Consider the following 71,834-nt stretch of genomic DNA (forward strand, 5'->3'; position numbering starts at 1 on the left):
GGGACCGCAGCTGTACGTTAACAGCAAGTAACTTTCTGCCTTAAGCCAGAAATATATTTGCTGTGAGATACGTTTGCGTGTCCATACAGAAACTGTCCATTTAGGAAGCGACACTGATCGACAGTCAATTTGACATTATAGGCAGTTACCAAGACGTTGCCAATAAAGGTCCTGCAGGTGGTGACCACAGACCACTTCTCACTTCCTAAACTTTCTGGTTTTGGTCACTTTTGAGTGCTGGCGGTGCTTTTACTCTGGTGGTAGCGTGAAACAGAGTCTAGAACCCACACAGGTGGCTCAGGTAGTGCAGCTCGTGCAGGACAGCACATGAATTCAAGCTGTGGCAAGAAGGTCTGTGTCTGTCAGCGTAGTGTCCAGAGCATGGAGGCGCTACCAGGAGACAGGCAACCCAGCAGCAGGACCTCCCCTTCGTGCAAGGAGGAACGGGAGGAGCACTGTCAGAACCCTGCAAAATGACCTCCAGGCCACAAATGTGCATGTGTCTGCTCAAACTGTCAGAAACAGACTCTGATGGTGGTACGAGGGCCCGACGTCCACGTGGCATTTGCCACTGGCGTCCTGTGCTCTGAGCACACGTGACAGATTCTGGAGACGCCGTGGAGAACGTTCTGCTCCCTGTAACATCCTCCAGCATGACTGGTTTGTGGGGTGGCATTTCTTTGGGGGTCCGCACAGCCTTCCATGTGATCCATGAGGTGGCCTGACTGCCATTGGTTACCGAGAAGAGCTCCTCAGACCCCTTGTGAGACCATATGCTGGTGCAGTTGTTCCTGGGTTCCTCCTAATGCAAGATAAGGCTGGACCTCATGTGGCTGGAGTATCAGCAGTTCCTGCAAGATGAAGGTATTGATACTATAGACTGACCCGCCCGTTCCCCAGACCTGAGTCCAGTTGAGCACGTCTGGGACATCATGTCCCGCTCCATCCACCAGCACCATGTTGGACCACAGGTGCCGATATTTCTGCGCCAGTCCAGTATAACCAAAATCTCCCCCATTGGCCAAACGTATATAATATACGGTTTACGCCTCACAGCCGTCCTCTCGGTTATACATTTTATATTTAATAATGCTTAACGTCGTATTTCTCAAAAAGCCCCGTCTGTCCTAACATCCATAAACACCATTTCCCCCCGTAACCCTCCACGTTCCCATTGTCAGGTCAAGAAGTGCGGCACCACGTCCAGCAGTGTTGGGGACCCCGTCACGCCCTCCCGGGGCGAGTTCGGTGACCCCGTTTACAAAGAGATCGCGCTGGCCAACGGCCACATCAACCGCATGGACCGGGACGAGCTTCGCCTCAAGTTGGCCGAGCTGAAGCTGGACACCAGGTCGGTCCCGCGCTGCGCTCCGAGGGCCCCGGGCCCCGTACGCGTGTAATGTTGCGGCCGTTGCCGTGTGTGCAGGGGTGTGAAGGACGTGCTGAGGAAGCGGCTGAAGAGCCACTGCAAGAAGCAGAAGCTCCTGGTGGCCGCGGCCGAGGGCGGCGTCACCGACACGTACTACGACTTCATCTGCGTGGTGGACTTCGAGGCCACCTGCGAGGAGAGCAACCCGCCGGGTTTCCTCCACGAGATCATCGAGTTCCCCATCGTCCTCGTCAACACGCGCACTGCACACATTGTGAGTTGGTGACGGGCGGAGGCTGCGTGTAGAGAATGCCAGATTTTCACTTCTCACTTCTCATTTCAACCCTGATGCAGGAGTTTGTGAAAGTGATTATTATTATTGTCACTGTGATGCACAGCACATGGTGGACACAACTAAATGTGTCCTACGCCTTTAAGTCCCTCCAGGTTTTGTGATTTTTAATTTTGTTTTTCTAGTGAAATAAGTGAAAATTGCAAATCATCTTACATGCTTTTATTTATGTATTAATTTAAAACAATTCAAATGATGCCATTTAATGTTGGTTATAAATTAAAAAATGCACCGATGCCCTTTTTTCCCCAACAACGTGTTTCTGAAATGGCTATATATGTCTAGAGGAAGGGTGGTAGTAGAATAGTGGGTTCCTGCCTGGAGTGTCTCCAGGGGGGGACTGTCCCTGTAACTACTGACTGTAAGTGGCTCTGGATAAGGGTGTCTGGTAAATGCTGTAAATGTAATGGAGTAACGAGCATAAATGAAAAGGAACGTTGACTAAATACAAAAGAACAAAAACAGTTCTTGCTGGAAAGACTTAAATAAATAAATAAATATTTTTAAATATTATTTTTTTAAAAGATTTTTGTAATATTTGTGTTTGGGAGGTTGACACTTTTCAGGAATACGTGAAACCAGAACTAAACCCCAAACTCTCGGACTTCTGCACCCAGTTGACTGGAATTACACAGGTGAGGGTTTGAACTCGTATCCAATGTTTACGTCGACATTCTAGGTATAAGTGAGTCACGTTTGGATTCTGGGATTCTGCTTCCTCCTTCAGGAAATGGTAGACCAAGCGGACACATTCGGTAACGTCCTGCGGCGGGTGGTGACCTGGCTTCAAGAGAGAGAGCTGGGCACGAAATACAGATACGCTCTGCTGACTGATGGGTATGGTTCTCATAATTATGTAAATTGCATTAAATATCCAGTAGAAAGGGGCCAATAAGAATGAATGAGTCATTCTAGTCTCACATTTGTAATGTTATGCTGTTTTTCCAGATCCTGGGACATGAGTAAGTTCCTTAACATGCAGTGTAAAATCAGCCGAATCAAACATCCAAAATTTGCCAAGAAATGGATCAACATCAGAAAGTCCTATGGAAACTTTTACAAGGTGTGATTTCCACCCAGTTAGACATGCAGAACTTGTAATGATGGTCATTCCGTGCTGATCCGAGACCGCCGTATTCCTGCCAGGTCCCGCGTACACAGACCAAGCTGAGCAGCATGCTGGAGAAGCTGGGGCTGCAGTACGAGGGCCGGCCCCACTGTGGCCTCGACGACTCGCGCAACATCGCCCGCATCGCCACGCGCATGCTGCAGGACGGCTGTCAGCTCCGCGTCAACGAGCACTTGCATGCGGGCGAGGTCCGCAACGTGCCCAGCTCCGCGCCCGTGGAAGTGTCTCCGCCTCCACATAATCCAAGAAGCCGAGACTAATGACCTGTCCCCGATCCCACGCCTATATCACGTTATTAAATCTCTGGATCGAGTGTGTGATGTCTTTCTTTACAGATCAGCATTAATGGAATCAGGCACAAGCGGAGTTGTGCGTTATGTCTCCCCTACGTGCACCGCTGATGCTATCCACTTGGGTTGGGTTTGTTCTTTTTGACCATTACCTCTGCACGCTCTGCGCTTCTCAGCCATAGTGCCAATTTCAGGTCTTTCATTTAATATTACCGGATGATTTCCTGCTGCTGCAGAGGCTATGTAATTCAGTCATTGAGCTTCATTTGCACACAAGATGCACTCTTTTAAACCCCCTGCCCTGTTGACATCAATAAAAGCTGCCTTGGGCTTTTTGAATGGAGATTCTTTATTTCTTCTTACAGGTCTTGTCAAAAAAGTGTTTTAATTTTTTTTATAAAACAGTAGACCCCTTAACATGTCAGGACAGCATCAAGATTTAAATCAAGCAGTTGATTCTTAGACCAAAGAATACACCCCAAATCCATACGTGCAAATCAAAACTGTCCAAAAATCGTCCTTACTAGCAGGTGTTGGAAGTCCCCCAGCGTCTCATGCTATTTCCCTTCTTGCTCGCTTTCCCTAAGTATTCTCACATTTTATGGTAGTTTTATAGGAAAAAGAATACTGGAGCAATTGTTCGCGGTAATTGCATGTGAGTAACAAACCGCCAAAACAGTAAACTGGTAGTAGCCTAGCGGGTAACACACTCGCCTATGAACCAGAAGACCCAGGTTCAAACCCCACTTACTACCATTGTGTCCCTGAGCAAGACACTTAACCCTAAGTTGCTCCAGGGGGGACTGTCCCTGTAACTACTGGTTGTAAATCGCTCTGGATAAGGGTGTCTGATAAATGCCGTAAATGTAAATGTAAACAAAAGGTGGGTGTGGTTGCTCGTCCTGACCGACAGGTGGCGACATTTCCACACCGCTTTACTGTTCCAAGTTCTTTCTTTAAGTAGTTTTATATATTTCTGACCCCACATGACGTATGCTGAAGCAGGGCACTACTCGGAAAATAATTCACAGTTATTACTATCAGTTATCCAGTTATTAAGGCGGCTTAGTGATCGAAATGATAAGCCGGTGTGTACATACGGGCCACTGCTGCCCGGAGGCGCGTTCCCGGGCCGGTTCTGACGACACGGACGCGCGCGCGGGACCGCGGCGGCGCGCACACGAGCACGCGCGCGCCCGCGCGCACGCAGGACGGGGCGTCTCGGCGCGACTTGCTCGCCTGGATCGGACATGCGCCAGAGGAGGCGCCGGCGGGGACAGGGGGACAGGGGACATGGCGCAGCTGAGGAGGACGCCGCCTCGTCCCGGGAGAAGCGATGATCGCGCTCGGTGAGGACGCCATGGCCGCGACGGAGAGCAACCTGAAGACGGCCAGGCTGTGGCGGGATGCGGCCCTGCGCTCCAGAAGGCTGAGGAGCAACCTGCGCCAGCTCACGCTCAGCTCCAAAAACAGCCAGAAGATCACCTTCCCCGACCACATGAAGGAGATCGAGGTGCTCAACCTGGGCAACAACGGCCTCCAGGAGCTGCCGGAGGGGCTGGGCTCGGCGCTGAGCGGCCTGAGGAGCCTGGTCCTCCGCAGGAACAAGTTCTCGGCCGTGCCCGAGCCCGTGTTCCAGCTGAGCGAGTTGGGCGAGCTGGACCTCAGCCACAACTGCCTGGGCCACTTCTCCGAGGAGGTCGTTCTGCTGAGGGGCCTGAAGAAGCTGTGCATCAGCCACAACAAGATCCAGCACCTGCCTGAGCAGATCGGGGCCCTGCACAGTCTGGAGGAGCTGGACATCAGCTTCAACGAGCTCCACGACCTGCCCCGGTCCTTCTCCCAGCTCCGGAAGCTCCGTACGCTGGACGTGGACCACAACCGGCTGCGCCGCTTCCCGCCGGAGGTGCTGGCCCTCGCGGACCTGGAGGAGCTGGACTGTTCCGGGAACAAGTTGGAGGTCCTGCCGGGGAACATCATGAAGCTGCGGTCCATCAAGATTCTGTGGCTCAGCAGCACGCTGGTCTCGTCGCTGCCCGAGACCTTCTGTGACCTGGAGAACCTGGAGAGCTTGATGCTGGACAGCAACCTCCTGACGGACCTGCCGCAGTCCTTCGGCAAGCTGCAGACGCTGAAGATGCTCAACCTCTCGTCCAACTCCTTCGCCGAGTTTCCTCAGGTGGTCCTGGGAATCTCCGGCTTGGAGGAGCTGTACCTGAGCAGGAACAACTTGACCTTCCTCCCCGAGCAGATCGGCCACCTGCAGAACCTGGCCAACCTGTGGCTGGACAACAACACCATCACCTTCCTGCCCGACTCCGTGGTGGAGCTGGAGAAGCTGGAGGAGCTGGTGCTGCAGGGCAACCGGATCGCCATGCTGCCGGACAACTTCGGCAAGCTGCTGAAGGTGAACATCTGGAAGGTGAAGGACAACCCGCTGATCCAGCCGCCGTACGAGGTGTGCATGAAGGGCATCCCGTACATCGCCGCGTACCAGCAGGAGCTGGCCGAGTCGCGCCCGGCGGTGAAGCCGCGGCTCAAGCTGGTGCTGATGGGGCGGCGGGGGGCGGGGACCAGCCGGCTGGCGCGGTGCGTGGTCGCCGGGGCGACGGCGCCGGGGGGCGGGGGCATCCAGGTCAGCAACTGGCTGGCGGACGCCGAGCGGCGGCTGGCGTTCACCGTGTACGACTTGTCGGGGATGCCCAACTACGACCTCATCAAACCCTTCTTCCTGTCCCCCGGCGCGCTCTACGTCCTCGCCGTCAACCTGAGGACCTACACGCCCGCGGCCTTCGGCGCGCACGTGGGACACTTCCTGCACCTGCTCGGCGCCAAGGTGCCGCGCGCCGTCCTCTGCGTCGTGGGGACGCACGTGGACATGTGCAGCGAGGCGGAGGCGGACGAGAAGTGCCTGGACGTCCACCGGCAGATCTCGCAGCAGGAGAAGAGGGACACGGACTGCCTGCGGGACCTGGCGAGGCAGGTGGACGAAGCCCTGGCGGCGGGCTACGACGCCCGGACGTCCAGCCCCCACGTCCCCTTCTACGGCGTCTCGGACAGGAACCTGCGGCGCAAGAAGGCCCAGCTGCAGTACGTGCTGAACAACCGGCTGCAGATCCTGTCCCCCGTGCTCCGCGTCAGCTGCGTGGGGACGCGCCGCAACGTCCAGCGGCTGCGCGAGAAGCTCATGTCCGTCGCGGACCACCGGGACATCTTCCCCAACCTCCACCGCGTCCTGCCCAAGTCCTGGCAGATGCTGGAGGAGCTGCACTTCAAGCCGCAGGACCTGTGGCTGTCCTGGTGGGACTCCGCCCGCCTGGGCCTCCAGGCGGGACTGACGGAGGACCGTCTTCAGAGCGCCCTGTCCTACCTGCACGAGAGCGGCAAGCTGCTGCACTTCGAGGACAGCCGGACGCTCAAGGAGTACGTCTTCCACAACCTGCCGCGCCTCATCGCCATCTTGAACGTCTTCTTCCAGAGCGACTCGTCCGCCGTGCTGGGACAGCTGCGGGGGGACGCCGACTGCGGGGACCTGGCCGAGGGCTTCCTGCAGAACGGCCTGCTGCCCTCCAACGTCATCCGGCTGCTCCTCAAGCCGCTGGTCCAGACGCAGCAGGACCTCCAGCTGATCATGGAGCTCCTGGAGAAGATGGGCGTGTGCTACTGCCTGAACAAGCCCCGCGGCAAGCCGCTGAACGGCGCCACCGCCTGGTACAAGTTCCCCAGCCGCGTGGCGGCGAGGCGTCCCGCGCCGAGTCCCGTCCCGGCGGCCGCTTCTTCTCGGTGGAGCAGCTGCAGGTGGACTTCACCTTCCCGTTCCTCTTCCCGCCCGGCCTGTTCGCCCGCTACAGCGCGCAGATCAACGGCCACGTGGTGCGGCGCCGCGACGCGCGCCACCAGGTCCTGGCCTACCGCGGGAAGGTCCCGGTGGTGGTCAGCTACCGGCCGCAGCCGCACACGCTGTCCATCGCCAGCCACGCCTCGCTGCCCAACATCTGGACGGCCTGGCAGGCCATCACGCCGCTGGTGGAGGAGCTGAACGTCCTGCTGCAGGAGTGGCCCGGACTCCACTACGCCGTGCACGTCCTGTGTTCCAAGTGCCTGAAACGAGGGTCCCCCAACCCGCACCCCTTCCCAGGTACCCATTTACAGCGTTTACCAGTAGTTACAGGGACAGTCGTCCCCTGGAGTGTCTTAATCAGGGACACGATGGTAGTAAGTGGGATTCGAACCCGGGTCTTCTGGTTCGTAGTCAGTAGTTACAGGGACAGTCGTCCCCTGGAGTGTCTTAATCAGGGACACGATGGTAGTGAGTGGGATTCGAACCCGGGTCTTCTGGTTCGTAGTCAGTAGTTACAGGGACAGTCGTCCCCTGGAGTGTCTTAATCAGGGACACGATGGTAGTAAGTGGGATTCGAACCCGGGTCTTCTGGTTCGTAGTCAGTAGTTACAGGGACAGTCGTCCCCTGGAGTGTCTTAATCAGGGACACGATGGTAGTGAGTGGGATTCGAACCCGGGTCTTCTGGTTCGTAGTCAGTAGTTACAGGGACAGTCGTCCCCTGGAGTGTCTTAATCAGGGACACGATGGTAGTGAGTGGGATTCGAACCCGGGTCTTCTGGTTCGTAGTCAGTAGTTACAGGGACAGTCGTCCCCTGGAGTGTCTTAATCAGGGACACGATGGTAGTAAGTGGGATTCGAACCCGGGTCTTCCAGTAGTTACAGGGACAGTCGTCCCCTGGAGTGTCTTAATCAGGGACACGATGGTAGTAAGTGGGATTCGAACCCGGGTCTACCAGTAGTTACAGGGACAGTCGTCCCCTGGAGTGTCTTAATCAGGGACACGATGGTAGTAAGTGGGATTCGAACCCGGGTCTTCTGGTTCGTAGTCAGTAGTTACAGGGACAGTCGTCCCCTGGAGTGTCTTAATCAGGGACACGATGGTAGTGAGTGGGATTCGAACCCGGGTCTTCTGGTTCGTAGTCAGTAGTTACAGGGACAGTCGTCCCCTGGAGTGTCTTAATCAGGGACACGATGGTAGTAAGTGGGATTCGAACCCGGGTCTTCCAGTAGTTACAGGGACAGTCGTCCCCTGGAGTGTCTTAATCAGGGACACGATGGTAGTAAGTGGGATTCGAACCAGGGTCTTCCAGTAGTTACAGGGACAGTCGTCCCCTGGAGTGTCTTAATCAGGGACACGATGGTAGTGAGTGGGATTCGAACCCGGGTCTTCTGGTTCGTAGTCAGTAGTTACAGGGACAGTCGTCCCATGGAGTGTCTTAATCAGGGACACGATGGTAGTGAGTGGGATTCGAACCCGGGTCTTCTGGTTCATAGGCGAGTGTGTTACCCACTAGGCTACTACCCGTCCTCCGTATTTACAAAGACGCATGAACGCCAGTCCCCCCGTGTCCTGCTCAGGGACACGATGGTGGTGAGTGGGGTGTGGTGATATTTAATAACCGTCTCGCATGTTCCACATGGTTCCACACTGAAAACGGTCCTGGACCCGGTATGTTGGTTCTCCATCCAGCGCCGCATTAACCGCTTTTATCACCGAACCGGCAGCGACGCGTCAAATACCGAAAACAAAGAAGGCCCCGCCCACAAACGGCAACTGTCTGGGTCGCCATGGCGACCCGGGCGCCTCCCCCGCTGCTAGTCTTCATGGTTGTGATGAGGTGACGTAGCGGCGGCCCGGCTGATCCGGATGTTTTATTATAAGATTATTGCATGTGGCACATTAATTTTTCCAGGCAAAAGAGGCACTTAAACAATGTTTTATTTTTATTTTTATTAAGGTTATTATACATTTATGACAGGGTGAAATATCTCTGACGTAATTGAACATATTAACGCCGCATTCTCCGTTCTTTTGTCTGCGTGGTTCCACGTTGTGGTGAGCGAGGGCGTGGCTCTTGCAGGGCAGGTTCTTGTATGGCCCATTTCTACCCGTCCTGCATTCACCGCGCCGTTTTCTGTTTGAAACGGTGTTGGAGGACTAGTCACTAGACAGTAACTAGTTTGTTTCTGGTTACAAATGACTTCGAGGAATAAAGTAAAACAGAGATCAAGTGAAGCAATCGATGGAGGGCTGTGATTGTGAAGCAGGGATGAATGTGCTCACGTTTCTATATAAAACCGCAGGTAGACGTTCCACTGTCATCGGTGCATTTAATCAGCACGTGCCATAACTCACAGGTGACAATTATTGGGGATGTGATGCAACAACAACAACAACATTTACATCCCCCACACTTGACCCTTCTGCACACAAGGACAAACTCCACACAAAACAATCCTACAGTTGTCCAGAGTGCAGTCCAGTGTCGTGGTCTACATTACGTGTCCACTGTGGTGCTACTGGTCCATGAAGCCGTAGTTACGGTGCTGGTGGCTGTGGTGACCCTCTGGCTCGTTTCATGAGTTATTGATTTACTGCCAGTTTTAGTGTCTTGTGTCGTGTAGGCTGAGAGCTTTAAGAGAATTCCCAGAACAGGATGGCTTTTTATGTCCCCTGTTTCCTGCAGTGCGTCCCCCGTCCCCCTTCCCAGTTCTGTGCGTGTCAGACACTGACATCCAGTGACGTTCCGTGCAGAGAGAGCATGGAACCCTCTCAAGGTCATGGAGGCGGTCCCTGCACCTGTCAGTCACTTCTGTCCTGTCGCTTGATCAACATGACGAGGCCCTGATTTATTATCATATTTTTAAGACAATAATCAGTAATGAGTAATGGTTTATCATATGTTGCTAATGAACTTTGATGATTTGTTGTCATGGTGACGCAATAACATCCACAAAAACGCTTTTTACAAGAAGGTGGAGGCGGCGGAACCAAGTTTAGCCGCACGGTTTTTCATCACTCCAAATTTGGACCTGATATTTTTGGCCGAACTGGCTTGTTGATTTGGTGTTGGGCTCCGTCCTCCCAGACTAAACATAGCCGATGTAGAGAAGCCTCCAGTTTCTCCTTTCGCCTTCAGGCTCCTGCTAGTTATTACACGTCCCCTATTAGGACATTCATTTTACGTTTATATAGGTCTTAGTGGTCCCCTAATGCCGTACGTCTCGTTGCGAAATGTAGCCCAGGTTCACCGTTTCGGTGTCTGTACCTTTAAATGATAAGTGAATAATAGTGAGGACGAGCGACCTATAGAAGTTAAGGGGGCATCACGCAAATTGTCATCAACACCATTCACCAACCTCAATGTTTGGTGCAGACAGGAAGTCGTGTCAGCGTTTTTCCAAAAAAATGAAATTGACTTGTTGCTTTTACAACGTCTCACGTGACCAAACTAAAAAACACATTTGTGCTCATTTTTACATCCAAATACAAGCAGCTGCCATGCTGTGTGGGAGCCATGACTGTGGAGGGGTGTAAAAAAGGTGGCGGTGACCTTTCCCCTTATTACATCATAAGGGGAGACAGTCCAGATCCGACTCCAGATCTGAGCTGGTGAAGCAGAACGACCAAAACACGCTTCACACCGACCGCCATTTCCAGCCACTGCAGGACCATAGACAGGGAAACTCATATTAATTTTAAATAATCTCACAAAGGGAACTTTCCATAATGGGGACCCTTCACCAAGTCTTTGGAGTCATAATAAGCTCCTGGTTAATAGTAGAAGCTCATTGGCTGGGATTGGTTGGCAAAGGTTAATGTGAATTTTTCGCATGTTATTAATAGTGAATATATAGTGAGTATATTTACGTATATATTTGAATAAAAGGAACTTCTGTTTGGTGGACCTTCTCCTACTTTGTCATTGAAACCCGTGGCACAAGCCAGCTGGTAATGCAATGTGGGTTTCAATGTTTTCTCACCGCTTCTACGTGCTGCTGGAACTTTTTAGGGATGAATTATAGTTAAATATTACCGTGTTACCGTGGTGGCATTTCTGAGAGCCCATATCAAGTCCCTCACTATTCTGACTATGCTCAGCACTGAGTGATGACATGCCAGTCGTGGAGGAAGCTCTGTGGGGACAAGAATAGTCTGTCCAGAGGGCCGACAAATGTGTGACGATTAACCATCTTTTTTGTTAGCATGTCCGGCCTCTCGGATCAGCCATTGCGGCTCAGGTCACGTGGAACCAGGGAGAGTGAAGGGGGTAAAATGTCTAAATCTAACCATCTAGTGCATGTGTGAAACATTAACTTCAGGTTAATTTGATACAGATGAACCCCGTCCTACTGTCCTGTTCTTTAATAACGTCACTCTAATTTTATGGCTGATTGACAGGATTATGTAGTTAAAACAAGAGACTGTTTATCCGTATGTCTCTTGGGACAGCGCGAGAGTCTGGAGAGGGACTGGGGAGTCTGAGCGTAGTAAACTTTCCCTGAGAAAAGTCCTTCTGTAATCCGCTTAGGGGGATCTGTGTAGATTAGGATGCTGGTGAGTGTCTCGGGGGGGACTGAGTAGGCAAGACGGAATAATGAAATCAGGAATAACATGCGGCTAATGTACACGTGTCTCTGTCAACCTGTTTAACCTGCAGGTGAAGTAATGGCTGGAGTATTGAGGGATGTGAGTACGTTGGGTGGAGGTTCAATAAATCACCCAGATGGCAGATGTCACTTCCAACCAATTTTTTGCCTTTTAGGATTGTAATGGTTTGTAAAGGTATCGTGACATTGAGTGGAGTGTATTAAAATGCACACACACACACACACACACACACACACACACATATAAACAGGACAAAAGTCTGGACACCTTCTCATTCAACGTGTGTTCTTTATCTTCATGACCATTTACGTTGGTAGATTCTCACTGAAGGCATCAAAACTATGAATGAACACATGTGGAGTTCTGTACTTAACAAAAAGTGGAGACCTGACCTCCACAGTCACCGGACCTGAACCCAGTCCAGATGGTTTGGGGTGAGCTGGACCAACAAGTGCTAAACACCTCTGGGAACTCCTTCAAGACTGTTGGAGAAGCATTTCAGGTGACGACCTCTTGAAGCTCATCGAGAGAATGCCAAGAGTGTGTAAAGCAGTAATCAGAGCAAAGAAACTAGAATATAAAACATGTTTTCACTTATTTCACCTTTTTTTGTTAAGTACAGAACTCCACATGTGTTCATTCATAGTTTTGATGCCTTCAGAAATCTACCAACGTAAATGGTCATGAAGATAAAGAAACACGTTGAATGAGAAGGTGTTTAGACTTTTGACCTGTACTGTACACACAGTGTGAAAGGTGCATATGCAGCCATTCATCCTGACGGTGATTTTTTATTTTCAGTACAAGGATGTTGTGGGTTTTGTAGGACACGAGGTCAGCAAATGTGGAGTAAAAACAGTCTGGCTAGTTGAGACCTTCCTGATGCTGCTCGTCTGCTGCCTTCCTCTTCATCCGGATTATTCCTGATGATGATGCAGCGCTCTTTTGAGACCTTCTTACTTGTCTTTCTTTTCCGCAGCTGAAAGTTCTGGGAAGTGATGCAGGGCTTGAGCCTCGGCCAGCGATCGCTGAGCGTCCCACGCAGCTTTTCCCCGGACTTCCTGCCATGGTGCAGAGCTTTGTTCCAAAGAGAAACATGAACAGACATGAGCTTGTGGTTTTCACATTTGAGCGTGGTCAAAAAAGCAAGAAAATCTTTGTCTTCGTCATGTCGGCGTCCTGCCAATCACCACACATTGTTTGGGCTGCACACAGTGGTCTTGAGCTGCCTTCACGAGGGATTTAGGTCATGGCTCCGGGGGCCAAAAAGATGACCATCATTCAGGAGAGTGAAACGGGAAGCCTGTTATAGACGAGGCTCGGATGTCGTACCTGGAGTAATGAAACCAACTGGGCCGTGGTCCCCTGTAACTGGGTGTAACCGTATGCAGGCGGTGACATGTTTGTCTTGAAGGGGTCAGTAAACATACGTCATCCATACCATTTCAGGAGGTTATCTGGGGAGGCGTGTCACCTAGTGAATAGGCTGCAGATAGACACTATTGACCAACACTGCTTGCTGACCCTACTAGAGGTCTCTCCTACCCATAGAGATCCTATACTCAGATCTGCCACTACTTTTTAATGAGAATAATCGTTCGTGTTCTGCAATGCATAATTGTCCACGTCTGCATTGCGATAATTTCAACACCCCTACTACCTACTATCCCAGCATCCAGGAGCAACTTGTTTGAAAGTTCTTGAGAAGTACAGTTGACCTCACATGGCCACTCCTGGAACAGCCTTCGTGTTAATGTTGTGGAAGGACCTGTGGTGTGAAATCACAGGAACACCAGTTCACACTGGATGGGTTTGAATGAATCGTTGTGTTGGGAAGTTGTGTATTTAACCCAGGTCACATGTGAGCTGTGGTCTGTTGCCCTCTGCGCCGTTTTTGGGGGAATTTCCTTGTGGAATCAGCACTGTGCTGATGATGAGGCTTTTGGGCCCATGTGATTCTGAGGAAACCGGACCAGTCGGCGGTGCCAAGGTGGATGGCTGGGAGGAAGCACCTGAGTGCTGGGAGATATCCTCCCGCCCTCCCTCGGTTGGTCTCTCTTTCTCTGCTTTCTCTATCCCATAAGTTTGCTCTTGCCCATTTACATTTACATTTACGGCATTTGGCAGACCATCGATGAAGAGATCAATTCCGGTTCACTAGGACCCCAACTATGAATACATCTATTTTATTCACTCTGTCGTAGATTCTGTACACAAGTTCGACAACAAGAAAATTACAATTTAATCTAAATCTTCCTAAAGAGGAAGGTCTTGAGCTGTCGTTTGAAGGTGCTCAGTGACTGAGCTGGAAGTTCATTCCACCACCGAGGGGCCAAGACGGAGAAGAGTCTAGATGAGCGTCTTCCTTTTACCTTCAGAGATGGAGGGACCAGGCGAGCAGTACTGGAGGCTCGGAGTATACCAGGTGCAGTGCGAGGTGTAATAAGGGCTGTGAGGTAGGATGGTGCTACTCCATGTTTGGCTTTGTAGGCCAGCATCAGTATTTTGAACCTGATGCGTGCAGCTACTGGGAGCCGGTGGAGGGAACGTAGCAGAGGGGCGGTGTGGAGAACTTGGGAAGGTTGAAGATCAGTCGTGCTGTTGCATTTTGTATGAGTTGTAGAGGTCGGATGGTACATAGTGGTAGACCAGCTAGAAGGGAGTTACAGTAGTCCAGTCGTGAGGTTACTAAGGACTGGACCAGGATCTGGGTGGCCTGTGTTGGTAGATAAGGGTCAATTTGTCTGATATTGTCATGAATCTACATGAGCGGGAAAGGTTGCTGATGTGAGTCGAGAAGCAGAGTTGGTTGTCTATTGTAACTCCAAGGTTGAGGGCTGTTGTAGAAGGAGAGAGCTGTGAGTTGTCTAGGTAAATAGCAAGATCCTGATGTGGTGAAGAATCTGCTGGAATGAATATTAGTTCAGTTTTGGTGGGATTGAGTTGGAGGTGATGGGCTGCCATCCAAGACGAGATGTCGGTTAGACATGCAGAGATTTTGGAAGCAGCATGTAGATCTGAGGGAGGAAAGGAGAAGAGGAGTTGTGTGTCGTCAGCATAGCTCATTCGAGCTTTGACCCCTGACCTTAACTTTTCTTCTTACAGATTTCTTCTAGTGTTGTCAGTTTAATGCTAAATAATATTCACTCAAAAATCCCATAGAATTACGGCAATTAAGTCTTAAATCGACCCCAAGTAGCATAATTATCAGGTTTTTTTTTAGCCGGCTGTGCTGTGGGCAGTTTTGCCTCAGTAAGCACACATGGCATTACCTTCACCAGAACGACCCCCATCCACTCCCTCTTCCCTCATGCAGTGCCCCGAGGGATAGCCGGATCCTATTTCATAACCCGTCTGTGCATAAAGTGCAGCGGCGGCCTCCAACAGTGGAGTAGAACAATACTGCTGCAGTAATCTGCTTTGTTGTTGGTGTTAATATGTTTTATGCACTAAACTGTCATTTTATGTGATCAGGTTTGAGTGAATCGTTGTATTGGGAAGTCTTTGAAATGTCACATGTGAGCTGTGGTCTGTTAACATCACTCTATTCCAGTACTCCGGTGCGTTGTTGCATGTCTGCAATAGTGATAATAATAATCATATACTTCACACCCACAGGGAGACGTGTTCCAGATATGCTTCTATGCGCAGTAGAGTTCCTGTAAAATGTGGGCCGGTACACTTACAAAGGCTTTTAACAGCCGTTCATTAAATTGATTTTCAACATGGCCTTCAGCCGACTTTTTTTTTAAACTAATGAGTGCCATTAGTAATGGAGTCATGTGGACCTTCTTCGCTTGAATTCATCATGGAGGCTCGGGCAGTGGGTGTGGTTTGAGGGGCGTGGCCCGGGTTTAATGGCCTCGGCGAACGTACAGCTTGCAGGGTAATGTGTTGATAAGCCCATTATCCACCACATGCTAACAGCTGGGCGTGTTGGGCGTGGCAGGCTGATCCGGTGCACACTGCCATGGACACGTAGGGTCTGATCCAACACCTTCCAATAAACAGGCAGAATTTACACGGTTTAGACTATCTAAGTGAAAGTGAAGTGACTGTGATTATGAAACACTGCAGCACAGCAAACGGTGCAACAACAAATGTGTCCTCTGCTTTTAACCATCAACCTTAGTGACAGTGGGCACCATGACAGGCGCCCGGGGAGCAGCGTGTGGGGACGGTGCTCTGCTCGGTGGCACCTTCGCAGATCGGGATTCGAACCGGCACCCTTCTGACTTCCTTAACCGCTAGGCCACCACTGCCCCTATCAAGTCTAAGACACTACAGTACAGGTGCAAAGAGAACTTTCTCACTCACTTACTATCCATAACATCCTGACCCACGGGCGCGGGCACCGATGGCACACGTTCAGGAGCCAGTCGTTCACACACTCTGCTCTAAAGCACATGTAATGTAAATGCATTTTAGGCTAATGGATGTGAATTGGAAATTTGCTCAGATTGTGTTGACACACATGGTGACCATATTTGAGGTTTGTAGGTTTTATTGTATTCCCACAGGATACAAAAACTGTTTGCTCAAAATCCTAGATTCAAATACCCTGCATTTGAAATGTTGCAGGCAAATAACTGTTCCACCCATCAAAAATTCCTCATAAACTCTTCAGAAGGAACATGTTCACAACACGTTATTGACCAAATGTTATGTTAATCTGACAAACGGTGAACAATGAACAGTGCAAACATGTACTTTTTCTCATGTACTATACCAAGATGTCAAAATTCATGGATGAATATGATTATGATGTAAGACTGAATATTTTTAATAAGTTTAATCTTGATTCCTCAGTGTTTAGTGTAATTTATGAATGTTTTTATTGTAAAAATGTAAATTTGTCAGCTTGCCATTTCAAGACTGTTGGTGTCATCAGAAAAAGATTCTTCATTTAGCGTGAATCGGACAAACGGTCTACGATCCTTTTATCAAAATGAGAACATGAAACACTACAGATGACCTCACGTCTGGTTGGGCAGAGCTGTTTGAGTGAATATTAATTTTGGTGCCGATATGTGAAAATGTACCATGGTAGGTGGTGCTGTTGAGCCCCCCGGCCACGCCCGGGGTCAGGTTTAGTGCATAGGAAGCACCTGAAAATGTCAAACTCTGTGAGAAGGAGAATAATAATCATAAATGGGGCTGTGCACCTTGCCAGAAATCACTGTACTTCCGAGGGCTCCATGGCAACGAATGACCAGGGCTATTTTTGGGCTGAAGCTGGAGGACATTCTTGGGGCGAATTCCTGGACGTTTACTGGACGTTTCCTAAGAATGGGGAAATAAAGAAGGATTTCCTCCTGGCCTAGATCCACATCCCCGTGACTGTACAGCCACTGGTCCTGGATCAGTGTTCGGCTGTTTCCACCCCCAAGGCGGTGACCCTTCTGACGCTGTCGTTTGGACACACGTACACGCACACACGTACACACACACACACGTACACACGCACGTACACACACACGTACACGCACACACGTACACACGTACACACACACACACACACACACGTACACACGCACGTACACACACACGTACACGCACACACGTACACACGTACACACACACACACACACACACGTACACACACACGTACACACACACGTACACGCACACACGTACACACGCACCACACATGCACACACACACACGTACACATGCACGTACACATGCACACGCACGTACACGTACACACGCACACCGTTTTTTCTTTGTATTCAGCATAAGACCAGTTTGCGGTTTTGGGACAGTACGGGTCGGAGACGCCGTGTGTGCAAATGATGTGAACGTCCTACTGTAGTCTGGGGAGCTTCCAGCCCGGGGCCACCCGCTGAGATTTACATCCCATTATCTGCGTCTGCCTTCCGGCCAGGTCTGGATCCATCTGGCACCAGCGACAAATAACGGCCCCTCAAAGTGGCCTGATGAATAGGACCAGTGAGCGTAACCCCTGACCCCGGGCCTGTTTGCCTTTTCGGCACATTGGCGCTCATTTCAGAAAGATTCCAGCTCTCCAGACAGATGCTGGACTGCTTGTGCTTTTTTTTATATCTCTGCGTGTTCATTTGCATGTGGTTAGGGTGTGTAAATCCGCCGCTGGCTGTGTTGGTGATGGATTTTGCAAGCCCCGCCCCCTGCCTCGAACCCCCTTCCCTTGATGTCATTTGGTGTTTGCGTTATTGTACCCGAGCTTTTGTGGGTTCCAGCCCTCTTGAGGTACGTTCTGGCGCACGTGGATGATGATCCTGTTTCAGCTGTCTGGCTCCTTCTCATCTTGTCCTGATCCCGCCTCCGTTACCCGACTCCGCCCCCACGGAGACCTGGACCCTTTCAAAAGATCTTCCTGGACACTTTCGTCCCGAGAGGTGTGTCCAGACACGTCTCCAGCTGTCGGTGATTGAAACGTGCCGGGACGTGGGCGTGCCGGTGATTATGGCGCCGTGGAATGCGTGTGATCCGGCCGATGTTCGGTGTAGTCGCACCACTACTGCATTACAGCATTGCTGTCTCGCGTGTAACACCCCGGGGACTTTGGCGTAGGGGACGGGAGAGATGGGCTGGGGGTGGCGTACGGGGCATTAACGCATGGAATAGACGTAAGCTGATTAATTTTCCTGCTGCCTGCTGGTAAATCCGTGGTAAATGACCCCGGTCTGTCTCTCGGCCTGATTATTGTCATTGTGTTGGCAGTTCTGTGAAAGGTGCCACCCATAATTGGAGGCTTTTCATTGTGTCCCGCTGTCGTGGTCACTTGTCTTCTACGGTCCATGGTTCGTTTGGACGGGGGAGAAGTGTTGGAGGCAGTCGATGGTGCCCTCTACATCCACTATTCAGCCACGTTCACTTAATATGAGGGTTCAAATCCCAAACTGCCAAGGTGCCACCGAGGTCCCGTCCCCACACACGGCTCCCCGGCGCCTGTCATGGTGCCCACTGCTCACCAATGATGGTTAAAAGCAGAGGACACATTTCACAATTCATGTGCTGTGCTATGCTGTGAATCACATTGACAAAAACTGTCACACTGTGATGTCTTTATCAATAATTAATTATCATTATAAAGCTGTCTATCTATCTATCTATACACACACACACATATGGAATAAACCTGGAATATATGGAAAGAAAGTCTGATTATATGAAATGAAATTGTCAATATTCCAGTTTCATTCCATATGTTCAGTTCCCTGTGATTATTTATATGATTTATTTCCTGTTTGGAACTAGAATATGTTCGTATTCTAGCAATAGTAACGATATTAGGCCAGACACTGAAAAAATGGTCTGTTATGTTACGTTAAGTGGAGCCTGTAGAACGTGAATAAATTAAATTATGTCTAACTGTGGGGGTGGGGGGACGATTATTGATCAGACTAAGATCTGATCTCCTGTGCTCCTCTTGTAAGTCGCTTTGGATGAAAGTAAAGTGATACTGGGCTTCGAGCGGCCGCTGCCCCCCTCACCTCTGAACTCTGTTGCCCCTGACAACCCAGCAAGGTCCAGAATGTGTTTTTCCAAACTCCAGCCATCATGCCTAAAAAATGTCCACAGAAACGCCAGTTTCCCTTTTAAGGCTTTTAAAAAAGTGTCTTGTGAGCGGACTGCGAGGGCGGCGGCCATTACTGTGGCTGGTAATGTGATTTAATGGTGACGGGAACCGGCCTCCATCCCAGAGCTGATCCCAGTCGGAACGCCCTCGCCATCGCATTGGCTGCTCTTGTGAAAGAACCCAGATCGCCCGACCTCCAAATAAAATTCAAATAATAATAGTGAACACACACACACGGCCATTTTGTCAGCCTGTCACCTACACGCCGTGCTGGAACCAGAGGTCAGCTCTGCTCCGGTGGACAGGATGGACGTGGTGGACAGTGTGTTTCCCGGCCTTGGTGCTGTGGGTGGAGAGGCTGGCATGCCGGGCCTGGAAGAGAGTGGTGATGAGGAATGGAGGAGGTGACATGTTTCGGTGTGTCTGGGGGCCGGTCTGGGAGGGACGCCGCCCCCCTCGCTAGTCTTTTAAAACGGTTCAGGATTCGCATGTTGCACGATGTGGAAAAACACGCTCCAGCGACACATGATTCACAGATGAATGACGGAAGGAATCCTCTCGGCTGCGTAACCCCCAGAGCTCCTCATAATCCCCGGGATTGACGCGCAGCGCCGTGCTCTGGCCGCTTTGATCCTCTCCAGGAAGGCCGAGTTGGGGCGCCTGGCCTCTATAAATAGTGTTAGCCCAGCGTCATACAGAGCTGCCTGGAACTACACATGCCTGGTAATGCAGATTTACAGTTCGAGGGACAGTCCCCCCCCAGGAGACCCTGTTGTGGTCTTCTGCTTCATAGCTGTACGTGTTGTTCAGCGAAGCCTGGCCTGCTCAGGGGCTCATTTTAGGCCTGGAGGTTATGACACAATGCACTGGTCGCTGGGTCTTCTTTTTCCGGTCCTCCTTCGGCCGCTCGGGAGCTTTGCGGGAAAACTTGTACATTTCTCCCTCGACACAAGACCAGGATCTGAAAAACACTCCTGGTTTCATTATAGCCGTGGGCCAGGGCAACAGAGACGCCGCCCCTCTCGTTTTCATATTTACGTGTAGGTTCGGACACAATGAACAAAGGCAGGAGTGGCGCTGTGAGAATACTCCCTCTAGTGGACAAATGCTGCAACTGTCAGGAGTGGTGGCTCGGGCCAGGCTTGGGGACCCCTGGAATGGGCGAAAATAAAAACATGTTATATGTTATATGACAACTAAATAATATTTACATATGCAAGGCCGTGGCCAGGACTTTTCAAGGACCGAGGCCCACTCGGCTGTGTTCATTTCAAATTTCAAATTCTAATTTTATTTGTCACATACACAGTCATACACGGTATGATGTGCAGTGAAAAGCTTTAGCGACTGTTACAGACCACAGTATTGCAAATGTTGCAAGTAAACAATGAAAACCAATATGCAAATATTGCAAACAACCAAATATTACACTTTTACATCTTTAACATATAATATGTGTAACAGGTAGGGTGAAGGTGTGTAAATGAGTGAAAGACAATGTATAAGATTAAAAAAAAGTAAAAAGAGCAGAGATTGTGCATAGAGAAAAAAGCGCAAAGATTTTGTGCAAAGTGATTTTGTGCAGAGAGTCCAGAGTGACTGAGAGTGAAAGTGCTGGAGTGTATTAGAGTTCTATGTAGTGTTGTTGTTGAAGCTCGGACAGCCTGCAGGAAGAAGCTCCTCCTCATTCTCTCTGTGTTGGACTTCAGGGAGCGAAAGCGCTTCCCTGATCGCAGCAGAGAGAAGAGTCCATTGTTGGTTGCATGGACCATAATCTTTTCTGGAATAAACGTGTCTTCATTTGTTGTGTCTTTCAGGCGAGCTGCTAAGCCAGCCCCGGCCGGAGGGACTGACAGAGATCATCTGCCCCAAGAACGGCTCGGAGCGGGTCAACGTGTCGCTGGTGTACCCGCCTACCCCTACAGTGGTCAGCCCCTGCCTCAAATGAGTCTCTCACCCACCAAGCCCTCCATCATAGTCCCTGCTGGCATGTCTCACCATCTCCCCCCCGTCACCTTCATTTCACCAGTTAGTGTGCGTCCCAGGGCCCTGCTGTCCACCCTACTAGCTTGGCCTGATGCACACTCCCTCAGACAGGGTCATGAGGTCATCGTGATGTATTGGAACGCTTACATTCACTGTATCTCCAGTATCTCCAGTAATTTTGCTGTTTGTGTCTTTTTCTTTGCTGATTTTTTTTTCTGTTCATTTTACTTGGTACTTTGGGTTTTTTTTTGGTTTTTCCTGTACAGGGTAATCGGCTTTGACTGCCTGTCCCTATACAACTGACCACGTTCAAAACCGTGTTCGTTTCAAAGAATGATGCTCACGTAGAAGACGTCTTCATGCGACTTTCTTCTTCTGCCGCTGCTTTTTTTATATGAAAATCTACTGTCTCACATGGAAGAGGATGAGAGAGAAAAGCTGTGAGCAACTTCGCACCCTCATCAAGTTACATCTGCCGGCCAAGAAAGAGTCACAGGCCGGGTGACTGTGGTGACCTGGCATCCTGAGACAGCCTCAGGGGACGTTGACGTGACTTTTACCATCATTTCTGTTTTTATCTCATATCAAAGTGTTGATTCGCAGACTGAATGTGACCTCATTTAATTAAAAACGCCCCCACACTTCTAAATCGCTAGTTTTAGTGAAATAAAAATGGAAAGAACAATATAATTCAGGATATGTAAAGGTCAGTATGGTCAAGATTATCTACTGTAAATGTATTAAAACCAACCACAACCATTATTTCACGTTTTGTCAGTAGAGATTCTGGTATTTTGCCTTTTGAATCACTGGAACAGAATGATCAATATCACGATCTGGTTTCTGTAATTTGATTGAACCACGTTCATGCCAAGGATTTCATGGTTTAACGGACGTTGACTGTGTGTTGAGAGACACTACAAATTCATTATTATAACTTGAGCACTACAGACTGTCTTAAACATCCAAAAAATGTATATTTATATGTACATAAAAATATTTCACTTGGTCAATTGAGCAGACGACATCATTTCAACATGAATAATTCCCCTGGAGGAAGGGGAGATACTGCAATATGTAAAATATTTCTGAAGAACAGTAAAACATGTTTTGTATATATTTATTTTTTTAAGACGTCCCTCACGTTAAATCAGCATTATTTGCCACTCATTGTGCATGGCTCATGTACTTCATGTGAGAGTGTACGGTGTCTTTTTTTATAATGATGTATCTGGTTTATTCATTTCATATCATGAAAAAAGCACCAAATACAATAAACCAGTATCAGGTTTCAGTATGAACTCGTTGTGATGTTTGTTCCTCTCATAAATTAACCCCACTGCGAATTCATCCTGAAGGAAATTGCTTTTCTGCTTTTAACCATCATGGTGACAGTGGGCACCATGACAGGCGCCCGGGGAGCATTGTGTGGGGACGGTGCTTTGCTCAGTGACACCTCAGTGGCACCTTGGCGTATCGGGATTTGAACCAGCAACCTTTTGATTACGGGGCCACTTCCTTAATCGTAAGGCTTTGGATTCAAATCTGAGCAAAGCACCGTCCCCACACACTGCTCCCCGGGCGCCCGTCATGGCTGCCCACAAAGGGTGATGGGTTACATGCAGTGGGCACATTCCGTTGTGATGCTGTGCATCACAGTTTCATTTTCTAACATGAGGTGCTGAATTTCATGGCGCCCTGGTTTTGAATGGAAAACTTCGCCAAAGCTCTGCTGGACAGAACAACCTCCTGGATCCTAACCAGTCTGGCTTCAGAACAGCTCATTCCACCGAGACGGCCCTTTTGGCGGTTACCGAGCAGCTACATGCGGCCAGATTGGCTAAACTGTCATCTGTGCTTATTCTCCTCGACTTCTCTGCTGCATTTGACACCGTTAACCACAAGACTCTTGTCAATCCTGAAGAGGCTTGGAATTCGGGGCTCAGCATGGCAGTGGTTTGCTTCCTACCTTGATGAGCGATCTTACCAAGTGACTTGGAAAGGATCCACCTCTACCTCACGTAGACTCTCCACTGGTGTCCCTCAAGGCTCGGTGCTATGTCCTCTCCTTTTCTCCCTCTACACGAGATCACTTGGTGAGGTCATTTCCTCACATGGATTATCCTACCACTGCTATGCTGACGACACACAACTCCTCTTCTCCTTTCCTCCCTCTGATCTTCATGCTGCTTCCAAAATCTCTGCATGTCTAACAGACATCTTGTCTTGGATGGCAGCCCATCACCTCCAACTCAATCCCACCAAAACTGAACTAATATTCATTCCAGCAGATTCTTCACCACATCAGGATCTTGCTATTTACCTGGACAACTCACAGCTCTCTCCTTCTACAACAGCCCACAACCTTGGAGTAACAATAGACAACCAACTCTCCTTCTCAACTCACATCAGCAATCTTTCCTGCTCATGTAGATTCCTTCTCTACAATATCAGACGAATCCGCCCTTATCTGTCAACCCAGGCCACCCAGATCCTGGTTCAGTCCTTAGTAATCTCACGACTGGACTACTGTAACTACCTTCTAGCTGGTCTACCACTATGTACCATCCGACCTCTACAACTCATACAAAATGCAGCAGCATCACTGATCTTCAACCTTCCCAAGTTCTCCACACCACCCCTCTGCTACGTTCCCTCCACTGGCTCCCAGTAGCTGCACGCATCAGATTCAAGATACTGATGGTGGCCTACAAAGCCAAACATGGAGTAGCACCATCCTACCTCACAGCCCTTATTACACCTCGCACTGCACCTGGTATACTCCGAGCCTCCAGTACTGCTCACCTGGTCCCTCCATCTCTGAAGGTAGAAGGAAGACATTCATCTAGACTCTTCTCCATCTTGGCCCCTCGGTGGTGGAATGAACTTCCCCTCGAGGTCAGAACAGCTCAGTCACTGAGCACCTTCAAACAACAGCTCAAGACCTTCCTCTTTAGAGAAGATTTAGATTAAATTGTAATTTTCTTGTTGTCGAACTTGTGTACAGAATCTACAACAGAGTGAATTAAATAGATGTATTCATAGTTGGGGGTCCTAGTGAACCGGAATTGATCTCTTCATCGATGGTAACTTAAGCACGTTGTAAGTCGCTCTGGACAAGGGCGTCTGCCAAATGCCGTAAATGTAAATGTAAATGTAAATGTAAATGACCGGGTTTAATCCCAGAAGAGGAAACTGGCCGCAGGTGGAGTCCTTTCAGGTAACGGCTGAGAAAAGAGGGCTGGGAACATCAGAAGAGATTCTGGTGTGACAAAGAATATTTAGAATCATAGATTCTTTTGTGTCGAGAACCAAACAATCCACAGTGGAGTGTTAGAGGCCTCGACATTACAACACCCGCCTACGAACCAGAAGTCCTGAGTTGCTCCAGGGGGACTAACCTGTAACTACATTAACAGCATTTACCAGACGCCCTTATCCAGAGCGACTTACAACCAGAAGTTACAGGGACAGTCTACCTGGAGCAATTTAGGGTTAAGTGTCTTGCTCAGGGACACAATGGTAGTAAGTGGGATTCATAGGCGAGTGTGTTACCCACTAGGCTACTACCACCCTAAATATGAACAATATACGATGAACGACATACATCTGAGAAGCATTAGATTAGACACACGGACAAAAAGACAGACATATCGGCAATTTAAATGATCGTGAGAATGTAGTCACAAGTCAGTAAATAAACAGTTCCCGCTAGTCTGGATTTCACAATAGACGACCTGTAGGCGGCGGGACGCCATTGCCAGACGAAGGAGGTCGAAATCTCGAAACATCTCGCGAGATCTCGGCGGCGATTAGAGTTCCCAGGATGCACTGCGCGCCCTCTTCCCTTTCCGCGGCCCGAGAACGTAAGTGGAGTCGTCGAGACGTTCCGCCGCGAACCGGCCGATAATCTGTCGAATATCGCGAACATCCGTAACTAAATCCACGCCACGGCCGCGCCGTGTTTACGAGTGCGTGGCTGCCGGCGACCTGCGGTTGTGTTCGCCGTAACAGCGCGGATTTTGCCCGAGTTATCGGTGCCGTCATGTGCCATATTCAGCAGTGGCCCGCTATCGGAATTAAAATGACTGTCGGAATAAAAATGACTTATCGGTATAAAAGTGGCCACGCGAAGTTTAGGCGCTGCCCGCCCGCGACGTGTTACTCGCGGCCGATTTAGCCCCTTTGGCAACATTTCTACTGCTAGCATCGTTAGCATGTTATCCGTACCTGCACCATGCCGCGTTCACGTTGAGCCCCCCACGCGTGGATTTTATGTCTTCCTTTTATTTTCAGGCATTAACGTTGAATTGTTTCGCTTCCAGATCTCCCAAAATGGTCCGCTACTCGCTCGACCCCGAGAACCCCACTAAATGTGAGGACCGGCATGTAGCTTCCGTGCTACACGAAACATGGCTGCTGTGTTTACGTCAGTATGAATAATTTTCTCATTTTTTTAATCCAAAGCATGCAAGTCCAGGGGATCCAACCTCCGTGTTCATTTCAAGGTAAATGAGGGTTCTGTGTGAAATATGATGTTTAGGGGGGTGTGTTGGCAAGGATCTCACGATAAAGATGCATTGGTCACGGTACGATTATATCGCGATGTATGATGATGCTGCTGCACATATGGAGAGATTCTATGGTTCGCTGATGTACATTAACGATTCAGCCTAAAGTCAGAAAACTTTGGATTAAATTGGTATAAAAAAAGTGTAGATATTTGATGTTCTTGTATTGATAAAATCTGATTTTATTTAGTATTACTCGCTACGTGATTTGTAGGCAGCGGTGTGTTTAAATACAACGCCTCTCTTTCTCTCTCCTGTCAGAACACCCGTGAGACCGCTCAGGCCATCAAAGGAATGCACATCCGCAAGGCCACCAAGTACCTGAAGGACGTGGTCGTCAAGCGCCAGTGTGTCCCCTTCCGCCGCTACAATGGCGGCGTTGGCCGGTGCGCCCAGGTGAGTGCTGGGCCGCTCGCCCGTTATTCGCGTGGCTGGTTGCGCTGATGACCATCTTAGGACACCTTTGGAATTCGCCATGAAAAGAACTGAGTACGTCTGAGCAGCCTGGCCGTGTTCGAGGCTGCTGCTGCTGCTGCTGGGTCTGTGGCCGTAACGCTGGAAGTAACGTGTTCCGCGTTCCTGTCTCCTTTCCAAGGCCAAGCAGTTCGACTGGACACAGGGACGCTGGCCCAAGAAAAGCGCCGAGTTCCTGCTACACATGCTGAAGAACGCAGAGAGCAATGCTGAGCTCAAGGTTGGTGCTTCTCATGGACTTCGTGTGAGATCTGAGCGAACAGCAATTTCTTCTGATCTATGAAATAGATTTTTACTAATCCTGCTACGTCTGCTGTGTTCCTGAGGAACTTGACCTTTCTTCTGGATAAGTTCCATAAAAACTAAAAGAATGGGACCTGAAGCGGTCTCGTGGTGTGCATTTGGGATTTTGAAAGCGTGGCTTCTTTCTCCTCAGGGCCTGGACGTCGACTCCCTGGTCATCGAGCACATCCAGGTGAACAAGGCACCGAAGATGCGCAGGCGTACGTACCGCGCCCACGGTCGCATCAACCCCTACATGAGCTCCCCGTGCCACATCGAGATGATCCTCACTGAGAAGGAGCAGATTGTGCCCAAACCCGAGGAGGAGGTTGCTCAGAAGAAGAAGGTAGAACCACATTTTTTAAAATGTCGTTAGTAGAACGTGCTGCTGAGAGCTTCATGTGGTTGCAGTGATGACCTTCTTAGGACACCTTTGGATGAATAATGAAAAGAACCCATTTCCCTCTGAGCAACCACTGAGCTCCAAGTCCTCGTGATTTAAAACGCTGCATCTGGTCGGGCTGAACTCCTGTTTTTGATCTTTTCTCTGCAGGTTTCTCAGAAGAAGCTGAAGAAGCAGAAACTGATGGCACGGGAGTAAATGTAAATAAAGTGTTCGGAATCCTAAATGGTCTCGTTTGTTTTGTGTGTAGTGAAGGATGAAAACGGGCGTTTTTACAGAAGAAGAATCTGTATGAATGTCAACCCTCTTGAAGCTTGATCTGGGGGACGGGGGACGCTGTGAAGTGGTCTGGATAACTGGATTGTAGGAGGCTTAATTGCTTTAGTAATCGCTTAAGAATTCAATGTCAGTTCATCATTGCTCATCACTTCTTTTCCCTGCTAGACCAGAAAGCTGCGCTCAGGGTTAATGTGTCTTGCTCAGGGACGTTGGTAGGAAGTGGGGCTTGAACCTTTTCACTTTGTGGTCATCTGGTCCAGAAGCGGTGTGTTGCCCACCAGGCCACAACTGCCCTACATGCCCTTAATTAATTAAAAAAGCTCCGCGTAATATATTTTATTTTTTACGTGTATGAAGTAAACTACATTCTTACACAAGTGGGGAAGAAAACTGCAGATAATCGACCGTCGTCCATGCGTTCTTTACTTCAATCCAAAGCGACTTACACGAGGAAGACGCCAGCAATACGACATAAGATCCTAATATTCAACATAAGATCTGTTCCAGGAATTACAAAACCAACAAATAGTCCCTCAACTTCGTGGGAAGTGTGTTGTAATTTTGTTTTAAAATCCTACCAACACCAAGCCCTGCCCCCACGTCCCTATTACAGTAAATAGGCCATGTCTTCAAACCCTCTGTTCCATCCATGTTTGCGTTTATTATGATTTTAATGAATTTCAGACCGAACCAGTCATTCTGTTAAAAAGATACGCAGAGAATGAGTTAATAGTGACGTTGGTGACGGGATGTATCTCCTACACTCGTACCAACTCACGAATATTAACCACATTCAACATTTTGAGACCAAACATCAGTAACACGAATAAAATTAAGAATTAAGGGCTACTCCTCCGGCCGCTCCCGTTAGGGGTCACTGTCTGGCTGGCCGTACGGTTGACCTGGCAAACGCTTATCGCCGGATGCTCTTACTGACAACCCGGGCTGGGGACCAGCAGCAAGAAAGATGCTGTCTCATGCGTCCCCGAGAACCCCGCGAGATGCTGAACCAGGCTCACTAAAAACATCACAACATCCGTCCCGCTCGGAACACAATGAGGGACTCTCACCGCCCCTCACACGCCCTGTTCTCCATCCTACCGTCTGGCACAAAACTGTAACCGCCAGACACGGCAAGAGCTCTCAATGCACCGCCATCACCAGAACACGGATAAACTCGACAACAATCCCCTTCCAGCCCTATACACCTGATAACATACTGAGCACTTTGCACATGTCTGTATGTCTTGTATGTCCTGAAATATCCTACATGATCTTGTCCTGCTTGTTTTGTTCATTGTACAGAAAAGTTTTACTTATAGAGATGTGAGTTAGTAGATATTTAAGTTAGTGTAGTTTAGTTTGTATATACATTTCTTTCTTTTATTTACATTTACAGCATTTACCAGACGCCCTTATCCAGAGCGACTTACAATCAGTAGTTACAGGGACAGTCAGGGTTAAGTGTCCTGCTCAGGGACATGATGGTAGTAAGTGGGGTTTGAACCTGGGTCTCCTGGTTCATAGGCGAGTGTGTTACCCGCTAGGCTACTAGCACCATTTTATGATTGCACTATGGGGGGGTCTGTGTGAAACTTTATTTCATTACACGGTATACTGTGTGTACTGTTGTTCTGACAATAAACCAGTCTTGAACCTTGAACATTTCAGCTGTGGACGGAGAGTTGCTGCTGTTGTAATTCCCACTTCCACCGCGTGGGGTCAGCAGCGCTGCACTTTTCCTCCTCCTTCCACTGACCTGCGGCTCCAGACTGGCAGCTGAAGAAAGACAGAAGAGCAAATACAAATGACGACAGTAATAAAATAACAAGTACATAACTTGATTAAATAATGCTTGAATAATAGTTGAAATCTGTATTGAAATCAGTTGAACTATGAGAGTTTGAACCATTATTCTTAAAGTCTTAGGCACCAACTGAATGGAAAACAATTATTTATATAAGTTGTTAACAACGTTTTTAATGTGACTAAAAAGCCGTCACACGTTGATCAAACATTAATTTCTATGAAAAAATTATTTCATGTGTAAAGAGAAACAAATTCTGTCACCCTGTTGTTCTCTGAGCAGCAATACAATCATTTTTTCCATCTGTAGACTGAAACATCTCTAGATATGAAATTATTGCCACTTTCACCTTTTTGATTATTTGTGTGTGTCACAGCCGCTAAATTCTGTTCTTCTTGTATGCGGGTGTTTCAGTCATGTGCATCCGAAATCAGAAGGTTGCCGGTTCGAATCCGGACGGGGTGGTGGGGACACGCTGTCCCCCCCGTACTGAGGACACATTTCGTTGTGACGATCACGTCGCTTTCACTCTGCTTTCCTCAGTTGCGTTAATAAATGGCGTTTGAACGCGGGTCAGTAAATGAGCAGACGGTCCCACGCCGACCCCCCCCCGACATTTACCGGTTTACTGCCCCCCCCACGCCCTACGTCAACAGACCGGCCTTCGTGGCATTTTTAAAGTTAATAACCAAACCGAAAGAGTCGTGGCACTCTTAATATTATAATAACCATAATAAAAATGTCAAATTGTGTATAATAATATTACAATAATATATTATTTTACATATAATCTAATAGTGCATTATAATATTATAGTTGTCATGTACAACACCATCGAACGAGTATTATTGTTGTTATTTTTATTAAATCTATTTTTTTTTACTATAACTACTACTAATAATAATACAGTAATTATTGGTATTATAATAAATGTTGCTGTTGTTGGTTTGCCGAATTAGTAAAATCGAGTGTCACGTTTGAAATCTTCATTAAACGTTAATAATTTACGTTTTTAAACGTTTTTAAAAATAAAGGTTTTTTACGTTGTCATTTCTTCTAAAAAATACTCCTGAATCCGGAGTTGATCTGGGGAACAGAACCAGACCCGAACCAGACCCGAACCGGACCCGACTTTTAGTTGCGGGGTCACGTGACCATTAATAAAAAAAAAAAACACATACAGAGAAGATCACAAATTGACTCCATCGATTTTGTCCCGTTTCTTCTTCTTCTTCTTCTTCTTCTTTTTTTGTTGAATAGCGGCGACGTGAAAAGGCGCGGCCGACGGAAGGCGCCAATGGGAGCTCAGTTCCCGCCACGTCACGCGCGCGCGCGCCCCGCGCCCCTATACTTCCCGCGCCGCGCGCTGCAACTTCGGAGCGTCGTTTCTTCCCCCCCCCAGATCTCTCCATCTCTCCATCTCTCCATCCCGGCGGCGGCGGCGGCGGAGCTGACCGGGTCATGGCGCCTCCCTCCCCGCGGCGCGGCGCTGGCTGTTAGTACCGAGGCGGCCCGCTGCCGGGGGAAAGTTGGCGATGTTAACCGCGGGACAGATGGACGCTTTTCTGCTCGGGACCCCGCCCCTCGCAGCGCTGCACAGCATGGCCGAGATGAAGACCCCCCTGTACCCGGCGTACCCCCAGGCCCCGTCCGCCTCTCCCGCCGCCACGTCCCCCAACCCCGGCGGCATCCCGGTCTCCTCTCCTGGGATTAAGACGGCGGGACTGTCCCTGTCCCTCGGGTCCCCGCACCAGTGCTCGGCGGCGACCCCACACGGAATAAACGACATCCTGAGCCGCCCGGCGGCGGCGGCGGCGGCGGCCGCGACCTCCTCGGCCGGGATTCTGACCGCGCTGCCCCGCTTCGGCAGCCTGAGCCCGCCGCCCCCACCGGGACTCTACTTCAGCCCGGGGGCGGCGGCGGCGGCGGCGGCGGCGGCGGCCGCGGCCCGGTACCCCAAACCCCTGACCGAGCTGCCGGCAGGACCCCCATCTTCTGGCCGGGGGTCGTGCAGGGCGCCCCGTGGAGAGACGCCCGCTTCAGCTGCTCGGCCCGTGAGTCTCTCCCGCTGTACCCCGGAAGCGGCTTGTCGGGGCGCATTAAACACGCGCTCTTGTCCCCCGCAGACCCCAGCTCCGTCCTGCTGGACAAGGACGGCAAGCGGAAGCACACGCGGCCCACCTTCTCCGGACAGCAGATCTTCGCGCTGGAGAAGACGTTCGAGCAGACCAAGTACCTGGGGGGACCGGAGCGGGCGCGCCTGGCCTACTCGCTGGGCATGACCGAGAGCCAGGTCAAGGTGAGAGGTCAACCCCCCCCCCCCCCAGCCCCCCATTCACCCCACACAGGCTGACCGGCGACGCCGCTTCGTCCCCAGGTCTGGTTCCAGAACCGCAGGACCAAGTGGCGGAAGCGACACGCGGCGGAGATGGCGTCCGCCAAGAAGAAGCAGGACTCGGAGACGGAGCGGCTGAAGGGCGCGTCGGAGAACGAGGAGGAGGAGGAGGAGGACGAAGACTACAACAAGCCGCTGGACCCCAACTCGGACGACGAGAAGATCGCGCAGCTGCTGAAGAAGCGCAAGGCGACCCACGCGTCGGAGGGCGACAGCTCGTAGACATTCCCGGGACACGTTCCCGGGGACACGTTCCCGGGGACACGTTCCCGCTCCCGTCCCGACCTGTAAATAACGACGTGAGTTGTGTCGAATAGAAATTCTATCGCTGTGAATATTTATGTGTAAAATAAGTTTTTTTTTTGTACAGGAAAGGGGGGAAAAATCGCTTTTTTAACGAACCCGTCTGACTGCGTTAGAAACCATTTCTGTCATAATTATCATCATCATCAAAACTAATGTTCTCCTGGATGAAGATATATATAATTTTAAAAATATATATATTTCGGCACATTTTCCCATAAATTCTATTTCTCGGCGTTGCAGATCGGCCGATATCATTTCATGAGTAGATGAGAAAAATAAAAACCCGCATCCTGTAACAACTGGGATCTATTTGTAATATAAATGCATTCGTGTCGTCATAATTCCCATACGACTCTTTAATTTATATGATATTTTACGTTTGTAACGGTGACACGCGCATTGCAGGCTCATGTATTGCACTTTTATTTAATAAAGTCATTTTGATCACTGTTTTAAACTGACTGTAGCCCCGAAGACGAACGCTCAGTGGTTTTATTATTATTTTTTATCTTTAAAAAATTTCCGCACATTTTCAGATAATTTTATTTAAGTTAATATTCTTTTTTTTTTAAACCACAATCTGCTGAATCGATAGAATGCCTTTGGATAAAGCGACTGTTTACGCGGGGCATTCTTCTTCTTCTTAATATTATTATGACGATTTGTGCTGACGTGTAAAAAATATTTTAGTAAGTTTTGTTAGAAAAGTTTGCTGCTCTTGTTGTCGGATTGATTGATAAATATTTCACTCATCTGATCCGTCCCGCCATCTTCAGGACCGATATTTCACGACGGATTATTATTATTATTTTATTTCTATTTTTTTATTTCTGTTTTTTAATCGGTTTTAAAAACGAGCTCACACCGAGTGTACATTACATTCTCAACGTTCATGGAATAAAAAAAAATTAATTACAGAAACGAGGGTCGAATTTCAGTGAATTCCGTTCTCTAAACGTTTTTTTTTTCCCCAAATTTAGAACAGAACTTAATAAATGATATAAATAAATTGAAATGCATGTCACGTTGAGTCCGAACCCATAAGAAGCTGTGGAGGTTGCTGGAGAAGTTCTACATTTTGGGGATGAATTTGGATCTGAAGGCAGGAACGTCGCGATGTTCATTTCACATTTCAATTAGGCGGAATAAATTAGTACCATTCCTCCCTCTCTCGATATGTATCGAAAAATGCTATATAACAAAAAATATATTTTCAATCGCTAAATTACACGAGGCCATTTCAATTGTTTTGTCAGCAATAAAAAAAAGAATTTCCCCGTTATTGTTTTTTCTTCTTTTCCAGTTTTCCGCGAAACGAAAAAGTAAAAGTGCGATCACACCGATACCAGCCAGTCCTTCAGCCAGAGCTGAACATCGGATCGTAATCGTCAGCGAATCGGGGAGAAAATCGATGCGAAATGTAACCGCTTCATCTGTTCCAGCGGCTCGGTTTTAGTTTATTATGGGGTCGCGGGTACATTTCCATGGCAACCCCAGTGGAGTCTGGCCACGGGTTATCAATTACTTTCGTGAGAAAAGGTGAATTAAACGAACGCAACAATCTGTCCCCAAAAACGAATTCTAAGCGAATTCTGCGACGTTTTCGATGTGGCGGAGCTCATTAGAACAAAATAAAATCTTTTTATAATTTTTTGAAATTTAATTTCAGGTTGCAGTTTAATTTCTGGTGTGACTGTCTGCTTGTGCATTTTTCATGTTTCCTTTGGTGCTTTCGAAATAAATGCCAACGAAACCAGCTGATGGTCCATCTGAGTTTATTGTTGAGTTATAAAGGGGACGCGGCGTGTAACAGGTGCGACAGCCGCCTTCTGACCTTCTGGAGATGTGGGGACTGGCTCCAGGCCGCCACCAGGGCCACCACCAGGGCCACCATGCTACTGATGCTGCTGATGCTGCTTGTCATTCCGCCAGCTGCTGGCCTTCCATTCCTGTCAAATGCTTCGCCAGTAAGACCACGTAACATCACAGTCACTTAACCGGTCTTACCTCTCCAAACGGGGATCCATCACAAAACCTGGCCTGGCCGATGCTGCCCACCGCTTTGACCATCACAGAGACCAATGGATGATTTATTTAAGACCTGATTTATTTTTAAAATATTGGAAAAGTGATTAAAAAAACCTGATTAAAAAACATGGTAAAAGCTCCTCAGTGGGTCCACACTCCTATTGACACTTATTATTCAACATTCACATTTATTTGAGAAAGAACCCCAGGCACCTTGGAGACAAACCCCTGTGTGTTGGTTCCCGGGTTCAACACAAGCACTCATAAGCAGGGGAGACGTCTGCATTAAACTGACTGGACCTCTTCTTGGGTTTGTGGGTAAACAAACCCTTCACCTCCTGGATGGATTTTGGATAAATTCTTGTAGATATATAGCCATGATGCCACAATAGAATAGTCACACCATTTATCTCGTGAGAACGTCTTTTACAGACTCAGAAAAGTGCTGCTAGTTTGTGTCCTGGAGGGGGGAGAACTGCCCACCCAGCTCTACTTTCTGACCACCAAAAGATGAACTTCAATGATGCGTTCATACACAAAGTTTAAGAAGGTTGCACACACACGCCTTGTTGCCAGACACCTGATGGTTTCAGCTTAAAATTCTCCGTAAATGTGGCAAAACTCACACAAAGCTGATGAAAGTAAATGTTTGACTGTTAATACTGAACATACTTACATCGGAAATGGGTTCCTCAATACCTATTCTCAACATGCAATTTTGCTCAATCTGGCAACGCGGTCTCAATGCCACTTGTTGACATACAGGACCTGTCGCAGTCATCTCAGCGCTTATCAGCGCTCTCCTTTAAGAATTCTGAAGAATTGTGAACGTTCCCAACATGTTAATCATCTCCAGCTCCTGGAATGGGAGTTGGGACCAGGAATCCAGCGTTCCCCAGCTCTGGCAGCTCGTACATGAGAGGAAATATGATCTGCAGGTGTCGCGAACACGAGTTCGGTGCCTTGGGGCCCGGCACTGAGCATCTGCTCGCTGGATCTACTGCGCTGCCAGGCGAATACACATTAGCACAGCTGTCCAGATGCAGACATGACAGTACGTCCCATCCCACCTACTCACAGAGGGTCACGCTTTTAAATGGGATGGTAGTAGCCTTGTGGGTAACACACTCGCCTATGAACCAGAAGACTACGGAGTCACAGGTTCAAATCCCACTTCCTACCATAGTGTCCCTGAGCAAGACACTTAACCCTAAGTTGCTCCAGGGGGGGACTGTCCCTGTTACTACTGATTGTAAGTCGCTCTGGATAAGGGCGACTGATAAATGCCATAAATGTAAATGTAAATGTAAATAATTCTAAAGTGAACCATAATCATTTGATATTGCAGAAATGGTCCATGTCATGGCCATGGAAGCAGCTCTGACCCTAAAGTGTTTTCTCCGTCCAGAACGTGACGTGGTCCAAGCAGTGATGGGCCAGACGTTACAAATGCCAATTAAACGGCGTCCTCGAGACAAAATGCAGGATGCTTTAGATGCTTCACGAAACTTCATTGGCTCAACAGTCAATTCTGCATCAAAGACTGCTGCGTGGGGACAGGATGATGGTTTATGGGACATTTGTGAACGTCGTGAAAAGTCAATTGTGATACACTGCAGCACAGCACATGGTGACACAACAAAATATGTCCTCTGTTTTTAACCAATCACACTTGGTGAGCAGTGGGCAGCCATGACAGGCACCCGGGGTGCAGGGTGTGGGGACGGTGCTTCGCTCAGTGGAACCGACAATATTCTGATTACGGGGACACTCACAGCAGCCATTCTGGGGACACGATTTTCAAGCTGGCGCTAAGCATGTGATTTGCTCATGTAGGCTGGACACCAAACCCTGTATGTACCTATGAGTACCTGTTATAGAAGATCTTTTTATTGTCATTGTACAACAAAATTAGGAGCGATTCTTCCTCATAAATAAAATCAAACATTCATTACTACGTAAAAACATATTGCACACAATGTGCAGATGTATAGTTATATTCAGCTGATTAAACATCTTTTACCCGATGGCATGAACACGATATTTAACACTCTGGCGGGCACCCAGAGTGTGAGAGCTGTCAATCATCAAGCTCCTCCCATTCTAACTCGGTTCATTACAGATGGACATGGCCAGTTATTCTCTCGTCTTCAAGGTCCAGACAACTGGGACGCAGATCCCGAGGACGCAGCGCTGTTCCAAGTTAGCGCCCGGGCCTCTTATCCACGTGGAAACAGTCCGGACGAATCGGGCCCATTGGTGTCCTCTCAGCCGAACGTGTCCTACAAGAGATTACACCACAAGGCCATGTGTCACGAGAGGCTGCGCTCCCACAGAGCAAACGGCGCCCTTATCTGGCCGCCTGTGATAAAGAGCAGCTCGGGATCAGCCAGTGTGAATAATGGGGACCTGGTGGGTGTCCCTTCGCGCGTTTAGGACGCCTCACCTGGCGCTGCAGGGACGGATTATGTGTGTTTGTAGAAGCGGATAGTGTCGCGGTGACGTTTATCTCCGGCCTCTGCCGTAATCTTCCTTAATGAAGCCCGCCCCCTTTCTGCTTCTCGCTCGCGGACGGACGTCGCCCCGAAACTGCATGATGGATGAAGAGGCTGAAGGCCGCCCACTTTCTTAAAGTCCATTGTGGGGTTGTTTTTCTCTGCAGGGGTGGACCTGACAGGAATAATGACAAAATGACAGCGGCCACGATGGAGGGATTAAAAAAAGGAAGAAAGAAAGAAAGAAGAAAGCCGTCCCTGTTGGCCGAGGAATTTTATTAGCAGTAGCTGTGCTAAAATAACCCGTTAACGCGTATCATAGTGCGACAATAATAACCTCCTCCATCATATTTTAAAAGTCACGTCAGGCCGCCTCAGTGTAATTCATCTCTATGCAAATACATCAGTGTCAGGCCATTAGCGCATTGCTAGCCGAGGATTTTATTAAAATGCATTCTTCTGTCCTTCTTCAGGTCTCTCTCTCTCTTTTTTTTGGTTTTAATAGCTCGGAACCAATAAAACACGAGCCCTATTGCCCAAGAATTATAGCAACTATTAGAGTAACATATGGACAGCATGCACTCTGAAAATAAAAACCAACAGATAAAGTGGCAGGGTCGTGGCGGGGTGCAAACACTTAGGAAAATGGCAGTGGAGTAATGGATTTCTGCAGAGCCCTGCACCGCCGCCCAAATCAAAGCCGTATTATACATGCATTTGCGCCCGGGCCGGCGAGGGAAGGCGCACAGGCCCTCAATCACCGGCACGAGAGTTATACGCGCCGGCGGGAATGCCGATGCAATGAATTAGGAAGACAATAAAAAAAAAGGTGATAAAGTGCATGGTCCGTGTATGATGTCCTTAATGAAATTAAAACTGCGCGCCGGGTCCCTCGTGTTTACAAGGGAGGAGGATGGTGGGAGCGTACGGCCTTTACTGACATGCATGATGTTGGCGGCAGTGGCTCTGTGGCAACACACAAAGTCCCAGGTTCAACTCCACTTGCCACCATTATGTCCCCGAGCGGTCTCCAGGGGGACTGTGTGTCGCCCTGTAAGTAGGGCGTCTGATAAATGCCGTAAATGTCAATGTTTAAAGCAGCGTGGTTTTAAATGGCGTTGAATGGATGCTGATTTGAAGAATAATTGCAGATTGTCCAGTTTGTTTCTATTATGAGGAAGATCTTTATTCTTTATGAGACTCGGTTCACATGGAAACAGGTCATCACCAGACTCCGGACGGGTACTTCTAGTTCAAGTTAATGACCGGCTAAATGTGCTCATGATCTTTGGGCGGCCATCCGGCGGAGAGTATTATATTAAAAAGGCACCGGTGCAGAATTTGCCTGAAAATGAGGCTTTTGGGGAGACCAGAAGTGCACACACCAGGGGACTTGATTACCCCTCTGCCATGATGATCTGTCATTTAACAGTTTATCAAAGTCAGTGGGATCCCGTCATGGCCGTGCGAGTGGAGGATTTCTCTTTTTCATGGCATCGTTCATTTCATGTGGATCATTAGCCCCCGTACACATCCGTGTTTTGACAAATGTAAGCAGTGAATTATATGTGCCACGCCCGCCCCTGAATGCAGCACATGATAAACAGGAACAGCTTTGGCGTATTACCTAAATGTGTCTCCTCCTGCCTTGTCACTTCATTAGAGAGACAGCTCACTCAATAGTGACTGGCTGACATGTGGCCAGTGACAGCGTTGCACATTGTCACTAAATAACCCATTATTAAAAATCCCATTAATATCATACCCTTCTTCTCTTTCTCATCATGATTTCTTTAGAAGGTTATTATTAATATTTATTCTATGTCTTTGCATTAATAAGTAGATTTTTTATTTGTTTTATATTAGATTGTAATATATTACGCTATAATATAGGTTGGTTGGAGGTCCCTGACCTGGATGGGGGCATCGCCCTGGTATCTGTGTGCAGGGCGCCGCCGCCATGCTTGATGCTGATTAAGCGTCCGTGGTCAGAGCCCTGTAAAAGGACGGAGAATGCAGCAGGACAACGCTGCTGCATTAACGGGGACACTAAACCTTGCCTTTGTATTTGCTGCTCATGCCTTTTGGGTTTGTTTCTTTCCTATGTTATTATTAAATATCCATTTGTCCCATAATGGCAATCTTGTGCGCCTCCTTCCTCCTACGTCCCAGAGATGTGAGAAACACACACACACACACACACACACACACACACACACACACACACACACACACATATCTTACAATTCAACCCTTAAAATGAAGCATAAACCAAACAGGGTCAACGTGTCCCAACTTTTGGGGTTCTATGTAGTTAAGCACCTTATTATTGTTCTTGACTTCTTTTTTAACCTTGTAGGATAAAAGAATAATGGGAAAAGGGATTAGTGGTGGGGTAATGTCATCCGTCAGTCAGGCCTGACAGAGTTTAAAGTTCAGACGGTGACATTAGCCCCAGACGCTAATATGAAGTTTCATCACAGGGCCGAGTTGATGAATCCCTTCTGGGGAGTAGTCGCATCTGCACCCCATAAAAAGCCAGAGGGACGCACCGTGTCATTTCCTTGCACCGTGGTCAATATTTACGCTTATTTCAATGAGATTGGCTGCGATCTGGAGCTACCGTACAGTCCAAAAAGTCTCTTACGCGGCGTTTTTAATCTCAGATGATTCATGTCACAGTTTATTGCCCGGGTGAGAGGCTGAGGCATGAACTCCCCACACTCCTCACTTTCGCCCGTGCTAATATCTAAAACGCTTCTTATGACCTACTTATGAAGTCCGCCTGGAGAACGTATTGATCTAAATGCCAAATCGTGCGGTGACTGTGTTTTTTTAACGCAGAATCATAGCTGGTGAATTAAGAGAGCCACTCGTAAGTGCTTCGGCGTGACCTCTTGGCTTATCTTCCTCTGAATCACCCCGCGACCGCGGCTCCAGATGTTCCCTTTTGTCAAAAGCCGGAGGTCAGTCTCTCTAGCCAAGGTTACCCGGCTCTGGCATTGTCGGGGGGCTTAACCCAATTTCGTGAAAACAGAGTATATACATACGTGGAATGAAATCCTTTTAAACGGCCGGGAGCGGCTAATTGAATACAGCTCCAGTTTTATTGCCGAGCTTGTTTTTGTTCGTATTTAATCAATGCTTAAGGCTCATAATGGCCCCAGGTCATAGCCGGGGTTATTTCCATAATCGATGACGGAGGGACCTCAAGTTCAGCAGGGTTATGATCCGATTCGTCCCCGCTCATTTTTCATGGAGTTATTTATTGCGGCGAAAAGACTGAATGACTGAGGAGGTTGGACACGTCCAGCGGCCCTGAGTTACCGCTCCACCGGAAGGTGACCTTCTCTTGATTATCAGCACTTTCAGTCGTGATTATGAAATGACACAGACGCATTCAGGAATTGTGCACTAGCTCAAAAAAAAAATACTTTGATCAATGATGCACTGCAGCGTTAATCGCAATACACACACAACAATGTATAATAAGAAACACGTATTGTACTTACATCTCCAATGAGGAATTGATTTAAAAATTTTTTTTTAATCATTTGAGCCCTTATTATCTGTGGAGCTCAATGCCGACATTATATGATAATATCAGAATTACGAAACGTTTTTTTTTCTGTATGTAGAAGCATATTAAATGTTGAAATATTTTTTTTTACTGTTGCATACTGTTGCACTACATTTAAGTCCATTTTCTTTTAACCTTACTATGCCTTGTGGCGCACATTTGTAACCATATCAACAATCTCCGGTGCGTGTCTGCGGCTTCCTGGTCTTATATTTAGTTTTGCTTTATAAGCATCAATAAAACACACATTGATGCTCCAAGCTGTTAAACCCCAAAGAGCCCCCATAAAACACCCCAGTCACCGGCCTGCCAATAAAAAATGAAAACCCATTTAACGCAAAGGTGGTACGACTGTTGTCTGTGGTCAGTCAATAAACCAAACATGCCGTAGCCGGGGGTCGAAGCTGGATTTGCTACTTTGCAATGGAGAGACAAGGTCACAGGAAACAAGGGCTGCAGGGTACGCACATGAAGTCACACGAATCCTTAAACTCAACCTTGTCAACTAGGCACTTGCACGAATGTATTATTATTGATAAAAAAAATTGAAATGAGTTAATCAAGATTAATTCTTGTTATAATGCATATTTACGTGTGCGAAACTCGTCAGCGGAGTCACTTCCCATTCGCTTGTATTGGGGTGACATCATAGGCAGTTGACCTGAATTGTGGGTCCCTCGCCCAGCTTTGTTTGCAGTACTTTCGGTAAGTTAAAAAATGTTCAAATCCATTTAAGAATGTTCAGATTTGAGTTAAATGAATCCCAGCAATTAATACGTTAATACTGACAATTAAATTTATGTTATATAAAAAAAGCTATTAAAACACACCCTGTAACATGTTAAAGTACAAATATATTTAAATATTCATATGCAGTCAGATTAAATGTTTTTGCTTTCACAATTTTCACAAAAATACTAAAATTACTTAACTTTCTAGTTTTCCCCTCACTCGCAATGCATGTGTGTGTGTTTGTGCATGTGAATAGAGTGAAAAGACCCCCTCAAGGGAGCGGTGAATTTCATTCAATCAGTGCATTGCAGAATATTGAGCTCGAAATCAACTGGTGGCCAAATGACTCCATTAATAAAAGCACACGTAGCTCCCGTTCATGGGGAGAGACCAGCTCGCGGCCCTCGGGCTGAGGTAATGGGCCTGGGGAACACTTAGCTCCGAGTGTGTGATGGGAATGACTAGTGGGTCAATTGTTTACATTTACAACCATCACTAAGGAGCCCAGGGCTGGTACGCCCGGCGTGGGGACCTGGACGTCACCCGGTGGGGTGAACTGGTCGGGCTCGGATGCTCTACAGTAACCTCCAGGCTCCCTTTGATGGCTTGATGTTGGACACAAGGCGTGCATTGTTCAAAGCGTTAAACGTTAGAACAGAGAGGGCTACCAGGAACTAGAATCGAACGTTTTTTTGAGCGTTTACCTTCTTTCGCTGTGTTCTCAACATGCCAGTGTTGTGATACCCTCAAAGATGGGGCTGTGGTGGCCTAGCGGTTAAGGGACCAGCCCTGTAATCAGAAGGTTGCTGGTTCGAATCCCGATCCGCCAAGGTGCCACTGAGCAAAGCACCGTCCCCACACACTGCTCCCCACTGCTCACTCAGCGTGATGGTTAAATGCAGAGGACAAATTTCACTGTGTGCACCGTGTGCTGTGCTGCTGTGTATCACATGTGACAATCACTTCACTTTTTTTTTTTTTTTTTTGAAGATAAAAAGAGCTCGATGGATTATGAGGTATGTAAGGAAATGTATTAACCTAGTGAATGATTTTATATTGAATAAACCAGATGTGCTGGGGGATTTAGTGCTCGCGCTGTGCAGCCAGTCTGACCGGCTGGGAAGTGACCCAGCAGCCAGCAGCCAGTGAGATTCTTCTCAGCGTCTTTCCAAAAACCTGGGATGCCAGCGGAGCTCCTGTCCGACCTCCGGGTAACGCCGTCCCGAGAGGAGAGCGTCCAGCAGGCACCTCCCCTGCGTCTCAGCACATTGGGGTGACATAACTAAAGAGGCATTAACACCCAATTGCGACATCGCTAAACAAACGCTCAGGGCCTTGGTGACCATGGGAAAATAGCATTATAGCCCTGGGGTGAATTGATCGGGTGGGAAAAAACGGGCACAATTTGAGCCTTGTTTTGCTCGCCCCGTCTTCGTCCTATCTGCGCGGAGCTGACAACTTTCTATCACGTGTACCAACTTTCCCAGGCGGGATTAGGTGCATGAAAGGCCATTTTCCTGCGAGGGCGCTCATAAATCACGTCCGCAAGGTCCAGCCTCTCCCTCCCTCCCTCCCTCCCTCCCTCTCTCACCTCGGGCAGCTTTGTACACAAGTCCTATCTGTTCTCCATTCACAGACCTGCGCTTTTTCAACCTGTTGTCATTTCTGATTTAAGAATCCACCCGCCCACTTCTCCTCGCATAATGTTTTATAGAATAATTAGGACTTTAGGATCTTACTTCACTTACAAAATGATCCTGGGTAATGCTAAATAACCGTCCAGCAAGCAGACGTAGCGTCCACTGTTTGCGGCGTTTTTGGCACAGGGAAAGTAAAAAGGGAAAGTGCTGGGTGTTCATTTACTATCCTCTGCTGTTGCCTTCAGGGTAACATGATGGAAATACACATTTTATACAAAAGGTGTGAACTACTGCTGCAATTAATCTAGAAATATTTAATATGTTCAAACAATGGGTGGAGATGGACAGTGGGGGAGGGTTCGCATCTTTGCATTAACATTTAGAATTAGAGATCGGGGGCGACCAGATGAAAATATTTAAACTCCATGCAGCTGAATCAGGCCTTAGGTGGAAATTTACAGAAATTGAAGCCTGCTAGACTGAACTATTGAGAATATCAAAGTAATTTGCATAAAATGTTTATTGCATGTTTGATAATGTGTGATACATTTGTTCATATTTTTTCAATCAAACGGCAGCCCTAAGATAAATAAAAGACTTACAGAGATGCACAAATTCGTAAAAAGATGGAACTAACAACTCAAGTGGTGAGGCTCTTTTATCCCATTTACAATAAGCATTTAACCCTCAGTGCATAAGGTCTGCAGCTCGGCAGGTTTCGGTTTGACTCGATTGATTTCCATATGGCCGGCCCTGCTACAGACACCAGCAGGACAATGGCTGCTGGGTAATTCCCCGAGCTGCATTGTCTGTTCGGCAGGATCTTCCCCTTCCTGTGACTTCGGGATCAGGGCCATAGAGGGGCTCTCGGTGGGGGTCTTTTGTAATCCCTCAGAGTGGAAAAATCACAATTTGTAGCAATTTGTCTCCCAGCAGTTGTGTCTGTTGAATGGGGCCCTGATCCCGGCCTCCTGCCGAGCGGGTCCCTGGCCCTCAGCTCGCATGGCCCTGCGAGGGGGCTCTTTAAATAAAATGAGGCTTGTTTCTTATGAACTGGCAAGATTTGCTGAGCTCAATGAATAAAAGAAGGAATAAAAAAAACGTCTGAGTTCTTCTATTAGTGAAATGGCTAAAAATTGTATTTCTCAATAAAACTGTCTCTCGATTAAAATAAAAATCGAATGATGGCCGGGCGCACTATCATCGTTTGGCAAATGATTTTATACATTCTCCCTCTCATGGAGGTCGGCTCTACGGCGCTCGGCTTAATTCCTTAACTTGGTATAAGTCCGGGGGAATTGAAACGCCGGTCCGTGCGCGGGGGGGGGATATCAGCGTAATTCTATTAGCGTCCCAACTGAAGGCCAGATGAGGAATTTATAATGTAATGATAAACAAATTATAATGATAATGAGGCGGGGTGAGACAGTCCCAGGCATTCTTTAAGCTAACCATTATAGAATTAGTCGCGTATGAATCAATCCATCTTTGTTCTTGGAGGCCCTCTGGAAAACCACCAGGACACACACACACACACACAACACACACACATTCACACACACACACACACACACACATTCACACACGTTCACACACACACTCACACACACACACACACTCACACACACACACACACACACACACACACACACAACAAACACACACACACACACACACACAACACACACACAAACACACACACACACACACACACACACACACACACACACACACACACACACACACACACCAACAACACCACACACACACACCACACACACAACACACAACCACCACACACAACAAAAACACACACACACACACACACAACACACACACACACACACACACACACACACACACACACACACTCACACACACACACACACACACACATACACACACACCACACACACAACACACACATACACACACACCACACACACATACACACCAACACACACACACACACACCACACACAGGAAAGAAGAAAGAGAGGGAGAGAGAGGGTACAAACGTCTGCTATAACAGCGTAAAGGCCAACATAGAGACGTAAATAGGACAGAGGGTAATTAGCATGGACTGGTTCAGGGTCCATCGATTATTGGTGTAACTGTTGACTTATTGACTTATCAGTTGCAAGATCCAAATTTTACACCATGGGGCAACACGCAACGGGGGTCTCGTGAGGTGCTGACTCAGGACAGCGAGACGTTTCATTGGTTTCCTTACCACAAATTCCCACAGCTGCCAATCGGAGGAAAGAACTGGCGCCGCGTATCCATGACTGGAAGGGGTGGCGTATCGATGAACCAATCAATCCATCAATTCCTCACTCGGCCAGAGCGCTGCGGCTGGTTCAATACCACCCACACCGGAGTGTGATGAAGCCGCCATCTCTCCAGCCTCAAAGCCGAAGCCAAAACCAGCCTGGAGCCCCCACAACTCAACACCCCCAATTGTTCTGCTGGCTTTATTGAAGAGGTCACTCTCAGACGGATTATAATAGGACTATAAAGTCTGGTGACCGCAAAGTCTTTCCTATTTACAGCCAATGAGTTTAAGTGTGTCCAATCTAATCCTTAGGTGTTTATGGAGTGAGGCGAGCGGGACCTGTGCTCTAAGTAAATTGAAATGTGTTCCCCACACCGAGAGCTGCTCACCTGAATCAAGGCGCTGAGCTGAGCCTGGAGGTGGTGTGGAGCACGCTGCATTCAGAATGGGGAAGGTTCTGGAAGGTTCTGGAAGTCTCTGCGTTGTCCTGTAGCAACATGCTTAGGTCGACAGTGATTTAGGGAAATCATGAGCTGAAAAGAAATATTCAAATAAATAAAACAGAGTTCTGGTCTTCGGGGCCATCATACGAAACACTCCATGTGTACAAAGTTTTACTTTAAAACTCTCATAGATTTACAGATTAACTTTTTTGTCATTGTAAACAACTAAGATCTAAATAATAATTTTCTCAATAGAGCAATCAAATGAAATCACATTCCTGACACAGAATGATTTTCTTAGTAATATTAGTAATAGTTTTGCTCCCCGGGCGCCTGTCATGGCGCCCCACTGCTCACCAAGGTTGATGGTTAAAAGCAGAGGACAAATTTGTTGTGTCACCGTGTGCTGTGCTGCAGTGTATCACAATGACAATCACTTCGCTTTCACTTCACTTTCATTTCTGAATCCAGTAAAGCCAAGAACAGAACCATTAAGAGTGTGCAGATTATAATATAATTAATTTTATTATAGTCCAATTAATTATACAGTTCAGCTTGTTATCATTATCTCATCATTATGATTTTTTTTACAATTTGTCAAGAGAATGCATGGAAGAAATCTTGAAAAATGTAGTCAGAGTGATCTGATGAAAATATTTCGAAATGCAGAACGTTGGTGTTGCAGGTCGGTGCTGGTGTGAAGGGTGTGCTAATTCTCAGCCTAGACTTCATTACCGGGTCTGGATAAATGATGTGAGCGCTTCATTTCATTAACGGCGCATTAATTACACAATACAGTAAATGTGTCCAATGATTTTCAAGTAAGCTATCCTTGCACAAGGTGCTACGCTGCACATTATAATGTTGAAATATGGAGCCATCACATGAAAATCAATATAGCCTATAATTTAGAGAGATGATGGGATTAAGACACATGGGCCATTTTTTGAGGGATCATCATCAGGAAAATTTCATTGCTGGTTCCAGGTTTTTTTTCTAACCTGCAAAGCATAGATCTTTTTAAGTAGATCTGAATGGGTCATACAGGGTTTCAAAGCACGCTAATGGTTATGCTGACTCGGAAAGGTTCACTCTCAGTTAATGTGCCTATTTAGAGCAGTGCATTTGGTTATTGCTTTATTCCAGCTCTTCCCCTCATTTACTCTTTCATGAAGGCTCAATTTAGAGCTGCCACTCAACAAATTGACTTACATGAAGAGCAACAGGAATACCGGGAATAAAACTGTGCTTCTGCTTTTTTCCCTGTGGAAAACACTTTTGAGTACCAAATTAAAATATTGTTAGCTAATGAACAATGGATTAATTAATACTAGATTATTAGTTCAAAGTTAATTACTCATTAATTCATTACTTGCTAATAAAAAATGTGTAACTATTCTTCCTAGGATGAATAATTATCATTAGTTACTAATTAACAATATCCCTAGTGAAACACTTTACAGAATAATAATTATTTATAGAAATAATTTGGTTTATTGGTTTTACCATACATATAAAAGTATTCTGCTACATTACTATTTTTTTAAATAAAATATTTAAATAATTCGTTTTTAATGAAAATTACCGTTATAATTTAACTGTGCCAGCTAACAATTATGAATATATTCCCTCTTTTTTATGTTGTTCATTGTAAGGTCACATTCATCCCAATCATCTCCACGTCAATTTTGTTGCTGCACTGGCACAATCGCAGGACTGATCAAGGTGAAAAAAATGAAAAAAGCACTTCCATCCCAATTTCATTCATTTATATTCTCCAATTGAGGCATGTTGTTGAAGAATTGTTTTTTATTAATTTCATGGATTATTTGCTCATTAGACATTAATCACAGTGCCCCATCTGGATAGGTCCGGTGTGACTGTGCGAGAAAACAGCTATTCTGATCTCAATTAGATTATGCCTCTCTTCCTCGCTTGGCCATAAATCATTCCCCCAAAGTGAAATTAACAGTTAGTGGAGCGCATTAATAATCTGCTCCAGGCACTGGGGAAATTCAGCAACTGGAACGGCCCAGTCTCTGAACGGCCAAAACATCATTTTGTTTTTTGAAATACAAACATTGCAAGGTGAGGCTCCGCTGCCGGCGTCCTGACAGGGAAAAATGATCCCCCGTCCAGCCGTCCACCACGGTCCAGTTGGGCTCACCGCTCGACACAGAACCCCTGTTTTCTACAACGCTGACTCCCTCTGACAGCGAGAGCGAGTAGCTCTCAATCCCAGTGCAACGTTCATTCAGATACTGAATTTAATCATAAAAATGAATCCATTAACACTTCTGGAATCAGCATCCATGGCAGCTTTATGATTCATTTATTACATTTTATTAATGCGCCATCAACATGGAGCAAAGACAAGTACTGGCCGACGGGTCCTAGACATTCAAAGATCAATACTTGATTTTCAGTTTAATTCTGTCCCTAGCCTCCATATAATATACCCTACAAACAATATAACGCACTGCATTTTATTCAAGACATGATCAAACATCTGGATCTTACAGACATTTGATTTTCAAATATGTATAATATGTCCATATGTCCCCCATATAAAAATAAAAAAGAGCACACGTGCCACAGTGACAGCAAGAATGCACGGGACATGGGCGTAAAGACATGTGACATGTTTTAGCCACTCCACCGCCTGTTAGTTATGGCAGGGTGGGCCTGTTATTGCCTGAGAGGGCAACAGATAGCAGGATATGAAGGAGCAACGCTGACCATCAGCCCGGCACGATGATATATGAAGAGCACTTAAACCCTTTGTGTCTTGTACAGAGCATCTTTGATAGATTGGAAGTGTGACATTAAAATGGAAATTACTCCTGCTGATCTTGACGAGGGACTCCTGGTGACCCCTGACCTCCCAAGAGGGAGTGAGTGATGACTGAGTGATCCTTCAGGAGGGAGATAGTCATGAAGCGCTCTGAATGAAGCCCATGTCTTCTCAAGGGAAATGGAGGAACGTGCTCCTGTGTGAGGGTTGGATTAAACGCCTTTTACTGTTAATAGAACACACAGGTCTGGAAATACACAGTTACAGGCAACTGAATTCCAGATGAAAATGACATTATGACCACAGCGAACAGCCTCAGCTCACCAGTAGAAATGCCAGCGAGGTAGGAGTACGGTGGACATGTCGCAACAACAGCATTAATGATGCATTTTAAACTCAGTATTTATTACGATTTCAACACCAACAAGCCATCGTGAAAAATGACAAGCTGCTGATAAGCTGATCAGCTCAGCGTGCTCAAACTGTCCAAACGAGAGAAGGTTTAAACGCCACTGCTGTGGACTTCCCAGAACACGCCGTTTTACTGCTGAAAACCTGCTTCTGTTACGTTATTCATTAGTTCATTAGCTATAAACTTGTTATTCAGAGTTGTAATAGAGGTCCTGATGATTATTTAGTTTGTTGGAGAGCATCATTTCGGAAAGAAATAAAAAAAACGTCTGAAACTGTGTGAGGGTCTGGGAGGTCAGCAGTCTGCAAGTCCGGGCACTTCTGCAGGATTATTATCACATTTTGATATGAAATGAATGTATCGGCAAAGCCATTAATAGGCCATTAATAAGTCCCCCCTTCTCCTCTCACACAGGCGGGAGGACATCTGTCCTTCCCCGTCCGCCTTCGAACGAGGGATTAAGCGCTGGGGACGCATGTGCCGGTCACAGCACAATGACAGCTGTATGACAGAGAGCCGCGGAGGACAAGAAGAAGAAGAAGAAGAAGAAGAATGATATTAAGGGACTGTGGAATTCCCCGAACCGCTCCGATTCCTCCGGCGAATCGCGGATTGTTTCTCGCCAGCGACCCGACACCACCGCCCTATAATTAATTACATCATTTACATTAGACTATTGACTAAACAAATACATAAATCACAAGGGCCCCCGAGTCAATAGACGCAGACATATTTAATCATGTTCTAAATAATGATTACTGTTCCCTTAATGCAATAATTATTTTCAGCAGCTGACTGGAATTAATCTTCTGTCAGTGGCCTTCAGAGAGGGCGGGGCTTCCTGGGTGATTGACAGTGATAGAGAGCGGCGGCAGCGGCGGTGTGGAAGACGAGGAGTCTTGTCTCTTCATGCTGGAGCGACAGGTCAGAAGTGGCTGGGATACATATTCGCTGCTTTGTTTATCGGCCTCTGAATAAAGAGGAGTACACGTATCGCCTGTCTGTCCACCTTTTCATTCGCGGTTAAACGGGTGCCAGCGATGCGGGAGTGAAGTTTATTCCACCTGCCACCCCCCCTTCCCATTAAAACACGCTTTTTATTCTTTTCATTCATCAGTTTCACAGCGGCCCCAGCATCGGTTAATCCGTAACTACATGCTATTAATGCAGCAATTACATGGAATAATGCACAGCAATGGGTGAAATGTACTTTTTGTGGACCAGAATGGCTCCCAGGAGAACCTCTGTTGGATCTGAGAAATGGAGATTCATGCGCAGTGAGTCAACAGCCATCAGCATCAGTGTAAAAATACGGATTTTTTGTGCCTGACGCCTCCCAGAGGCTCCTGGGAATCTCCTTCCAAACAATCAGACGAGAGGCTAACGGCCCCCCGCTCCTTATTCACCAGGGTCAGGGGTTAATGACCGCTGGAGTTGCTCTTTGATAAGAGATCATCCCCGGATCCGTCGTTTTTTGACAGTTTAATGAAGAGCCGGAAAAAAAGGCGAATTCGGTGTTTTTTTCCCCCTTTCGACACCGTCTGTGTGCAAGTGGCCAAGTCGGATGGTGGGAAGCGCCAATATTTATTCATGATAAAGGGAAAGTAGAGTGGTAGTGGCCTAGTGGGTTAGACACTCGCCTATGAACCAGAAGACCCGGGTTCGAATCCCACTTACTACCATTGTGTCCCTGAGCAAGACCACTTAACCCTGAGTGTCTCCAGGGGGGGACTGTCCCTGTAACTACTGACTGTAAGTCGCTCTGGATAAGGGCGTCTGGTAATGCTGTAAATGTAATGTAAATGTAAAGTAGAAGGCGTGTTGGCACAGGCTACTTCATCCACATGTTGCTCCAGCCAGGGATCTCTGTCCATCAGCGAATAAATGAAGCTGTCTTGTTGGTTCCCTCTGCCTGTCATCCCAGCACAGGGAAAACTCCTTCAACTGCCTTCTGTCTTCATCTCCTTCCTTCCATTTCTCCGCAGAGGAGGCACATTTAAGGGAGGTGACGGCGTTTGATTATAATGCTCATGGGGACTGTTATTGTAAATTCCGGGGGACATGGGCATTGTGGGTACATGATGATTTCATTTTAGTGACCTTCTGTTGAATCTTCAGTTTGGACTATTTGAAGATGCATTTGAAGATGTTTTGTGCTTCGTGTGGTGGTACATCAGGAAGTCATTTCTAATTAATTCAATGTAGTCGAAGTGAACATTTCTCACTCGCTGGGTTCCTGACTGCAGTATTGAAAGTGGATGGCAGTCAATAATAAATATTCTTTGTAAGCTAGTAGACCAACACTAATATTAAACAAAGAAAAAATACCAAAAAAAGGGAGAGTAAAGTGTAGTTTAAGTGTAGACCCTGTGCTGCATTCATTTCATTACATCAATATCAATTTTCTAAAGGAAGGAAATTTGCAGTTGTGGGAAAGTGGAACTATTAAAATAAGCAGAAAATAACAACTTCCATCAGTTTCTTTAATTTAATCGCCATTTTGGACTGGAATGGTCTCAGTTTCCGGGGAGGTTTGGGAACAGCAGCATGATTCCCTGACCTCTGCACCGGATGCACTAATCCCCCGGCGTTCAATCACCGCCTGTGAGCGGCAGAAGGGCAGAAGATAAGGTCGGCGGAGGCTCGTCTGACAGATATAGCACAGATGAGAAATAATTATGGATTATTTCGGATGTAAAATATTAATTTCATATTACACGTGTGTTGACCATGCATGTAGGTGAACTGAGTTACAACACATGACCACACGGTGTGACCTGTCCACTCATTTACGTGTAATTAATGTGCTACTCACATTGCTTATTCATACTTTTATGCCAATGATTATCTGTAAAATTGATCTGGATGAAAGCCTCTATCAATGAACAGGATGTTATGTAGTTTAAATTTTTATGAACTATGTATTTTTTGTGTTATGAGTTTACATGTTCTGTGCTGCATTTCAAGCTAATGTATGTCTTCAAATGTCTAATATAAAAAACAACATATGAAATGTTCCCGCCTCAGCGGCTCTGAGCGAATGCTTAATGAGGCCGGCGGTATTGCGCCAACTTGTCAGAAAATGTATTGCCATTTAAACAAGACAGGTTCTCATTGCAATAATCCACCATGCCAACTGCTGCTCCTGTCTGAGGGGGGTCAACAACATTTTGATCCACTTTTTCTTTTGTTTTGACGTGCTTGTGTGATAAAAGCCTGTAGCTTCGTGTGATTGGCTCTTTGTGGGTCCTATATGACCTGGTTGTGTAGTCGGTGTCGTCGCTGCGGCTTGGAGGCGTCCGAACGGCCTGTAATCTCCCCTCGGCGCTTTCAACGCGTTCCAAATAATCTGGAGAGCTAAGCACCCTGCAGATGGACTAAATCACTAGATCTCAACCCCCCCACCCTCATTGATTACCCCGAGAGTAAAGCCCCGCGCAGCAGTCAATTCTGCCGTCGATGCAGATCGCCCCGGCGGAGGGGCAGCGGGGCTCATGAAAGAGCTCTTATTTTGTGTGTTTGTGCTAAAGAAGTATTGATCCCGCAACGTCTTGACACAAGGCGTCTGGGCGGGGAGTCGATCTCTGGCATAACCGCGCTTTATCAAACCGTGTTTTAGCACCTGCACAGCAACACACACACACACACATTCAATTTCACTGCACACACGTACACACTCAACAAAACGCACACACTGTCGCTCAAGATGACTTGAGGGGGTTTTATTTTTTGTCAAGATGAGTTTTCAGCGAAGTTGCATTGACTTTTTGTTTTCACCGTGGTGGCCCGGGTCCAGGCGCCTGTCGGGACCCGTCTGTGTGTTGGGTGGGGGACAAATGACACGGCAGAAAATGTGATGATGAACTGGATTCCCCTGCTGAAACGGGCCTGACAGCCGCCCTCAGCAGTCTTTTAACAGTCCCAGCGTCCAACGTCCCCACCGACACGCTGGCATCCGTCCATCCTTGCACATTTTCCCCAGAAGAGACGCCATTCAGGGTCGAGTAGAACCATTAGTGTCACATGACATTATATCTCCTCATCTATTGGTGACAATGAAAGATGCCTCATTACATTTATGAGAAAATGAATTATTCAATTTAATATAAAATTTTTGCCTTTTATAAAAGCCTCTGTCATCTATCATTGTAGTTACAAGCTCATGATTTTTTACGGCCTTCTTTTTAACAACCTTCTGCTGTAGCTCTAACTTTTTAGATGCTTTACAGCATTGAGTTTTGCATTGCTGGATGTCACCTTACTAATGTAAATCCTGTCTGGCCTCACGTCTCCCCATCTGAGGGGAGTTTCGTAGTTTGGAGGCTGCGCGCCATTTTAAATGCTGGACCAGCCATCGCCCAGATACGGCTCTATTAATCTGGCCGTCTTCATCGCAACAAGAAGGTGCCACCATGCTGGCTGCAGACACCAACTTCAGCTGGTCCAGAGTGCTGCAGCGCGCCTGCAGGCAGGGACACTCAGCTCATACGTCACTGCACAAAAATCTTATAGATGGTTTTTAAGGCCCTAAATGGACAGGCCCCACCCTACATAACAGATCTTGTTCACATTCAGCCAAACTCCGAGATCCTTAAGATCGAGCAGCAACGCCCTCCTCCACGTCCCCCATCTTGCCTCAAGCAAAACGCAATTGCTGGCCCCGCCTGTGGATCCAGCTACCACTTGACATTAAATTGGCATATCTGCCGTATAAATTTACATATTTAATTTCTTTTTTTATTGCTTCTACCGTCCATGTATTTTTCAGTTTTCTTATGTATATCTGTGTGTTTATGCACTTTGGAGCAGTGGAGCTGCTGTTAAAGTGCTTTAGAAACAACGTTAACTGGACTTGACTTGACCAGCAGGGCCTGAGAAGCCACGCCGGCCTTTCATAATCACTTAAATTTTTACACTGAGCCACAAAGGCAACAATTTAAAGTCAAACTCTTCAAACAAGATTTTTCAGTATAAGGTTTGCAATTATCAATTACTTTAGTGATTCAGAATAGGAACTCTGTAATGGGAATTCCATTTAAACCGCTTTGTTTAAAGAAATCTGCACGTACCTGCATAAACCATTGATGCTCTGCTCAATATGCTGACTCAGTGAGCAGGACTGAGCATTATGTGGTCTGGGTGGCCAGTGGACTCCTGACTGGAATTAAATTTCTGGTCTCCCAATTGACATCCATTCGATTTGGAGCATAATGGCAGCAGAATAAATGGACCTAGAGCTACAGTGCAGTTTTGTCAGTTTTATGGCCAAACAAACAGGTTCTGACAATTTCCAGGAATGCACAAATGCTGTATGATAATGATTGCTTTTGTTGTTTTTATGAAATTCATTTTAAACTACACCTCGTTTGCACCATTAGTGTTATTAATGAAGAATAAATACATGAACAACTGGAAAGTGAACCGATTAAAACCGTTTCATCCATAGAGAATATATGGTGATGTGAATTTACATATAACAAAATCATCTTTTTATAAATGACAAATATATGAAAAAATGTATCAGTTGATGAGCTTAGTGCAGATAATTCAATATGCAAAATATATAAACAAACAAATAACTAAATAAATGATATTTGGACTGGAACACAATGCGGAGGGTTGGTGCAAATCCTCCTGCCAGCCCGGATCGATGGAGGGCGGCACACGGCAGGTTCAGTATGATTTCTGGATTTGAATGGACACACATGCATGCATTATATATGTGATATGCATAAAAACTAGGGCTCCTGGTAATCTCTGAACAGCATTGAACCTTTAGCCAATTTGCCATGCAGCAGACAGGCAGTAGTAACCCTGCATTTTGGGGCTTATTTGGACGAACAAGCTGTGCTGATGGTCTTGAACATTAAAACAGGATCCTCCTTCATCTCCTGCACATTGGGGAAAAACTCCTAATCTCTCTTGATTAAAATTTCTTAAAAAAAACGAAATGAGTTGTGAGATTTTAAGATTCTCCTTATTTCACAGCCACGTCTCAGAGAAATTACATGGAGGACTTATTCAAATCTTTGCAAATTGTACAACAGGAAGTGCCCCTTTCCATCTGCCCTGCTACATATTAAATGGAGGGTTGTGTGATAGTCTGAGATTAAAAACAATAGTTTAAAATACAGAAGTGGATCTGCTCCAGCCCTGAAGGCTGCTTCAGAGAAACTTGCAAATTGTCTTTTAGCACCTGCTGAATAAATAATGTAATGACGTATAATTTTCTGCCCCCTGACCGTGCTAATTTTAACACCTTCATAATGATTATTTTACATGAAATGAATTTCATTTATATATCCTTTACTCAGGTTGGGCCTCAATTAACATTTTTGAGTATGTTACATATTTCCTCTAAATTTCAGATTTTAGAGAGTGTTCCTAGGCAAGCCATCTCCTGCAAATTGATGGGCTATTATAATAACTTATAGATACCACATCAGGGTTCTGTTTACACCACCAGCAAAAACAGCAATCGTTCCCCTCGTCCTGTTTACAGCCAAATGCAAAGGTGCTGTGAATAAACTCCATTTAATGTGCTCTCCAGTATTTGCAATACATAAATACGTCAAATAAAGGAGCCTTAATAGACCTGCTTAGACTGGTGATTGCAGCGGCATTGTTTCCCACTGATTAGGGCAGAAACAGACCCCAAGGACCACCCATCCCGCGGCCATTTAATCGGCATTAGCTTCCCTTTAGCGGCCGTTTAATCTGCTGCCCCTCCAGGTATTTTGAATAAATCAATGGGAATACATGATTGTTTAATGATTTTCGGAGGGCCGCTCTTCGACCACGGACGCATGATTTAGAATGACTAATTCCGCTTTTTACCATTGATCCCAGGCCCCGGAGGACATGCATCCTTGCCAAAGAACACCCTCAGAGAGAGAGGGCGAGAGAGAGAGATGCACTTTATATACTAATAGAATTTGGAAATGGAAATTCCAAATTGGTAAACAATCACCTTAAGCTGTTTGAAAAAAAGACCAGATGTTGCCAGTTTTGGAAGAATGAAGCGGCGAATGGATTATTAAGCGTTATACCTGCGCGCCTGGCCTTTAGGACGCCCGGAAGCGCCTCGTGATCACGGCAGAAGATGATTAATCGTGCAGCATCAGATTGTTTCCGGAAGCTTATTAGCTTTCTGCTTCCACTCCTGAAACCGCATCTGAAAAAATAAATTGCCACTTGAATGTGTGAAAAATCCTGCTGGTCTGCTTTTACATCTCGGCCATATTAAAAAAAGAACCGTTAGGAAGATTTTGCCTGTAATTCCCAATGGGGGCTGATCCAGGGAGGGATTACGGAATTAAAGTCCGTTTGAGGAAGAGCAGCTCATCTCAGAGGCCGATTGATTGGGTGCCTTGCGGGGAACACACTCGCCAGACTGCCCATTAAGCCAAAATAGCCGCTACGCGTGCCACCCTCTTTACTAGCGAATTGTCTTGGCATGGACCGTCTCTCAGGACTCAGTATCGACTCGCCACCGGCGGGACGTGCTCATGGTGCTCATGGAGGCTGATCTTCAAATGGTGGTTAAAACTGGAGGATGCTTAACGACAACGTTTAGAAGAGCAGTACATAAGTTCTATACTTTTATTTGTTTTCAGAAAGGGTCTGGATTGAGGGTCTATTAAAAACCAGTAAAATGCGCCGCTTGTGATTTTCACAAGATTATACACAGAATAAGAGTTTCTTGACTTTATGTTGTTATGTTGCTGTTACTTACAATGTTAATGTCTCCATTCTATATGGATAATTAGAGATTTGTTGGCAATATGGTCTTGCTCCATAACTTCTTATTATTTTACTGCCAGCTATAGTGAACTTTGGTGGACTGGAGACTTGAAATGTGATAAAAATGTTCTTATAGGCTTTCCCTCTGACTCCTTTTTTTTCAATCATTTTGTTTGCATTTGTATATATTAATATATTTGTATGTAATAATATATAAATATATATTTGTATGTATTTATATTTCTTTACGTTCTCCGTGTTTTGTACTCGTTAATTCAGCATTAATTCCAAGCACCATCATAAGGAAATGCCTCTTCACATTAATCTTCGCTCTTTGCATTTCCTAAGTGGCTGCAGCAAATAGCCAGTTAAAAGTCACTTCCTACGGCCAACAAATCCACCCACCCACCCACCACCCCTCAGTGTTACCCCATCAAATAACCCCCCAAAACACTCTGGGGTCGGCCCCTCCTCATCAAAGCGCTGGGCTGTTTACCTCGAGTGTAAACGTATTAAGTCGGTGATGTCAGATTACAGAGAGAAAGGGCTCGGAATGAAAGGCTAAGCAGTTGGTACAGGAAGGCGGCTGCTTTGGCTGCCAGTACGTGTGTGTGTGTGTGTGTGTGTGTTTGAGGTGGAACCACTTTCAGGCTTTCCTCTTGGCCACGTGCTTCTTCTTACCTACCACGTCTGGCGTGGAGGTGGCCAAAAGCCCCAAGTTAACAAAAGAGGCCATGAATCTAAAGTTGCAGTGAAACGTCCTTCTCTTTTCTTTATTTGCACTCATTGGTTTTTAATCAAAATGACCTTGTAATTGGTGTGTTTCATTAGATTGTCTTGAATAAAATCAACCCCAGGGCCCTCTTTTAAAAGGATTACAGAAGATGAAAAGCAGCTCAGCAAAAAGGTTCATTCTAAAGACCGCGGATGAGGGGACGGATGAAATGCTATACTTAAACTGAAAAAAAATTGATGATCATGAAGGGGGGGGAAAGTCGACTTGTTGCAAATGCAAATCACTCCATATCCCATTTTATGCTAATAAAAGGATGGTAAAACATTTCAATGTATTCTTGTCTGTTACAGCCTGGCTAAGAGCTTCTAAATCCCAACCATTTACCAAATTTAAACTAATTTTAAGTGCTTCCAAAAGGCAACATCTGTAGGCTGACGTTTGTCCCTGCCTTTGAGAGTGCGCTTCGCGGAGCATTCTGCGTCCCATTGATCCTTGAATAGTCATTGCCTGTCAGGCAGCCATATCAACCATTATCATTCTAATTTTACTGCCTTTCTTGGTCCCTAATCTAATTTGCAATGATACTGGAGCGTTTCGCAGGGCCACAGCACTTTCCTCAGAATTTCAACAAGGGCATTAAAGTTCCCCAATTTACATTAATGAAGTGCACATTTAATTATAGCCGGAGAGAGGGGAAGTGGAGGACCCTCGAATATCAGTGGTGAGTTTGATCTCTAGGCATCTCCCATCTTCCAAAACCCCCTGGGGCATTTAACTTAAAAAAAAAATGTATTGCTAAAAACGTGCTGATTAATGACATTATAATGTCTGTAGTTTACTGTGTTTATTATTTTAATTGTCCTTCATCCAGAAATGCTGAATGTGCCATCGCATTAATAACCATTTTTTCTGAATTTCCTTGAGAGCAGTCTTGCATTTGTTAACTTTGGATGGTGGAGATTAAGGTCCTGCCTAAGTCATGAACCACCTGCCAATCAAAAGGGGGGGCTCCTTGTCCCCCATCCCCACCCTGCCTGTCCTTCCTGAGTGGGTCTGGTGAATTGTCTCCCCTTTCTATTCTTGTCCTGTATGTCAGGAGGGTTTGGGGGGAATAGGGGAGGCTGGCCAACACCGGTGACCCAGGATTTTCCAAAAGGGGGAGGCCAGACTCAGTTTGGGTGGCACGGACAAAGAGAGCGAGAGAAAAAAGGAAAAATGTTTTACCAATGAGCGCTGGTCTCTGAGGAGGAACAGTGGTAGGAGTCGGGGGCGGGGTCCCAGTGAAACAATATAGCTGTTTAATGTGAAAGGCAAGTTATAAATTCATCTATTTGCTCTCTCCTGACCCGGCCTTTTCAAGCCAATTCCTGCTGGGGTGCTGCATTCAGCCACAATGTATTAGCCTGTCACAATATTGAGAAAAATTGAAGCCGCGGAGAAAGACCACCAGATGCTTCATTGTCTTTGCAGTTTCCACATAATTAGCTGGAAAGAAAAGTCTCTGGTCTGGTTTCATTGCACTGAATGAACTTGAGGAGGCAACGCAGCATTTGGTATGGTCTATTCCAATCAACAGCGGCAATTTCTTCTCTTCTCTTCTCTTCTCTTCTCTTCTCTTCTCTTCTCTTCTCGAATTGAACGTGCCGCTGCAAACTTTAACAGTGTGTGACAGATGGCCGTGAAATTGGTTAACACACAACACACCAGGCCACCTTAAGACAATCCGGGCGGCCCCATGCTGACTGCCGCGCCGCTTTAACAGATTAGCCGAATCAATCTGTTAACACCTCGCAGCATTAACTTTGCCCGCCTTAATTGCGCCACTCCGCCGCATTCACTTGCTGCACGTCATGTGCCATTAATTAATATTCCGCTTGTGGCACAATCATAGTGACATTAGAGATGGTTGATGATGTATAATTTGCTTTTCATAAGCCTTTGGAAGTCATTTCACAGTCAATAGGGGCAATGCTTTTTACATTAGTGTATTCTGGCGACATTAGTTCATTTTTATTATTATTTTTTCCTGGTACTAAAAAGGAATTTTATCATCTGATCAAATCAATGGGCAAAAAAAGAAAAAGTGGAAAAAGTGGCAAAAGTTTATGTCAAAGGAGCATTATTGATCTGCTATTTTAACTGCCAAATATGAACAAATATTAACAAGTTATTAATGGATTAGAGGATTATTACTGTGAAGAGTTACTAATTGAAATTAGTACACACAATCACAAGAGTGCAATGTTATTAATTGGTTTCTAATACCAGTACCGGTATTAGAAAATATGTTCACTTGATGCTAAATGCAAAAATTGGTCAAAAAAACTAATTGTATTACAGAGATTAAAATTCCTCCTCACTTAAAAATTTCCGCATAAATTCATTGGTGAATTAAAGTGAATGAAATGAAGACTTTACTGCCATGCAATCAAAGTGCAAAATTCTGAAATGAAATCCTGAAATGCAAAAATAACATTAGAGCAGTGCAGTATACCTGTTCAGCACAATTATACAAAAAATATGAAATATAAGTGGACAGTGTGTGCAAAAACAAACTAGCAACATAAAAGCTAGAATATTCCACAATATTGTACAGAATTGGCAGCTGACAGTGCTTGTGAGGGGTTCTATTATAATAAAATATATCGATTTTTTTTGTGAATGATCCTAACCCAGATGGAAGGAGTCCAGAGAGGAAATGTTTATCTATTCGCTATCTATTCTCCTTTTAGGAAAAAAAGAAGAGAAGCTGGTACTTGCACTGGTCATGATCTCACACCTCTTGACCACCATGGACAAAAGCCCCGTGGGAGGACCGGTGGCCATAGGAAGCTCGAGGAGAGAAAGACACCTTAAGATGTGTGTGCACGAATCCGCGGATCCAGCTTTCCCTGGCACTCCATACACAGGCACCCTACCCTAAATTTCCCCCATAGAGGCTCAGTGAAAGGGATCCGGGGATGAATGGCACACTTTATTAGAGCGCGCCTTGGGCAGTCAAACGGTGCTGCCGGGGCCCATTCTCTGCCCCCCCCGGCCCTATTATTAAAAAGGGCTTTACGCCGCCTTGTAAAAGTGTTCTCTCCTCGGGGGGCCTGCATAATAAAAAACCGGGAGTCAAATTAAAGCCCTCCCTTCGTCAGCTCCTGGCGACGCCCCTATTTTCCCTTCCTGGATGGAGAAGCGGTGCTGTGGGTGGGCCGAGGTGAGGGCCATTCCCACCAGTCGTGGCTCGACCCCGGTCAGGCCACCTTTATGTGGCTGACAGCTTCATGAAGGACAGGAACATAGAGCGGTACATGGCATGAAATTGGCCACAAAGGGCAACTAAACGGGTGAACAGGCCTCCAGCAGGATGCCGGGACGTTCCTCCCGGCCACGGCGAGACCCGAGAGGAGGGTGAGGAAGGAGAGGGGTTGGAGAAGAAGGGTTGTGCGAGCTGGATTTCTGGGAGGTGCAGTGGGGGGTGGTGGTCTCTCAAGGCAATGAATAAATCAGCGGAGAGCAACTGTAGTGGAAGAATGGGCCGAAAAGGAGCTGAATATGCTAAAGAGGCTTTTCTGAGAGTGTAAGACGGCTCTTTTTCAGCTGGAACACTTCACAGACAAAGAGCACTCAACAGATGGGAGTCACGGGGAGGGTGGGGGAGCCCACATTCCCCCACCGCCCCTCACCGCCGGTCCCACAGAGCGCCATTCTGACTTCCGCAGGTGCTGGAGTGATTCCTGATATTCCGCTGCGTTCAGACACTCCGGCTAATCTGTTGATTAAGGGACTTGACTGCGGGGCAAGAGCTTTACTCCGCTAATCTGCCGTTTATCCCCCCCCAGCTGAAGTCATGCAAATGACTGCAGGTCTGTGGGTGATATGGGGAAAGATCTGAATGCATTTGTTCAGAAATGTGAGTGATCACATGATCACAGGATCTCATTAGATCCTGATGAGAGAACCCTGGTAAACTTAATTTAATGGGATTCAATCTCAGGAACAGACCCCCCCCAAAAGAACCTTTAAACAGATCTAACACCCAGCACATGTAATATATAAATCCTTGCCTCGGCCCTTGAATCTTGCAGCCTGAAGCATTTCACTTTCATTGCACGCGAGCCCTAGTTCATCATCCCACAAACACAAGCGATGGGTGAATGAATGCGCCGGCTGTCTGCATTTCTTGCATCTGTCTTGGTCGCAGTCCTGCACGTACGCTTGGAAATGGACCCGCCTGTCTGTCACCTGTCACGCTGGCGTCCGTGTGGAATTTTTGGAGGCCTTTGCAGGAGCTCCTTGCGATGACGTACTGCTGCTTAAACAGACAGTCAATCTCTTGCATGGATATGAATGGCCTGTCTTTATTCTGCAGTGACACCCAAAAGCAGGCGCCATTAGATGTGGACAATTTGGTAAAAACCTCACATAGATGTTCTCAATACGATTATTCCTTTTTACTCCAGAACAAAGTCATTTACCAAAATTTAATTTCATTTTCCACACTTTCTTTCCACCATTTACAGTAAAGTCAAGATCAACGTTTGCTTGTGCTGCACTCGAACTCACCATCACGTAGCCCCAAAGTCTGAAATAAAGCAATCATTTACATACTAGACATAAAAACAGAACAGGCATCTCAGTGGAGGGGAAAAACGGTGGCTTTGGCCTCTCCTGCTGTCTGCCACGTTCATAACCAAGAGGAGCGTGGAGTTAACCACCTGAGATGTGGCATGGTGGCATCCTCCGCTCAAGAATGATATTTTCTGGGACGACACGGCTTCCAAGCTCAAGGTTGCCACGTTTAGAGGTGGTTGAGAAGGGGGGGGATCTCATTGTCTTTCGTCTAAATATAATTCTTTTTTTTTCCAATAAATGAATCTAATCAGCACCTCAGTGAGGATCTTGGCAGGCAATCGCATTAAAAACAGCTTCGCGGTGGCAGAACTGGTCTTCAGAATGCCCACTGTCTTTACAGATTTGGTTATAATATCCTTGATTCACTGAACTTTGATTGCGGCTTCGAATTGGATTAGGGGACACATGCGGGTCCCTACACCTCGCACGAAAGCTAAATGGCTTAAGTAGATGCTGAATTAGCTCATGTTTCTGCATGCATCAGCACAATGAAGGACGAAAGGCAATTAAAAAGTTTGCACGCGCCCTAGCGTGCAGGGCGTGTCCGGAAAAGCCGTTTTCGTGTTTAGATATACTTTAAAGGCATCGCCCGGCCGGGGCTTGATCATATCGCCCAACAGTCTCGTAATTTGCCATTTGAGTGACCTTTTAAGGGCTGGAGGTGGATAAATATGCAACAAGCCACTGCTGCTTTGAAGCGGCTTAGATATTAATTTAGCCTGTCCCTTACCAGCCAAGGCGGAAAGGGCAAATGATTCAAATACTACCCTCTAATTGTGGAGCCGTCACCTCTAGAAGCAGCACCATGCGTCATCATGTGTGAGGAATTAAACACGTTTTTTTAATGCTTCAAGATGGACTATTTTAATACGCTGGACAGCGAGACTGAGGAAACCCACATCAAAAAAGATCAAAGTTGCGTGACCTTTTTATAAAAACGCTCTCCATTTCCACCTCTTCTTCCTCGAATGTGTTTGATATTCTCTGTGATACGTTTCTACATAGATGTAAATTGGAAATGTACCTACTTGGAGGCAATGATGGTTATAATTTTTCATGCTAATCGTAGTCAATAATCTACTTGGAACGCTTGATGACACATTTTCAATGGAATTGAAATGGTGTGAAACTAACTGCAGACAACCTGCACACGGTTTCAACAAGCATGGCAAGTATTTCTCCCCTTTGCATGTTGAGGACATGATATGAAGGGCGAGATGTTTGATGCTTCTAATCTCAACCTGTGTCACTAACAAGATGCACCAAAAGGCAACATCATGAATACATCTTCATTCCTCTTATTCACAAATCTTTAAAGGTTCAATGTTCATAGATGCTAGTTTTATTCCCACAATTAAAAAAAACTTAATTCAATTATGACACCTATTTGCACACATTAAAATTATGCTATTTGAAACTAAGACAGGCAAATAGGACCCTTAAATTAACCCAACAAATCGTTTTTTGAGTGCATGTACTGGTTTGATTTTTTATAAATTCCTGTGCCAATAAATTTCATTCCAATACTCTCAGCAGCATAATTAGAATGTTTCCTGTTTGAGACCGGGGCTGATATATTCATGATGCATGTAGCCTTGCGTTTGATTAAATACTAGGGCCTGTGTGACTGTCACCCCCACCCACTGTGACACCTCTCTTCTGGGCCATCATGGTTGTAATCATCATCCTCATCATTCTCATCATCATCACTACCACCCACCTCTGCAAAACACCTCTTCCGTGATCGTGAGCTCCTCCGATCATGTGACCCAGATTATTAATGGCCGCCGTCGTTCTGCCACTTGACACGGCGCTCCGGCTGTCACTCCGCTCCTGGGCCCGTATGATTCTTGAGCTGGGGCAGTGCCAGTCCCCGGCCTGACCCATCCGTCACTGTCAGACGCCAGCGCGTGATGAATGGGCCGGTGTGAGGAGAGGCGCAGGACCCGCACTCACCCACGGCCGACGCGCTCCACCACCGACCGCCAGCACCGTGCCAGCTGAGGTCCCTCGCTGACCCCCAACATGCACACACACAACTTCCAAATTACATTTTCACATGTCATTCTGTATGAAAATGTCTTTCTCATCTTATGGATGACCTGCGGAATGTCCACATGCTGCTCTTCATTCGGAAATATTAAATTAACAAATAGGTGCAGGGACTGGGAATTCATTCCACATTTGCAACATATGGGCCGTGTTCACTAATGTTACTACATGATTACTACATATCTTATGCCTCATAGCGTTTTCCATTTGCATTCCATAGAAAATGTACTATTCTATTCCAGTAGGAAAAGCAGCAAGGGGGAAATCATACCTGTGATAAGATGTAAGACACATGCACATGTGGTAGGTTTCATCTCTTCTATGTGCACAAATTCTTCTTCTGACATACCTATAACGATAAAGGTAGGACTTTTGGGGCATGTTTTTAATCATTTTTTTCCAGGATTTTTTGGCTGATTAATATTTTCCGTTCAAATTTCATCCAAATTGGAAAAACAGCATGGACACATATAGAAAATCCCATTGGTTTATCTATATGGTTTATCTACACAAAAAGGCGACAGGCTTAAATTCACATGAAACTGACTATTTTAGTGTGATGTGTTCAGGTTCAGAAGTGTACAACATGTTTTTGTATTATTTCATAATTGCATGTTGTACAAAAATGTCATTTTTCCTACAAAACCAAAAATAAAAAGACTTCAATGTGGACACAAGTCTTACCTTTCTGTGGAAAAATTGCAAAAAGCCGAGAGTTGTTTTTGTCATTATATAACCCCGATTATTGTCCTGTGCGGGTGTCACTGCCTGGTCACCTCCTGCACCCACCTGCACATAACCCGTTCAACCACTACAAACTGGTTCATTCCTGTAAAAGTCCTTATGAAATCCTCTGGGGGTGTGCGTTAGGGTCTCCACCCTACCTGTGTTTTGTAGTGTTAGTTTTGTGACTTTGTATTAAAAGGGACCATTTGGATTCGCAGTGACAGCTTTTTATTTACATACTTTCACATACTTTGTTTACGAGAGACTTTTTAACACTACAATCTCAACTGCAGTGAATAAAGAACCCCCACCTCTGATCTCCTTGTCCCTCCTTATACTTCACATTAATGTCCCTGCACCTTCACTCACACTTCAGATCTCCCCGTCATACCTTCTGTCTCTTTAACTCCGTCCCCCGTCCCTCCCTCTTCGCTGCTCATGCACAAACACACAAAGTCCCTGGATAATGTAATTGTATCACTAATTATGCATTTAATTCAGTTATAAGGGGCTAACAGCTCCCCTTGTGACAGCTTTCACTGCTAAAAGGCAATTCATCCCTGAGATGAAGAAATCTAATTAGGGCGAAATGCTTAGCTGAGAAATCCTTTCTGAGCGTAATCCTATTTGTTGGCATTAACATCCCAGCTGCGGCTGATGTTTGCCCATTACGGCGATACGTGTGCGCTCGCATTCGTAGTAAGAGGAAGAGCACACAGATACACACTCTCGCACACAGGCAAACATGCGCAGACACACACACAAATGCCCCGGCCATGTGGGCGCGGTACCTGCGTGGCGTCATCCGAACAACATCTGCTGCGCGGTCAAGATGGCCGCTGGCCTCCGCAGAGTGCAGAGGTCACGTGGGCTCTCAGATATCAGGGTCTGACCTAATTCACCCACAGATTCCCAGTCAGGACCAACAAAGATCTTTACTGGGCGGGGCTGCCGTCCTCATTTTCTACCCTTCTGCTGCATGCATGTTGCTCATCATGATGGGGGACTTAAAGGCCCGACTCGGCTTTTCTGCTCTGATTATTAGTGGAGATTCGGAACCGACGTGATCCTACGTGCGAGCATCGGCCGTGCGATTAGCTCCGTGACACAGACACGCTCTCCACACAAGCCGAATAACAGCTTTTAAATGGAAGTCATCCATAAGAAACCCACAGGGCCATCGGGGCCAGATGGGGGGATTCATTCAAATGGGGACAGGGTGACGTGGTCAGGCGTGACACCCCCACCCACTTTCCAGACCCCCAGCTGAGCATCGTGGGTCCGCCATGTCCTCTCCATCACTGTCAATATTGGAAAGCAAGTGGCCCCTTACATCATTTAATTTACTATTCCAATGATTACATACCTCATTGCCTCACCATTGTTTCACTGATGGATTTAATTAAGTCGGGATAAATCACGACAGGTGATATTTAATGATTTTTTCCAGCGGCGGGAGGGGGGGAGAAGGGCTTTCGGTGGAAAGCTGGAGAAAATCACTCCGAGTCCCTCCACTGAACAGGGGGTCGGCGGAAGATTAATGCACGGCGAGGACAGGGGTTAAAAAATAAATTCCGGCCCGCGTTCTGCGTATTTGCTACCCTCTCGCTTCATTCTCCGGCCTCCCCACCCCATTCTTTACCTTGCGCTGATTACTTCTCTGAAGATGAAGGGGGACAGGAACTGAAGAGGGGTGGGGGCCCCTGAATTATGATGGAGCCATTCAGAGGTCCACGCGAGTGGCGTTTATCTTTCCCATCAAGCCGCTCTAATGAGCTTTTGTGTACTTTTGATGAGATTTTATGAGTCTGTGCCAAGCATCAGAGAGGAGGACCCAACTCCTGGGGGTCACTTGCTCTGTATTCTTTCCGGACGCCCCATTTCAATCACAGCTGATGGGGTAATTGCCGGTTGGGCTTTGGCTGGATGACCTCGCGTGAGGAGTTTTTTTCGCTTGATAGTGGTCCCTGCTGGTGAGTCTTATTACACCAAAACACTAACGACTAATCCGATTAATAACCTAATAGCAGAATGCTTTTCATTAATTGGTGTTGTACGTAGCTGCACAGTGATGGATGATGCAGCAAAAACAGGACCGTTTCATTTATAAATATTTAACACTTTTTTGTGTACTTCCTTCAAGGGTTCTGAGAATGAATAGTTACTTAACTGCAAAATATTCAGTTAAATAACTAATAATAACTAAATAATAACTAAATAATAATTTTTTTAATCGATTGACAGCCTCTCTGCAAAGTTTTTTTATTATTAAACTAGTTGTATGGCCACGTGATGGGGCGAGGACACCAAAAGTAATTCTAAGCAGAGGTAGTAACGAGTTCCATTTACTCCGTTTACATTTACTTTTTGGAAGAAAATGTACTTCTAAGAATAAGTTAACGCAATACTTTTACTTAGATGAAGTAAATTAAGTGAATAAAAAAGTCTACTCTTAGATTGGGCAACTCTCAATGCCTTACTTTTAAACCCATTATTTCCATTCATTGTACATTTCCAACCCTAACTGCCAAGACACCACTGAACAAAGTACCGTCCCCACACACACCTGTCATGGCTGCCTACTGCTCACCAAGGGTGATGGTTAAAAGCAGAGGACACATTTCACTGTGTGCACCGTGTGCTGTGTTGCAGTGTATCACAATGACAATCACGTCACTTTTACTTTTAAAACCAAAGGTTAAAGAAAGAAGACAGAATAGCAGTTTTAATATAGACCTTTACATGTTTGTAAACTATTTGTTAAATTCTGCCATAAGCCAAGTAGACACGATACATTTTATTAGCGTTATATATATATATATCGGAATATATAAGATAGTTTGTAGGCTTTAGTCCATTAATTACTATAAATTGTACCTTAATAAGTTATTATTATTATTTTTATGAAATACCAGAATTAGCACGTTTCTTTTTTATATTATATTATATTATATTAAATTATAGACAGTTGCATCAAAGACAGTTGCAGGTGATTGACAATTAATACTTTGTAAAGAAGATGAGATTTGATTTGTCATTTGATGAGATTCCTTTTACAGGATGATATTGTGCATTCAGGCTCAATCTCTGTACAGCTCTCACCTACATGCAAGACAAATAGGCAGTTCTGACTGAGACAAAAGAGCCAAGCTGGTCTGCCATTACATGGAACACCTCGGCACTCTCCCCCTGCGAGCCACGTGGCCCAGGCACGCGGGGTTAACTGGGACAATCTCGCCCTTATCAGCGTTCTCATCAGGCGCCTCTCCTGGAGGCGGTGGCCTTGGGGGTCCCCGTGCGAAGATAAAGGCGTCCAAAGTGGCGTAAAGGGACCCCCTTGGCCAGTGGCGTGGCGCTCCTCATCAGCGATTCTGTCTCTGGCGTGCCTGTTTATTGTGTGTTATTGGGTGGAAGGAGAGACTCTCCGGGTGTAATGATTCGCCTGGGTCTCTGGCATCATTAACATTGTAATGGGGCATCTGTCAGTGTTGTGACCCGCTGCTCCGTTTGGACCCGGGCCCCCATGTCTTTGTCCACGTGCCTGGTGCAGTTCATTAATTAAACCTGAACCTCAGGTCGGGGCCCGAGTTCCCTCAGCGTGCCGTGCAACACGTATATGCCATCACCGCGCTTCTAATTAACACTCATTACGAGCTTTGATAATTGTCATATTCTCTCATGTTCTAGGTGCATTTGTGAGGATGCAACAAGGTGCCATGACTTCACCCAAAACACTATTGTATTGTTCTGTGAACAAAGAACGTCAGAACTTTACAGACACATCATTCAATAGGCCAACACGACACCTTCCGCCCGCTGAATGTATGATTACCCATTTCATTGAGAAGGGATTTGTTTAAAAAATCTAATCAGCATGATCATTTGCATTAGGGGAGTCATGAATATTTTAACATCGCTGCAGTGACATTAGCTTTCATTACGAGTCCACTGTACACAGATCCTACTGGCTGCTGTTCAGCGGAGGTATAACTAGGTGAGTCCGAGCACGTTATGGTGAAATATTGTCGCTCCGCACTGTAGCTTTTTTATTTTGGGATGTGATGTACATCACGATTCAGTTCGATTACAGTTATCACCTCAGCGATTCGATATCACAAAGCTCTGCAATGCATTACGATGCATCCCCTCAAATTTACTACATTACTTCATATTAAGTTTTTAAGTATGTCCGTCAGGCACCACTTATTAACTCGAATTTTTACAGAAAACGACTGCATCGATTCTGATAATAACTTCAACAGCATGCTGAGTCTGTGGAATCTGTACGAAACGAATAAAACTAGTGAAATATTGAACTCTGCATGATTGTATTACCGTTTCCTTTTAAAAAATTAAGTCTAGTCTGTGAGACGGAGGTCCTTTTTTTTGTCTCTGTCAGCTCCTCCGGACTGTTTCAGAAAGGCCAGGGACAGGACACACCGGGGTTTTCAGCCGGGGTTTAACCAGGTTTAACAAGCAACTCCAAGCAACTGTCAGCAGGATTAGCTGTAGATAAGAGCTGTGAAGGGATGTCAGTGAGAATTCCCCGACAAATGAGCCGCTTGCCGAAGCTAAAGGTCAAAGGCAAAAAACGGGAAGACGAGGAAGACAAAGGCGATAAAGAGGGAGAGAAATAAAAGTTCCCGGCGCTGCAAGAGAACGAATGTGCCGCACAGCTTTAATCTCGAAATAATTATTATGCATCCGCATGTGAATAACTTTGAATGTGGAATGGGGGAAGAGGATGCATTTCGGGATTAATTCAGACCCGGGGCGGCCGGTGGGGCTCCGCGATGGGGCTGAGAGTCCTGGAAAACACAGCATTTACGGAACACTGCTTGAAAGATTAGAATATATGTGTGCATTTATATTGCCTCCTTTAGTGTCTCCTAAATTATTCATATCATCCAGATCAGTTCAGTCAAAATGTGTTCTCTGGCGGAGGTCATACAGCCGGCCGGGTACAGAGTGTGTGTGTGTGTGTGTGTGTGTGTGTGTGTGTTTTAATACAGCTCTGCTCCCACGGTGCCAGGGTCTAGCCGCCAGCGCTGGCCTTTAAATGACACCCTGGCGTGTTAACCTGTTAGCGTGCGGCGCCGCGCCCTTGTTCCGCCTGCGGTGGGGGTGCCAGTTAGACCTTAAGGGCTTTCAATTACCTGCCATAGACACGGTAATGGCGGACAGGGGGTGCAGCGCTTATTTACAGGCTCCAGAACTCATGCGCTCAGCGATGGGGGATTCCGAGGGGAAATGATCTTGGGGTCCCCTATCGTGAAAATTTGACTTTGTGAGTTTATTTCAAATGAATTCGGGTTTAACCGGCCTGTCAATGGTCCTGCAGTGGCTGGAAATGGCGGCAGGTGTAAAGCGTGCTTCACTGTTCAGAGAACAGCAGCAGAGACGGTCGGATCTGGACATTGTCCCCTTATGTGGTCATATCGGGAAAAGTTACCTCCTGTTTCTCATGTTTTTTTCCACCCAGAGAATTTCCCACCCCGCCTCTAAAAAAGGAATTCCGCTGAAAAGACTTCCTGTCTGCGGCAAACGTTGGTGGACGGGGTTGTTGTCGTCATTTCCTCAGATCTACAGGCCGCTCTCCTCCTCATAAGCATTTAAAGCTTCCGAAACGGTGCATCCTGGGAAATGTCACTGTGGGACCGGCTAAAACTCGCGGAAATTCTGCACCACGGCTGAATTTCAGAAAGAGACTTCAGATACCATTCAGGGACCATTTCAGGGACCATTAAAACCTACATAAAACCTATTAAAACCTACATAAATCCCACATACTCTTTTTACTTTCGGCTCTTTTTACTTTTCAGAGTTTGAATGCTCTCCCTGTGTTGGCGAGGGTCTCCTCCAGGTTCTCCAGTTTCCCTTCCATGTGGAATCTGACTGTAATCTGTTCTGTCGCTGCTGAAATAACGGCCTTTGGGAAGATTGGAGCCCGGTGGTGTTTTCAGCCGGGTTCTGGGTGAACTCTGTCGTTCATGCTACATGTGATGAACAGACGTTCCTCCTTCACTGACCCCTGTGGACAGGTCCAGCCAAGTCCTCCGTGGCTGTGGTGGACATGTGTCCTCCTCTATCTCTGCACTGACTGGTCTCTTCATTAATCCTGACCCCAGTTTGGTCATCAGTCACTAAGTAAAACAGCCCTGGAATTGGTCCTGACTGGGAGACTTCAGCCCTGAGGGTGATGTGCCTCAGATCCCATCACCTGACCCGCGAGGTGGACAGCACACCTGATGGGAAAACTCAACACATCAGTTTCACCTGTCCTCACGGACCTTCCCTCTCTCTCTGTCCCCACCATTTCTCTACTCTTACTGTTACTCTACTAAATCCGTCTTGCAGCTTGTTGATGCCCTGGTGAGAAGAAGATGGTCGAGTGGTGACAGTTCAGGGACAAACGGAGAGTGCACGTCCCCCCACTGCCCTTGGCCTTCAAATTTCCAATACACAGTTCATTAAAGGATTTAGTCAACCTATAACAATTTCCCTTTCCTAAAAGGCTCTTTTTTTATTTAAACTTCCTCTACAATCCAGACATTCAGGCTTTCAAGCGACGAATTCACAATTATTGATGGCTTCATATAAGCAGTGAACTTTTGCAATCGGCTCACGAGGTAATCGTAACGGAAGTCATATGCATAAAATTAATTATACTGTGCAATAAGGGCCATAAATCAGTTCACTATCAATTTGGCGGTAAATGTTTCAAGCACATCTGCTTTTACATAGTTCAAGGTAAAAGGAAGAGAATTTTCCACACTTTGGCCTCATGATAACTTTGGGCTTTTCGCCCATTTTTTTTTTTTAGAGAAGTTTTATGATGGTATAAGTGTGAAGGATGTGTAAAAAGGTGGATGCCAAATTTCGAGATAAAACCAACACACCCCAGATATATTTTCTGTATTTATTTTAATGAGGCCATGAGATCCAGTTCATTTTAGATGTTAGCAGACCGCTAAGTCCAATTATTGGGAAGTCATTTATTTTGTGAGACTAAAAGGGCCGTAATTACCCAGAAGGAATGCTTAATGAGCACTTAGGCAATTATTTCCCCAGCTCTTGAAATTTGTAAATTGTAATCTAATTGAAGCCTTTCACTTTCAGCAGCTTTTTTTATGATTGAACAGTGACAAAACATTCACTGTTCCATTATTCCAAAAGTTTCCATTCATTTTGAGGACAGTTCATTATTCATCAACAGCGCCTGGTGTGTTTTTTATGAGATCAGGATTGCTTGAGACCATTTGCATTTATGAGAAAAGAACATATAACAATAATAAAAAAATATTAATCTTGATTCTATGACATACTGAAATTTAGTTTTTTTATTCTATATTTAGGACAGCTATGGATAAATAGGAGGTCAAATCATTTACATTTTTTACCAAAAGGTAAATGTTTACATTGCAAACAGATTTAGACAAGTGGTTTAGACAATTTTTCATATGAGGCCCTAATAAATAATAATAAAGGATGAACATTTCACATGAACTCAGATACAGGAGAGATACAGCCGTGGAAGGAGCTGAAGATGTGGAACCAGCAGGAATAAGACTTGTTGCTATAGTTACTCTGTGTCCCCTCTGGTATGGGAACCAGAGCTGGACCATGGCACAACAGAAGGAGGCTGCTTGGGGTAATGGAACATGTCTTTTGTTAGACCACGGTATGGTTTTACTTGTTTTATTCGATGCATTTTATATATTGGATAATTAAATCAAAGCACAGATTGTGCTTTTATTTTAACATTGCATATATAATATATATGCTATGACATTCATAATTCCAATTCAGCACACAAACGTGCTCAGCAGTTCATTGCACCATTTATATCTCTACCTGATTTTAGCTGTTTATTGTCCTTCCAAGAGTTACTGTG

At 46.4% G+C, this 71,834-nt stretch overlaps 3 protein-coding genes, 2 non-coding genes and 1 pseudogene across 5 annotated transcripts; all 6 read left to right on the forward strand.

Annotated features, from left to right (window-relative positions):
• Nucleotides 1–1,127: 1,127 nt before the first annotated feature.
• Nucleotides 1,128–3,163, forward strand: LOC114774611 (3'-5' exoribonuclease 1-like). Its single transcript, XM_028966412.1, has 6 exons — nt 1,128–1,351; nt 1,427–1,643; nt 2,273–2,356; nt 2,449–2,558; nt 2,670–2,784; nt 2,868–3,163. The coding sequence occupies exons 1-6, from the start codon at nt 1,299–1,301 to the stop codon at nt 3,108–3,110; spliced, it is 822 nt and encodes a 273-aa protein (XP_028822245.1). The 5' UTR covers nt 1,128–1,298; the 3' UTR covers nt 3,111–3,163.
• Nucleotides 3,164–4,307: 1,144 nt separating this feature from the next.
• LOC114774612 (malignant fibrous histiocytoma-amplified sequence 1 homolog) lies at nt 4,308–21,404 on the forward strand. The gene is given in 3 exon segments (XM_028966413.1): nt 4,308–6,871; nt 6,874–7,278; nt 20,976–21,404. Coding segments are annotated over 3 exon segments (2,931 nt in total). The 5' UTR covers nt 4,308–4,476; the 3' UTR covers nt 21,107–21,404.
• A 3,538-nt stretch (nt 21,405–24,942) lies between these two features.
• LOC114774610 (60S ribosomal protein L17) lies at nt 24,943–27,086 on the forward strand. The gene is made up of 7 exons (XM_028966411.1): nt 24,943–25,010; nt 25,470–25,519; nt 25,612–25,652; nt 25,977–26,111; nt 26,311–26,409; nt 26,626–26,817; nt 27,025–27,086. Exons 2-7 carry the CDS (start codon nt 25,480–25,482, stop codon nt 27,070–27,072), a joined length of 555 nt encoding a protein of 184 aa, XP_028822244.1. The 5' UTR covers nt 24,943–25,010; nt 25,470–25,479; the 3' UTR covers nt 27,073–27,086.
• Nucleotides 26,151–26,219, forward strand: LOC114774614 (small nucleolar RNA SNORD58). Its single transcript, XR_003744839.1, has one exon. It is a non-coding gene; the product is annotated as a small nucleolar RNA SNORD58 (small nucleolar RNA).
• Nucleotides 26,877–26,945, forward strand: LOC114774613 (small nucleolar RNA SNORD58). Its single transcript, XR_003744838.1, has one exon. It is a non-coding gene; the product is annotated as a small nucleolar RNA SNORD58 (small nucleolar RNA).
• Nucleotides 27,087–30,495: 3,409 nt separating the features above from the next.
• On the forward strand, nt 30,496–31,577 carry LOC114774609 (homeobox protein Nkx-6.1-like; annotated as a pseudogene).
• Nucleotides 31,578–71,834: the final 40,257 nt, after the last annotated feature.

The sequence above is a fragment of the Denticeps clupeoides genome, unplaced genomic scaffold (genome assembly GCF_900700375.1).
Source record: "Denticeps clupeoides unplaced genomic scaffold, fDenClu1.1, whole genome shotgun sequence".
Taxonomy (NCBI): domain Eukaryota; kingdom Metazoa; phylum Chordata; class Actinopteri; order Clupeiformes; family Denticipitidae; genus Denticeps; species Denticeps clupeoides.

What these genes read in the sequence shown, in the direction of transcription:
- LOC114774611 (XM_028966412.1), top strand. Translation starts at nt 1,299, where the DNA reads ATGGACCGGGACGAGCTTCGCCTCAAGTTGGCCGAGCTGAAGCTGGAC. An exon ending in AGTTGACTGGAATTACACAG is followed by an intron (nt 2,357 to 2,448) that starts GTGAGGGTTTGA and finishes TTCCTCCTTCAG; the next exon opens with GAAATGGTAGACCAAGCGGA. An exon ending in CCTATGGAAACTTTTACAAG is followed by an intron (nt 2,785 to 2,867) that starts GTGTGATTTCCA and finishes TATTCCTGCCAG; the next exon opens with GTCCCGCGTACACAGACCAA.
- LOC114774610 (XM_028966411.1), top strand. Translation starts at nt 25,480, where the DNA reads ATGGTCCGCTACTCGCTCGACCCCGAGAACCCCACTAAAT. An exon ending in CCCCGAGAACCCCACTAAAT is followed by an intron (nt 25,520 to 25,611) that starts GTGAGGACCGGC and finishes TTTAATCCAAAG; the next exon opens with CATGCAAGTCCAGGGGATCC. An exon ending in AGAGCAATGCTGAGCTCAAG is followed by an intron (nt 26,410 to 26,625) that starts GTTGGTGCTTCT and finishes CTTTCTCCTCAG; the next exon opens with GGCCTGGACGTCGACTCCCT.